Consider the following 54531-nt stretch of genomic DNA (forward strand, 5'->3'; position numbering starts at 1 on the left):
TTTTGCCCTGCTCCGATTGCTTGTTATGGCCATCCAGTCGGTTAGCACTAGTTGGCAAAAATCTTGGAGCTCAAATCATAAGGATGATGGGTCGAAGCCCACCTTGGGTTTAATTAAAGGCCCATACACTTTATCATAACAATTGGACTTATGCGAGATGAACGAGGGTCGATAGTTCAGAGCCTGGCACCCAGTATTGGACCATCGTCATATGACACACACTCCCATTTGAGTGAACCACTTGGGCTTTCACGTGCACTAGCTATGGCTTAATATGGCGTTAATTTTTGGATAATGTTGCCAAGACCCCGAGAGCCGGACATCTGTGCAATGGATCATCAACACGATGCTCTGAAAGTACATAATACTAATTGTTATTAGGAGATTTTGGATGATTTGATACCATAAAAAATACCCAAAAAACAAAGTATTTTTGAAGTCCATAAAACACCTACACTTGAACACCAAAATCTATTGAAATCATGTTTCAGTGATTTTTGTCGGGCTTTTAAGCATTGTCCTTGATATAATTTTCCGGCGGCCTTGAACCACAGGGCTGGCATCAAGTTTCAGTTTGGACTCAACCGGATAACTTGTCAAAGAGGCCCAAATCCAAATAAATCCACCCCTTTATCTTTCTGAGGAAACGACTTCTAGCCCAGCCCAGGCGCTGCGACCCAGGGACATCCTATTTCGATTCTCACATGAGCGGGCATGTGGTAGGTGAAACGTCTCCAAGTTCCTTGCAAAGGAGGGAAGTGAGCAGTGGTGGCTTACAAGGCTAATTGTACGTGCGAGAGAGTTGTGATCCAAGGCCCCGATAAGCTTTGTTTCTTTTGCGATCAGGACACAGCATACACTGGTAAGAGACAATGATTAGTGTTCGCAAAAGTTTCAGACAGCTCTGGTCAATTAGCAAACAGATACAAAAAAGACTTTGTCTGATATAAGAGGATTGGCAGGAATCAAGTGCAGTTCACCACCTTGCCCTCCACTGCAAATGGCCACCAAATATTTTCATGGTAGGAATTATAAGAGCATTCCACGTCCAATAACGATGCACTTCAGCCAGCAATTACTTAAGATTAAAGAATGCCAACTAGCCACTAACTCGAAAAACCTGCTCTCCACTAATCTCTTCATAATTTGTCAGTAGCTGGTTTCTTGAATATAATGGACGGCAACCAAATCTCTAGCCATATATACTTTTCAACCACTATAGCTAGGTTAAACCTTAGGCAATGATGCATATTGAAAATCTTACATAAGACTTGAGAGGGAGGAAATTATATCGAATCATCGCTTAATCTAAAATCTAAACTAACTCGCATTAATAATGTTTTAAACCCGTTATTTCTTCATATATTATTCCCATGCCTTTATATATATAAGCATATTAATTATACCTATGCTTGGAAGCATCTTCGAGACTTGACAATGCTAAGGCTTCCTTGCTATGAGTTGGTTTCTTGTGGATACGGCATTCTCTCGAAGACCATCTCTCTCTGTTCTTGGGATAATCTCTTGGTCAAATAAAACGATCTTAATTTTATTTGGATTGTTAGTATCTTCTTCTGTATATAAAATAAAAATTAACGAGAAGAAGCTAGAGAATCTTCGAGCTGTTTCAGCTTAAGTTAGTTTGAAAGCTGTTTGAACGTCATGTTTTCTCAGTTCTCAAATCTCTGTAAGAGACAAATGCTAGATGATGTTGTAGTTTGACCACCAAGCAAGCAACCGCTGTATTTCATATAAATTTCATAGTGCAGACACGAATTTTCAAAAGATTGTGAATATACTGTTTTTATATTATCGATCAAAATGGTTGTGGTTATAGCTCCTGATATATCTTAATTCGAGGAGACCGTGGCCGAGCTTTACGAGAAACTAAAGCATGAAGTGAAAATATTAGATTCGGTGCCAGATCTAATCAAAGAAAATAATATTGTCAACTTCAAGGACAACATATATACCTTGATTCTCGTACGTTACGTATCCATTTAATTACCATTTTTGTTCGGGGATGAAATCACAGAGCTTTGATCGATACATTTTTGTAGCGTAGAGAGGCAGATGCATGATCATAATGGAGTCGTCCAAGAAATATAAAATTATAAATAAGTTGAGTTGTGTAAGTTTCTAGTTTTGATAACTATAATTAATTATCTCTAAGTTGGATTTGTGGGTGGCGTACGCAATTCCTAGCTAGTCGAGGCCTCGAAAGCATATACCGTGGCGACGTTGCTGCCTATACTCTAGCTAGTCACGCGATAGGCATGGAAGTGCCTGGGGACCCATCATTATTTTGTTGAGTTTAAGCAGGTTTTGAGGTCAATAGTCAGTGTGATAATGGAACGCTATCAACCAACCAACCAGCCTTCTTAAATTAACCCTCCATCGATCCTACATATATTTGTTTGCGAGGGAGTGCACAATATCACCGTTCGCGATAATGCATGTCCTTTTTAAGAATTTTAATGCACTAAACAATGGCTTGCATGTCGACTAGTGGGGTTAATTAAATTAAATCCAGTCGGATTCCAACTAATCAGCTTTTCAAATGACAACTAGCTTGTTAGTTCTTCGAGCCAATTTAGTAATTCAACATTAATTAGAGAAGACATTCCTAGAGATCGATCTTATATTTCGCAAATGATCACTCGTGTTATTTTTGCAGGTTTAGTTAATTTGGTTGGTGTTCATTAGCCTCCTACATTATTATTAATTAATTTATGATCGAATCTATGAATATATGTTAGCTAATTAATGAATTTTTATATTTTATATATACCAGCTATAAATGAATTTTTTTTTTGAATTTTAGTATGTGAAAATCCATTAAATCCCAATTAATTCAGTCGAGCTGGTCGGTTCATCAAAGATAAAGTTTTCTTAGCAATAATTATATGTTGCATAAGATTTGAACTCAAGATTTTATTTTTTAAAAATAAATATGAATAAATTAACTTCATTTTTATAGAAAATAAGAGTATCTTATTGGTAAAAAAAAAGAAAAAGAAAAGATGCACGCCTTAATAATAGCTATGTGTTTCAAGAGGCAATCTTTTCGTAATAAATGGGGCTTGATCCACTACACAACCTTCTGCACTTTGCAATCCAACCACTAGATCGATCACTTGGCAGTGATTTTCACAATCCATCACCCAGTGCATGCCTGGCTGGAATTTGAAGCTGTGCATTCTAGATTTAAATGGTTTTAATTTACTTTCTTTAACGAGTGGGATTAATTATATTTATGGTTCTTGCAATGCCAAGAATCCCATGTCATATCATCAACTGCCGCACCAGGAAAGCTGATCTTTGAAAGACTATATATGTAATTTTTTATTTTGCCCTACCGCCCATGTCTCCGTGCGCTCCTCCTATTCATGACTTAAAATCAGTTCATATATCTATCGATCAGTCAACAATATCCTGCTCCCTGCGGAAGCCAATTCCGGCAAAAAAGTAATTCTGACCTCATAGCAAGCCAGGTAAGTATCCCACCAGACAAGCAAGTGTACAGTTCGAAACCAGTGGTGCAATGTCCAAACTCTAACAATCCCACACATTGTCAACTACTTGCAATATGAACATAACGTAGCGAGTAAGAACTAGCTGTGACGCATCAAAATCACGCCCGATTAAACTCATTAATTATCCACAAAAGTAAGAAAGAAAGAATTCCATGGCCGATAAGTAGTAATAGATCGAATATATACCACCACCGTTCTCATTACTCCTACGAGTTTAATTTGTGAAGAAAACATGAAAGATCCATCGTCATAAATAAAAGCAAAATAAACCAGTACACAATTATAATTATCAAGGCTGTTTTCTCCTATAAGAAATGCTCTAAAATATATACAATTCGGTGATGTATCTGCAATTACCTTATATGTGTCTACTTTAACATTCTGCTGTCAGAGATGGAACTGACCGCAGTTTGTTTTTTTCATGCTCTTTTTTTTTTTAAGAAAAAAAAAAGAAATTAAATACATGTGTATTGCCATATGCCGAGATGTAAATTAGAACAGTTCTCATAACGACTGTATGTTGTTTTTGGGTTCCCTTCCCTCGATCTCTTACAAAGAAGACCCGTGAGGCATGTCTTTTTCTGTCTCTTTATTTTCTGATTTTAGATTTCGTCTTGGCAAATTAAAGACGTATGCATAACATGCAAGAAGCGAAATACCAAAGATCATCTTTACCATGGAAGGAGAAGTACTTCTTGAAGCAGTGACCTAAAATTTATTATTTCTCATACAGACGGCCACCTCTAAAAGTCCCCCCGCCCTTGAAATTCCAAAAAAGACGACCTCTACTCTTCCGGCCGCAGCATACAGCAGCGCTGTAGCAACGTACCCTCTGATACAATACGACGATGGACCCCTCTAGCTAGCTACCATTGATTGTACTAGCAAACAAAACACAAGCAGACAAATTTATGGTGAGCAGAAGAGTGGGTTCTAGGTAGAAAACTATAACCCTAATGATGATATTGTGGGCTGTCAAGTTGTATTAAGAGAGGGAGAGAGAAAGAGAAGGAAAACCACCGTTTCTAAACCGCTTTGTGTCGGGGCGGTGGGGAGAAACAGCCCGCAGTTTTCTCTTACCACCATTTGCAAAACTGTGCTTGAGGTTCTCGTGGTTGTGAGTCATGTCATCTAAAAATTATTTGCCAAATCCCATAAAAAAAAAAAAAAAAACTTGCCGTTCCTCTATTTAGCGTCTGGTGCACCTTGATCGTCTACTATGATCTGTAGATTTGTCGTCTAATACGTGTAAAACTGGTCCACCGTTAATAATATCGGTGGGGGGATAGCCCATCATCGTCGGTATTTGATTCTTGGCAGAAAGAAAATGGAAAACAAATTATCTTGATTCTTTAAATGTTTTGTTGATTTGATTTGTTGCTTAATTATTGTTTTTTTATATTAATTTTGAGTTACAAAATGAGGGTTTCTTTAAATTTCTGGTCCTGTCTAGTTGAAATATAATGTACTCCTTAATAATTAAATTACTACATAATTAAAAAAATCTCATATCACTATTCAATAGCGCTTTAAAGTAAATAAATTTATCAACTGAAATCTCAATAAAAATAACTAATTGTATCAGTTAACACTTAAATCATAAAATGTTAATAAAAACATATAAACCGGGATTAAATCAAAATTCCTAGTAAAAGTTATTGGATGACATTGTATTAAAATAAAGAAAACAAGCTTTTCTTTTTGGATAATGTTATTCTTTCTCCATTGCTCTTTTTGTTTTTGGATAATGATCAATAATTTTATTGAAAAGCAGTGGTTAGCCATTTAGTAAAGGACTAAACAATTTTTTTTTTTTTTTTTTTTTTGTGATTGACTTGGATATCATAGTTTCTTTTTTAAAGTGTTGGATTAGTCTTGATCGGGATTTTAACTGCTCCTTTCAATGCTTTTCAAAAATTAAATTTTTATTTTTATTTTTTAAAAAATATATAGTGATACTTTAATCACTAGACAAACACTTTATTGATAAATACCTGAACAACTTATTCTCTCTACATTGTTTATTGTAAAGACTAATATTACATTGTATAATAATATCTTTTATATACTTTGAAGATCATAATAATAAAAAAAATACAAAAATATGTTAATGATATTTTATAATATATAATATATAGCTTTTTTTTATCTCAAAAAATATAGTTTTTTGTGATTTATTGTGTTATTGTTTTCTTAAAAGTTGTAATATCCACCCAGTGTAATTGTAAGTTTACAAGAAGAAAGTAATTCTTTTAAGCGATTTTATTTTAAAAATAAATAAATTCACAAATATTTAGACATAGCCTTGCGTTTTCTTGTGCAATCATCTTTCTTTTTCTTTGAAGAGAAAAATACATAAATAAATGATATTTTAAAGATTGAAATTAATTTGAAGATTTAATTGAAGTTAATAAAAAATACCACGCAAGGTATGTTTAGTTGATAATAATAAAACAAAAAATTACATACAGAATAATAATATTGTTCAAGATATTTTTTTTATGAGATCAGTTTGCGAGTAGTTTTCAAAACGCCCCTCGTAGTGATCTTGTACTTATGTATAAATAATTTAATGAATTCACTCAAGTATTGGTATGAAAGTTTAACGGGATAAAGGAACAAATAGAAACTATCTCCTTAGTTTAAAGTTATTGTTCCAATGATTTATTACCGGATTTAACCTAACGCAACTGTAGTAAGTAATTTTGAATGTGTTTGGAATTACGGTAGTTTTTTGTTGTTTAAAAAAATAATAAATTTTAAAAAATTATTTTTAATTGTAGTTAATTTGATTAGAATATATATTTTTATTAAAATTATGGTTGAAATTATTGTTTAACAAAAAAATATGTTAAAGGTGTTTAATTAAAATTGTGGTTTAAATTAATATTGTTAATAAAATGGTCAAAAGGACAATTATTAATTTTATTTTTTGCAAATACATTAATGTGTGTTGAATTATTAATACATTGTAAAACAATCATATGAATTACAATATTAGTTTTATTATCCCATTAAACTTGTTATAATCTCATCATGAATATAATAATCATACGCGAAGGTTTTTGGTTTTTTTGGGTTTGTGAGCGTAGAACCACATCATTTAAAATATCGTCAAGAACAAAGTTGAGATGAAGATCAAATTTTATAAATGCCATATTTTTATGCGACTACAGTTTGAACTTGTGTTTTGTAAGGAAATGTAGGCGTATTCTGCAAAATTCTCCACCTTTTCTTCCACACTCCAAATATAAATTCTATTACACAATGTATTGAAGAATGAACACGATTGAATATTTCTTGGAATGTTGAAATCTCTAATAAACTTTTCTATTTGAAGCACCTAATGCTAATATATATAAAAACATGTCAATTTTCTCAATAACACTCATTCATCTTAATGTTTTTAACCTTTATTGGGTTTTTAAATCAAAGCAAAGACTTTGAAATGTTGTTGCATCCATCCCAAATATATTGACATAATATTTTCAATTCCTATGTATAATTTCATTCAATCATCGCATTCATGTGTTGCAAGAAACCATACAAGGTTATTATAAATGTAATTATTATAGTATATAGCGAGAGCTCCAGTTGTGTATAATACTAATTTACGACGATTAAACTCTCAAAGCCAAAATGACTTACCATCACCTTCTTCATCAATATCATTTTTTTTCGTTGTCGTCATCATCATCATGTGTGTTGTCATCATCACAACCACCATTATTATTATTGTCGCTGCTGCCACCATATTTAACATAATCAATAACACAATTCATTACATTATCATAATTCTCATCAAATAGATCATCAAACCATCGTGCGTCTATATTTACAATGCAAAATAATTTATTTTATTAAATGAACTTTGATGTAAAAATAATTTATTTACACCTACCACAATACCACATTATATAAAGAACACTTGATACAAGTAAAATATATTGAAGGAATAAACACACACACTCATATATCTAATAACAAAAAAGAAAACTCAAAATTAGATTCCTAAACATATCAATTGTTTAATGATATCTAAAGTAGAAAAACACATTGCTAATACTTCAACGTATAAAAATTGATGCATTGTTAGTATCCATGTCCAAAACTTTGATAATGTAAATATATGATGTTTAAAGATCCAACATTCTAGAATTTTGTTGTTAATTCCACTCATGAGGGAATTTTGGTACTCGAAAAAGTTATATAATTCAACTAACATGGATGCTTTTATCCTATTAGAAATAGTAATGTTCCAGATCAAGTGATTTTTACCATCCCATTTGTCAATCTCATTTAATCCACAATAAAATACAGAGGAAGAGAAACATGATCGTTCTAGTAAGGCAAAACGATTAGGTATGCATAGATTCTTACATTAGCATTAAGCAACATTGAACTTTACCAATTAAATTGTTACATCATTCCAAATACAATGTTTATTTGCATAACATAACTTTAAGGCATAACTTTGACTAGCAATGAACAAAAAAAGTTATCTAGCAATGAACAAAAAAAGTTATGCAATGCAATAACTGTGATGCCAGCTATAACTCAAAAAACTAAAAATGCTACTTACTTGTTTCTGTATCTCACAACGGAATGCTATATAAAAAACACCATACTATGATCTCAATGAAAAGCTAAAAACAACCATGTATACATATTGCACCGTAAACAATAAGAAGAAAAACTAGTAAAACTTCCAATGAGAAGCTAAGGGATGTTGTTAAAAATAATTGTCAAAATGTTTATTAACAAGCAAACAAATGTTATGTGAAACACAAGTATAAATGCCACTAAAAATCAAGGGAATGTTTTCTAAAATTAAAAATAAACAAGTATTTAAGACTGAAACAATCAATATCTACATCTAGTATATTAATTGCCTCAATAAGGAAAACAATTGTAAAAGAATAAAGTCTAAGGTAAACAAACCTTAGCAATGTTTGCAATGCTTTTTTTTTTCTTTTTACATATTTTGGTATAATAAGATAAATATGAAAAGGAAACTGCCTTATTTTCTTTGAACAACATTCACTTAGATAACTTATCATTCAAACATGAAAGAAGACAATAACATGAGGTTGATCATAATGGTGATCAAAGATAGAATAATTAGCAAGTTCCAATACATTTCATCAAACATATAGTTTGAATTGAAGATTGTTTAAAACCTAAAAATATAATTGTAAGAGAATGAAGTCTAGGATAAAATAAAAAGCTTGAAAACATATGTGATTTATGCAATTAACAACATCACACAATTGATTCTATTCAAAATATAGGTTTTAATTAAGGGTTTTATAAGAAAAAAAATTTGATTACCCAACTAGCAATCGCTCGTCTATTATTTATATTCACTATCTAGGTTGTTCTTCTTTTTGTTGTACCACAGTAATCAACAAGGAATAACTTTCATCCATGTGATGACACAAAATCAAAAGTTTAAACATAACAAAGATAAAGGTGATGATTTAATATAACATCTGAAATGCAGAGAGTGATGAGTGTAATAAATTATCAAGGTTAGCTTACCAAGATCTATTAATGTAAATTGCAGTGGCTTGTGAAAACAGATTAGAAAAAGAGAAAAACCAAGCATATATGACGAAAGGATATTATGGTTTTTGAAAGAAGATGAAGGTAATTTGTACCCTTTAAAAGTTTGCTCACTCATTTTTTTGGGTAATGGTTTCTTTTTAGAGAGAACAAATAGAGATGTGACCTCTAGATTTCAATCTTATAAATTAACTAGAGAAGCAAAGCAACAAGGAAAATATCACCATATATCCTTTAAGGTTACAGAAGATGAGGATGTTTGGGAGGAAGATTGGAGTATTTTGGTCATTCATTGTAATAACGGTTTTTTTTTCTTTTTTAACAAAAATTATCAGTGAAGAGAGATGAATAACTGTGGTTGGAAATCAACAAAAGCAAAAATCTTCTACTTCACATGAAATCGTGGTTGGACCTCCAATTTCACAAGGTTCCACACTCTAAAATTATGATTGAAATGGTAACCAAACACTTGATTTGTGTGGTCTGTTCGAAACACAGAAGTTGCCACAAAAACAAACATAGTCCTTCAAATACAGTTTGGGCATGAATTTATTATAGCCTTGGTACTCCCTTGTCCGTGAAATTTAAAATTTATTAGATTATTAGCCCACAATATATTGTGGATAAGATAAATTTGTTTAATGTAAAAAAATATTTAAGTGTTACTAACTTGTTTTCTAATAAATAAAAAAATTAATCATAAACTTATAATATAATGCATATTGGATTATATCTTTTTTAAATATTGATGGTGACATATTGGATAATATCTTTTTAAAATATTAAGACGATGATATATTAGATTAACTCGAGTTAACTTGTCAAATATGCGACCCAAGATTATAAGGCATTAATAATCCTATAAAAAGTAAATCAAAATGAATTATAAAGTTTAATTCATAATCAACCCAATATTAAAGGATAAAATTAAAAAAAATATTAAATTAAAAAAAAAAAAACAATCTTAGTCAACCTTAATTAACCTATCAAACCCGTGACCTAGGTTATGAGATTAAGATAACCTCATAAAAAAATATAAAAAAAATACAAAGTCCAGTTTTCAACTAACCTAATATTAAAAGATGAAATACAAAAAATTGATAAAAAAAAAAAAAAACTAAGTCAGCTCAGACTAACTTGTTAAACCTACCATATGAGTCATGAGATTATAATAATTCAAAAACAAATGAGAAAAAATATGAAGCTCAATTTCTAAATAACCTAATATTGAATGATAAAATTAAAAAAATAAAAATAAGTAAGATTGAAGTGTTGGAGGCTAAGATTGAAAAAAAAAAATATTCAATTAAAAAATTATCCAAAAAAATAAAATGAGTTAACCTAGGTACGCTTGCCAAACTTGCAATTCAAGTCATAGAATTAGAATAACCTATAAAAAGCAAATTGAAAAAAAATATGAAGCCCAATTAAAAAAATATTCAAACAAAGTTAACCTGCTAAACCCGTTACTTAAGTCATGAGATCGAAATAAATCCATAGAAAATAAATAAAAAAAATTATAAAATTTAATTTTCAACCAACCCAATATTAAATTATAAAGAAATCAATTACAAAAAGTGGTAAAGAAATTAATATTATGATATAAAATTACCGCTGAAATTCACTATTTTAATTAATATTATGCTAAAATTTGGTATTTAATTCAAATGGAACTTAGATTCAAATTCCGAAAGGGGTAATGGGTGAGGATTTGGGATTGGGAGGGCACCCGCCACCACCCTCTATTATGCAGCCTCTGACCCATTGAGTTTCTTGTTGGGGAAAAAAGGGAAAAAAAAAATAAAGCTTCAAATCTTGACAAGCATTAAAAGTAAGTTTGAAAACACGGTGCAAATTATATTCCTAATAAATTTAAATTTTATTTTATTTTGCTAAATTTAATGTGGTTTCTACTTTTTGAATCGTTTTGATGTGCTGATGTCAAAAATAATTTTTAAAAAATAAAAAAAAATCATTGACATGCATTTCGGCACGAAAAATTATTTAAAAAGCAACCTTTACTACACTGTCAAACATACTCTAATTGGTATTTCTGAAAAGCAATCTGAAGAGCTTTAATCGTCATTTACTTAATTATGATATCTAATTTACGTAAGAGTGTGTGTGTATAAACACTACTGTATGTAACAATAAGGCAATGGTCATGCTTGTTTCGCCATGTTCCATGTACAGTTCCGATGAGGTACGTGACATCTGCGGTGCCGTATTGATTCCTGCAGGCCATGTAAGAGTAAAAGACAAAACAACCCCTGTTATTTCTCGTTTTCTTTCCTTACATTGAAACAAAGACAAGGGAACATTTGCTCCTCGATAAAACTGTCGAAATGTGCAGATTGTTGAGAGTTCCAAGGCCCGACGAATTAATTGAAGGCAGTATATATCGGACACGAATTCTTTGTGTCAATTGCTGTGCAATTTTCATTTTGCTATAATATACAGACCGATGACCTGTGAAATATGTTTTTTTTTCCTTGGGAGGATTCAAAGGAATCTGAGATTTAGATGGTGTGTAACACTCCCGTAAGTTATTTTTTTTAGTTTTAAATTATTATTTTTTGTGTGTTTTGATATTTTAATGAGATAATACTAAAAATAATTTTTTTATAAAAGTACTCCGAGAAAAATCTCTGTCGAAACTCTCAATCAGCCATCTAATCCCGAGCCTGAGGTTATTAACTCTCATTTTCCGGTTTTGCGCTTGCACGCCGTTTGTTTTGGTTTGATTGACAAACCGACCCGACATCTATGGCTGGTATTTCCGTACAGAGGACGCGTGGAGGGTATCCATTAGCCCCTTGTGAAAGGCACAACTCTCGTTCACATTCTCGAGGCCCAATAATGCAATGTTGTCCTCGAAGTTTGAACTCTTCTGATCGATTCTCTTCTTCCTGATTTGAGCCATTGACCATGTCGAAATTCCACACGAACAAGTGACTCCGTCTGAAAACTGCTCCAAAAGCAGAATCTATTCGGAAGAGAGGAAATTGCCTTTTCATGAGTATGGCTAAGTTTTCAATGTAACTTTTCTTTATAAATGAAGTTATCAATACTCATCTTCCACGTTTAATCATTTGATACATCGAATGACCACTAGGCTGCTAATAAATAAATATATTAAATTCTCCCAAGTCCTAATTATCCCAGCCTTGATCATAATTTTTTGTTTTCATCATGCGAAGGTGCTTTAGTCTTTACCTCTACCCCAGCTCCCCCATCCCTAGCACAACTTCTATTTTTTTGGATGATTTTTTAAAATATTTTTTATTAAAAAAAATATTTAAATAATTTTTTAGTATATCAGATAATTTTAATATGCTAATGTTAAAAATAAAAAAAAATTATTTTAATATACTTTCAAATCAAAAACTATTTTAAAAAAATAATTTACATCACAATCTCAAACACCTTTAATAAATTGAGTAAACCCATGTGTTTAATTTACCTGACATTGAGTTGACAAACATGAAGCCTTGCCTAGCAATAGAAAAGCAAGCTCAAATACACTTTTCAAACATGTTTATATCCAAGAAATTCAGTTTATGTTTTGGTTTTATCATGTATTATGAAATGTCATACTACATAGATGGTGTGGAGTTGATTTAAATATTCATATAAACAATAAACTAGGTTGATATATTTTGTTAATCATTTTATGACATTTTTCCCCAAACACGTGTCTTAATTAGCCAAAGGTCACGGGTTCAAGCTACATTAACAACAATATTATTTTTTTATACGATAAACGACCTTTCATTTGTATTTCTTTTCAAGAAAAAAAGAGACGATATCATTCACTCAATTTTTTAATATAATATACGACACGTCATTCATCTAAAAAAATAACGTGTTATCTTCTAGCATAGTTTCCGATTACCTTCAATGACCAAATAACTAGAGTGTGTGTTTTTGGATCTCAAAAGCTTATTTTTTATGCTTTCACAAACAAATACCTCTAAAACTTCCTAGAAACTCTAATAATAACATTTTCAATAATTAACACCCTCTAATCAATTTAAAAATTCAAAATTAAACCAAATCAAAATAAAATTCATAAGTCCCAATCTATTTTTACTTAGAATCACCTCAATTGAACTCACTATCCAAGACAAACTCATTGACACCAACATAAGTATTTTTTTTTATTGTGTGATTGGAATATGTGTGGTCTCTTATTTTCATCCCTGCACATATAGGACTTGAAACGTGATAAAAATAAAATTTTGGATCAAAATGAAAAAACCTCATACAACAGGAATCTGATATGTATAATTTAAAACTACAATGATATTCACACATATGAACATTTAAACTAAAAAATAGTCATGTTTTTTTATTGGTGTTAATTTTGGTTCTTTGTTCTTTCAAATTTTTTTTACCTATAAAATTGAATTTTATTTTGTAAAATATATATTTAGTTGACTTTGAAATATTATATGATATATCGAATAAGCAGGAGAAAACAAATCAAAATAGATCCCAATACATTAAACCATGCCAACATAACTTTAAAGGGTGAAATGAAAAAGAAATTAATTTGAATGACCAAAGTGCAAAACAATAAAAATTCCACAGGCTTAAAAAGGAAAAAAAAAATAGCTATAAATAGTGACGTGAAATTGTAAATATGAGATGATGAATAAGACGTGGAAATTATGAAAAAACACTCATCTATTTTATTTTATATGTGTGCCCGTGTGTGTTGTCTACAATGTAGGAAGACCTTGACCTCATCAACACACCCTAACAAGGAATGGTAACACCTTAACACATTCCAAGATAGTTTATCTCTTTTATGCCTTATAAGTTTCTCAAATACAACTAGTGTGGCCCATCTATTTGGGTGTAGTTAGCTTATACAGATGTAATACTTAAGGAATAATCTGCATATGAAGCTATAAAGGAAAAACCTATACCAAAACTTAAACACACGCAAAAAAACTTGTTATCTCTTACCCTTATTTGAAGGCACTCTTGGTTTGTCTATAAATCATCACTGTAATAAGAGGACTTAAGTTGCATACCCTTCTCTAATAGAGTACTGGCTTGTAGTCTCCTCTAGTATATTCTCTGACTACCTACTTATAACAAAGTTTTAGTTCCTAGTCTTTGAGGTCCCCTTATCTATTTCACAATCGCTTCATGCTCTCATTTAAAAAGCCTATTAACCTTTGTTTCAGCCATTCCAGGCCTAGATCTAGATGTTCTTAAGCTCCTTGCTTGGATTTAGATGTTCCTAGGCTTCTTTGCTTATGAAATCCATGAATCCACATGTTGGTCTACTAAGATCAACAATTTCTTATACACTATAAGATATCAAAGAAATGACAAAAAGTTTTTAACCTTATTATGAATGCTCAGACGTATTACTAGCATGATAAATGAATACTAATGCTTTAAATATAGTCTTCGCTAATCAAACACGTCCCAAGTTTCAACTTCGGTTAGAATTAGATAATTTTTTATGGTGTATTTTTAGTAGTGTGATTGCATAATCCATATCTTGAAACTTAAACAAAAAAAAAAAATTGATACCTATAAAAGTGTTGAAAGAAAATTGTTTTAGGACTTATATTGGCTTAACCCTCATTAACAAGGGGCTATGTGTCTTTTCACCCAAACATAATGAACCAAACACGTGGCATTTTCTTCTTATATAATTTTAAATTCTAAAATGAGTTAGGCTTTAGCCTTCTATTCACGTGCTTTTGTTATGTCTCTTTGATTTTTTCATGTGTTGAGTCGTATCTATATATTGGAAAATAAAGAAACAAGACCTATGAACTAGGAACCAAACATCAGTACTTAAGTCTTTAAGTCATTTCAATCATAAAATACTTGGAGAGGCAACTAGCATGCTTAAGCTTAACAACTTTAAACTCATGAGTGTGATGCTGGGCTCAAATAAGCCCTATATCTTTACACAGAAACTTGGGGTTGAGGATTCTACTAAATGGGTCCAAGAAGACCCTCGCTCGACCTCAAGTTAGATCCTGCATGAGACCCCCTTCTAAAAAGTGCGTTTAGCCCATCAATACGATCTTCTAAATGATCCATTTTAGACGAGTCCTTTAAAGTTGGGTTTAGTATCTTTATGCCCAAGAATTTATAGATCATCCTGCCTAAGAACTCTAAGCCACTGCAAAATTCTAAGTCCTTGCATGACTACCATTTTTTGTTAGATGCTTGAGGACCTCACCAAAGTAAGGCCTATTTAACAACTTTAAGGCACGTTTTGCCCAAACCTTATCCAATAATCACATATTTTTATACGCAATATTGTAAACTTTCAAGATTATGAAAATTATCTTACATGATTATTCTTAGAATAAAGCACCAAATCTTTTCATTATTTACCCTTATCCTCATGCAAGAAGGCGGAGGAAGATGTGTATATAAACCTCAAAAGAAGAGTATTAAAGAAGGGTGATTTTTTTTATGGCTACATTGATTCCATATTGTTCCCTCGTGTATTTATTTTATAAATAATTATTAATTTAAGTATTAGAGAGTTATGCTCCACAAATTATGGATCTAAATTTAATAAACCCAAAAAACAAAAACCCAGAAAACCTAGAAAGGTAAAAACAAATCCCTATAAGCTTGGGCTACCATGCTCAAGACCAACTTCTACCACGGTGCATGGTCTCAGGCATGGTAATTTGAGCCCATGCCGAGCATACACCCAACATGCTGAGCCTGTCATACCAAGCCTTGCTAGGCATGTTACCTAACTGGTGTTGGGTGTGCAGCCAACTCCTTTGTGAACTCGAGCTACCACGCTCAAGCCCAATATGATTGGGTTCAGACAACATGTTTAGACTCGTTTTTCACCTTAAGCACCTTGCATAAGCCCAACACTCCCTTTATAATTTTTTTTCATAACCCCACCGGGGGTCCCTTAATATTTTATAATGATTCAATACATATTATTTTAAGTAGAATACAACTCAAAATATCACAAAGATGAATGTAGACTCTCCTCTCCACAAAATAACAAAACTCATGAGTTATAAATATACTATGAATCCTTCAAACTTAGGGTTCACAATCTCTTCATTAATCTTAACACTTTCAATATATATATTTTCAAAGTCTATCTTTTTAAAATATCATTACATTTTTTTTCTTTACAAAGATTTTGGTTTATGCATCGAAGAGCTCCTATATCCATTAAAATAAGCATTTTACAGGTACCAGCCACCTTGGCTTACCATACATTACTTGCTATCAACTTCCAACGATATAGACTTTTCATATCAAGTCATCAAACACCTTAGCTAGGAAAATGGATCAAATTGTTTGTGCTAAAAGATTAAATAATTATCAAATACATCAATCTTATTCTTAAGCATCTTGAATTATCATTAAAAAAAAAAAAAAAAGTTTTTGCAAGTATTTGGTTCCCAAATATTTCCAATTATCATACCTAGCTATGCTTATCCATCAGCACCAGTAAAAGACTTGTATTTTTTAATGCGTACTCACTCAAGACCCGAGCGGGCTAGTCTCAGACTTTGTTATTTAGATTTCAAACCTATCAACCTGCCAGAAAAGATTAATCTTTTGAAGCCCGAAACAGAGGCTTCATCACTGTACATTGTAGGTAATGATCAATGCGTGCTTACAAGAGTAAGAGTCATAAAAAGACTCATTTTCTTCCAAATAAACCTATAATCTGTTTCATTTCAAACAAAGAAAATGGAAGTATCCCTGATCATTATAATTACCGAGAAGTCAACCTGTACCTTCACTTTGGATAATTCTAGCTCTAGCCTCATACATGAGTGGCCATTTGCCTTCAGAAGCGAATCATAGAGCTAATTAATTGATCATTTTCTAACTTACTAACCATCGGGAAAAACGAGAATACAAACAACAGGAACAATAGTAAATAACAATGATGAGAAGCATTTTTGTCATCTTGGAAAATCAAGTAGCTAGGATAGGGGCACGAGACCTCTATTGATTATGGACAAGAGTGAAGAACCCAGCTGCATGCACAAATGGCCCTAACGGGGAATGCCAGTGCTCGTTGAGCAGATCGATAATGCCAAAACAACCTTTGAAAATGTTATTACTAATAATAATGTCTGCATATTCTTGTATTCGCTAAGGTCATATACATCAGCCAAAAAGGGGCCTTTTAAGTAATGCTAAGTTGCAATATTTTATTCAGGGTATGAATTCTGATCAAGTAACACGAATATGTTTTCAATACTCCTCATGGCCTGCCTCGTAGTAAATTTAGCTCATAGGTGTTATAAGAATGATTTCGGTATACAAGCCATCGTCTTCCTAATAAAAAACTACTTCAGATTTCATAAATTGAATAATTTATTAGACGCAAAACATCCAAGGAACAGTGGAAAAGGAAAGAAGCAGAAGAAAAGGGGGCCTGCCAGCCTACCCCCATTGAAATTGTGAGCTAACCCAAAATTCTAGAGCCTGAGGCACAGGGGATGGGACCCAGCTTAGCAATTTTTTCAGTGGGAGGGAGGGTGGGAGAGGGAGAGGGAGAGGGAGGGAGCGACAAGGGTTTCTGTTGTATTCATGTCCAATTAATAGTATTACATAAGCTCAAACATTCAAAGAACCTGTCAGCTGGTTTGTGACGTTAACTCCATCCTTTTCGGTTCAGACGGACATGGCGGGTCAAAGCTTTCAGGACAACAAAAATTTAATATTTAGTTTGTTTGATTTGAGATTTCGGTGAAAAAGACATAAAATCACCCCTATAGAGTGAGAGAGAAGGAAAAAGCAGATTCCATTTTAATCTAGGCTCTTAGTGCTAATAAATACAAGATAGTACATGCCATAATCCATATTTTAATCTTGTATAAAACATTTACTTGTATATATACACACACACACTCCAACTTGATCCAGCTTCACATTATCAAGGTATTTATCATTTCCCAAGATAGAGAGAGAGAGAGAGAGAGAGAGAGAGAGAGGGAGAATTATTGTTGTTAGAGCAATGGAAATTAATGGACATGATTTCTTAGAGGAGTTAATAGCTCTAAGTAGGGAATCTTGGCAACCCACTCCAAATTATCCAGCAGAAATGAATGAGCTTTTCTCTGGTAGTTTTAACCATGGTTGCTTTGAAGAAATCCCAGCTACACTCCCACAAACTTCTTTCTGTCCTGAAGGATTAATTTCATCTCCTCTTAAACAAGACTTCAACAACTACTACTTTAATGAAGTCTTCTGCCCATTTGGTGATGAGTTCTCAGCACCACAGTTCACAGATGAGTTCTCTTCGGCCCCGCAATTCACCGATTCTTCCTATAACACGCTTGACACACCACCATTTCCTGTTCAAGACGATACTCCAATGTCCATGATGGAAGATGAGGAGCTGGGTCTGCTTGCTAATGATCAACAGAATTTGCAGATGCAGGGTACTTGCAAAGTTGAGCCCATTCAGTCCCCGGAGGTGTCGGCTTTCAATGCTGGTATCTGTCCAGAAAGAAAGATTAGAGGCAAGAAGATGGAGGGGCAACCATCAAAGAACCTAATGGCCGAGAGAAGGCGAAGAAAGAGGTTAAATGACCGGCTTTCAATGCTAAGATCAATTGTTCCTAAAATCAGCAAGGTAAAGATTGATTCAATTAGTGACTGTGTGAAAAATTCATCTTCATTTAAAGGCTAATTTGGTTGTTTCAATGCAATTTGTCAATAGATGGACAGAACATCAATACTTGGAGACACAATAGATTATATGAAGGAACTATTGGAGAGAATCAACAACTTGCAACAAGAGATTGAAGTGGGTTCGGAGGAGTTGAAGATGATTAGCATTTTCAAGGACACAAAACCTAATGAAATTGTTGTGAGAAATTCACCAAAGGTATGCACTCTGAGGCCTGCACTAATCCATGTATAAGACTCCCAATAAAAGGCTGAGCATCGCTGAACAGACATTTCTTTCAATATTTGCCTTGCAGTTTGAAGTGGAAAGAAGAAACGAGGATACAAGGATTGATATTTGCTGTGCAACAAAGCCAGGGTTATTGCTATCATCAGTAACAACATTAGAAACATTAGGCCTTGAGATTCAGCAGTGTGTGATTAGTTGTTTCAATGACTTTACAATGCAAGCTTCTTGCTCAGAGGTACAAATTCAATTCGTTGCTATATGGGTTAATTCTTCTTGTGTAAGATTAAGAAGTTGCTAATTTGTATTCTTTCTTGTGATGATAACAGGAATTGGAGCAGAGAGCACTAATAAGTTCTGAAGACATAAAACAGGCATTGTTTAGAAATGCAGGATATGGAGGGAGATGCCTGTAGACAGTAAAGGAGTAGAAAAGGGAGGAAATTGCAGTGAAGTCTTTTTTAAGAGACATTTTCAAATCTCTTTTATTTCAAAGAGGTTTTCAAGTGAGGGAGTTGTTAACTTCACTTTTTTAAAATAAGTTGCGTCTGCTCATCAGAGCTATGCATTATCTACTTCAATGTGAGATCTTTATTAATCCAATTGCTTTGATATCATGAGATTGTTATTTCTTTTCTCTCCTTTTGTGTGTGTGCCGGGGGGGGGGGTGTTGGGGGGATTCAGAGCTTATCAGTAATTGGAAGCTTACGTAAGGAGGGATTTCTTCTTGCCGATTTCTATTTTGTGGATGTGGAATTTCCCGGCAATTATAGTGGAATAACATATTACTGTGAGTGTTTGCTAATAATGTATGGAATATGCAGTTGCCGTCCCCCGAATCTTCTGTTAACAAATTTAGGATGAAGCAATCACTTGGAAATGGGATTTTCCAACACAAGTATAAGATGATTGCAGTCTTTTTGCCTTGTGTTTTCCAAACATGTCAGTACCCCTGCTTGATTACTTATCTAGAGCTAGAATAACTAAAAGCTTTCCATCTTTAGATAAAACAGAGGACTCGTTTGCAAGCTAGGATAGTTTCCAGGATTTTCAGAATTTATCATTCAAAACAGAATTCAGATGTTACAATTAGAGAACAGCATGTCCACTGAAGTAATCTGTTCCCAGCCTTATCAGCATGTTATACTTGGTAGTTTGTAGATTACAAAGATAGAACAAGAAAAGAATAAAATCCAAAGGGATCTTGATGAGTATCGCTGAGCAGATTTCTCAGGTACCTGTAACCAATTCGGGAAGTATAGGCCTAGACAACCGACTCGTAAGATTCTACATTTTCATCACCAATAGCTGATAAGACATTGCAATCAAACTCATTTATAAAGACAATTTGATTAAATTCAAATGTGTTGTGGAAGCTGAACTTTATCTCCAAAGAGCACTAAAAAAGAGGACCATCTACAAATGGAACTAAATTATGCAATTAGTAGGCCATCATAAAGCTTATTGATGTGTCATTGCCACATAAAATAGATTCTGACAATATAATAAACTTGCCTTTTCTCCTATTTCGTAAAATCAGTTTGTCTTGTCCTCCCATACTTTTAGCTGGTGTATGCTCTCATGAGGGATATATATCTGATTGACCCCAAACATGGCCCTGGACTCGCTGTGCCGCCTTTAACTGTTGAAGATTCTTTGAAATGACCCGGGAAATGACCCGACTTTTTCAGTGAAGCCCCAATTATGAATCTCTGTGCTGCATAAAGTCCCTCGCAGCAAGAAGAAACTGAGACATTTCCCAACAGAAGAAGGAAGATGCTGGGATATTTCCATGCAAAGAGCAATAAATACATGTACCTCTTGCAGATCTGTATTCTTGGTTTATTAGATCATGCTGAGGATTGAAAAAGATGATTCAACCTGACATGCATATCATAAATCTCATGAACTAGACACTGTAGGCTTGTCCTGGACACCATGTCGAACCATGTGCGTTCCATAGAGAACCAGGTGAGTTTCATTGGTGACTAGTCGCGATATTGAAGTAACAATATAAAGCCCTATCTTTTGTTAATGGAGATCTTTCCTTGCTAGAGGACACATATGAGAGGGGTCCCTTTAGTCCTAAGAAACCAATGGTCAAGATCTCCGGCCATACTTTCCTCCCGATTGGATGCTGCAGTGGTGCCTTTTCCAAAGCCAGGCTGAAACTTTACATGTTGCAAGAGATAACGACGTAATTTCGGACCTTTAAGAATCTTTAGGGGGCAAAAAATTAAAAAAAACCTTGTTTTATAGTGTGACGTACAGTTTTTACACGACTCTCAGACACCACATTTAGCGGTGATAGAGTTTATCGATTCCTAAAGTTCTTTACATCAGAGAAAAAAACTATAGTTTTCAAGCATTAAGATTAATTCCCTTTATTGTAGAGAAAATTACAAACAAAACTTTGATGTATTCTTAAAGGCCTTCGTACCATCAGTTCTGTTCTAGTTTGTTTAAATACAAAAAAAAAGAAATTAATAAAATCTTGATTAAATTTAAATTTAAAAACTACATAGAAAAAAGAATTAAAAAGCACAAGGGAAATAAATAAAATTATGAAAGAATAGTTTATGAAACTAATTTGGAATTCGGACCTGAAAACAAAAATAGTTGTAAGCTAATTGCCCCTATATAGTTAGGCATTTAGAATAATCTGTTTAAATTTAAGTTTGATACAACAATTAAATCAAAAATTATATTTATTTGTATTAAATTACATGTTGGACTTGTTCGAAGCTCCTCAAAACCTAGAAATTCTTGATAATTAAGGAAGTAATGTAATAAAAATAGTTTTGCCAAGAATAATGAAGGCGATGTCCCCATGTTAGTCCCCCTCGTTCTTGATTTAATTGGAAAAAAAAAATTAACTCCTTCATCCCAAAAAATAGATACTTTTAATATGGTGTTCTTACCAATTTATGCGTGAGATAGCTCACTCCTAATATCTTAAATTCTATTTTAGCAAATATATTTTTATATAATTGTTTTTAATTTACGCAAAACTTTTTAAAAACCAAAATATCAATGTAATATTAAAACATCTTTTAAAATGTTGACAACTTTAATTGATGTATATCGGCATTCCTAACAACAATATCTTGATCAATAGTTACATTGGTAATTTTATGAGATTGACCCAACCTCTTGAGAATATATTTGATTTGGATGACACATCCACACATAAACCCTCTTAACATCAATTTCAACAAATTGTTAAAACTTTTTATCCATTGGTTTAATCTCAATCTACTCACTAACTTTAATATGTTACTTAAATCTCATCCTTACTTTATGTTTTGGTTTTTCAATATGTTTAGCAACTTCAAGTTGTTTATTTAGAGTTTTGTTAGCTTTACCAACATCTTATTTTATAAGAGATTGCTACGAAATTTAAACTGTTTTTTTCCTTGTTACTAACACTAAATTTACTCACTTCGCTCTACAACATCCTAAAAGAATTGAATCTTTCACTATTGGTAGCCTTTTTTTTCATTAGTATCTCATCCTTTAATGTTATATTGCTTGCCTCAATCAGTATAAATAGCAAATGTACTCCTATCCTTCCTTGGATTGCTAACTTTACCCCACTTGAAAATCTCACCACCTACTAATTCTTCATCTCCTAAAGTCAATTATGTTACACTAGCCTTTGAAACTTGGTGTTATATTTGTTGACGGATTTACTTCTTTACGATCAACCTTGATATCGTTGAAATAAATATTATTTGTAATCATAAGGAATAAATCTTTTTTGTGAATCATCTACCTCATATATATCTATGACATAATAGGTTGTCTTCCCTCTCTTTAGCTTAAACAAGACAAGTTTTGTCATCTTCTTTTCTATAATACTGACATATTTCCTAACCCTGTCACATTTGATGATCCAATCAAAGAACTTTTTTATGTCCATATATCAATTGATGGTAAGGGTTTTTACTTTTATCTATAACTTGTTCATTTGTTATCTCTTGTAATGTGGTGGTTTGCCATCATCTACCAAACCCCCATGATCCTGATTAACCTCATCTTTACCAACACCCTCCACATAGAAAGTGGTTGTCTGGGTGGATCTTCATAGATAGGTTCGGGGTTAGGTAACTCTCTAAGCATGTTCTTCTACTCTTCGTGATCCCTTTTATGTGCCTCCTACTAGCGAAACTAGATGTTCCAAGCTATTTGACATTGCTACCATTTTTTGCTCTTAATTATCTAGCTTTTGTGATTATATTAGTTTCACTACCTCTTGAGCTCTTCACAACTTCAATCTTCCTTAATCTCACCAAATTTCAGTCTAATATAATTGTTAGATAAAAAATTATGCTTGTTTTTATTGGATTGCATGTTGAACTCTTTTCAAAATAATCAACATCTAAAAAATCTTAATAGTTAAGAAAATAAAATAATAAAAGTAATTGTGCCAAAAATAATGAAGATAATGTGACTAAAAAAATAAAGGCATGATTTCAAAAACCATCAATCTTGACAATAAATAAAATGAAACGAAGTTGATTATTTTCTTAGGAATAAAATTGTAAAATATTATAAATTACCTTTCCAATAAGTGAAATTAAGTGTTCCATTTTTTCTTGTAAGAGATCATAGAGATTTGGCAAAATCTAAGGATTTATATGAAGGGAGGCTATCTTGCATGCCAATTCTTCAAATGATAATTTAGTTTTTGTTGGTGATATGCTCTTTGTCTTACCTTTATTTTTAAAAAACTACCACCGTACGGAAATTTAATAAGAAAACTAGGTCAAGTGAAATGAAGCTCTCTTTGTCTTACCTTTATTTTTTTGAAACTACTACCGTATGGAAATTTAATAAGAAAACTAGGTCAAGTGAAATGAAGCATGGGCCTAACTTTTAAGCAGATGCTAATCTCACTACAAATCAAAAAAGTCCATCGAGGGCAAAAAAACAAATTATACGTCTAATGACATTTTAGTTGTTTTACTATACTCAAATAATAAAAATATATATGCTCCTGATCAATCCTTTAATGACTCATGGGTCTTGTGAAAAAACCTAAATACCTCCAACATTCGGGTATTTGATATTTTAGAAAAAGAAAAAAGATGTTATTGCATTGTTACAATGAACAATGCAAATGATTCTATGCCTACAATGTTTTTCATTGCCTAATCAGATTTTGTTGATAAGAATTGTCACACTCGAATATCGCGGCAATCAATTAAAATTCATTGAATGAAAAAAAAAAAAAAAAACAAATATCTGACATCTTGTTCTTTGAAGGTAAATGTTTGGTTTAAGGAGTCTTCACCTAGTATTAATTCACTAAGAACCATAACTGGTCATTTAAGATTTTATGGTACGGGACTAGTTACGAGAAAGCAAAAATGCTATTACCTTATAAGCGTCCTACCTGAGACAGACTGTATTGTTGGTTGTCTAAAATTGCTAAGAATTTATTCTTTTTTTTTATTATTCTTGTTATCATGTTCCTGACTTTGACGTCAGTGAACAATTCTACGAATATTTTTAACTTGGTATTAATAAATATTACACAAACCCAAAAAATATGAGTTATTCCTGAATATGACGTTCGTTAGTTGGTTCGTAAAATCTTGAATTGTTAATGAAGAAAAAACAATTTTTCTAGGCCAATTTCTTTTGTTTAACCTTTTTTTGTTATTTGCTCTTTTTAGATTAAAAATAAAAAAACATTGTCTAGTGGATTTCCTTTTAATAATAATGGTCCATAAGTTAAACACATAGCAGAAAAGTACACAATGCAAAGAAAAATAATAAAATGAAATGTGAGGGGCCATAAATAAATCAACGAAAATCTCCAAATATTTCTGTAAATTTTTTATATATATAAAAAAAAAGATTCATTTGACCAGATATTAAAATAAAAAAAGAAATATAATACATGGAAAAGATACAAGAATATCTTTTACTAAACACACCCTTAGCAAATAGCTATTTGAACCGATTAGGCTTGAGGTCCAAACTCAGCCCCCTCTTGTTTTGCTAGGCTGGGCCAGATTCAGCCAGCCTGCAAAACAAGGAGAGAGAGAGAGTGATAGACTAGAAGAGCATTTGGCTTCAGAATACTTTTTTTTTTCTTTTTAAAGAAAGAAAAAAAAAAAAGCCAATTACCGACAAAGAAAACAACTGGATTGATCCTGTAAAGGTAGCATAACTGAAAGGGTTGTTGGATAGTAATGGTGCATTACAACATAAAGGCCCAAGCCCGGTTACTGGTTAAGGCCAGTAACCTGTTGATTCTGTCTCTGCAAGCGTGCGTGAGCTTCACGCACGCTTGCCACACCGAAGAGTGAATTAAATTTGCAAGGAGAGGAGTGCTTACCTAGGTTTTTTTGCAGACGTCTTGGACGAAGAATCGGCAGGCGCTTGTCGCGGGTGAAGCCTCTGTCTTTGGCTTCCTTTTGTTCTCTCCGTTCCTGCTCCTCTAGTCACTTCTCTCAGTCTCTTTTCTATTTCGATTTCTTCTTCCTCTGTTTTTTTTTTGTTCTCTCTTCCTCCTCTTGATTCGTTGCGTCCTCTGCCTTTTATAGGCTTTTCTTGCGCAAAACTGATCCTTATCTTCCCCTGGACACTGATCTTCATGTGGAAATAGAACTTGAGAGTCCGTGTTTTGGTTGGATTGGGACACCAACAGTACTGCCAATGCTGGTTATGGCGGCGAAGGAAACGGCAACGAACTGAGAAACTGGTGATGGAAGTCGTGGGAATTGCAATGTGTCTTTGAGTTGCCTGTCTGGGCGGCAGTCGATATTTCCTTAGCAGGGGGGCTCCTCTGTTTCCAGAGGAAGAAGACGAAGAAAGGAAATGAAAACGACGCCGTTTCTTGGCTGGAGCGGCCGTTTTTCAATTTGATCCACGAAGTTTCAACATTTTTTAAGCGGACCCCTGAATAATTAGACCCCTGCCTTTCGGAGAAGTTTACAAAACAGTCCTTGACTTCCAATTTAAACCTTAATTGAATCTTCAACTTTTAATTCTTTAGAAATTACCCCTGCAAAAATCAGACTCCCTGTAGTACTCCCACCTTTTCATTTTGGTCCTTGAACTTTAATTGCTTACAATAACATAAATCAATCCCAGACTTTGATATTTCTCCAGTTAAACCTCTAATTTTATTCATTAAACTAATTTAAAGTTTAATTAAATCTCTAAACTTATTAATTCTTCAATTAAGCTTTTGATATCATTAATTAAACCTATTCAAAGTTTAATATTATCATCAAAATAATTAATTCTTAGGTGTTAAAGATTTATAGTCCAATAATATATTTTTTAATGATGATAAACAATTCACGCAGTAAAAACTAAAAAGATAAAGATGACAATTAATATCATCCCTCCTGTTACAGACAATATATATCGTAAAATATAAGAAGCCCCCGTACCGATGTGCTTGTTTAGCATATACCCAAATTATAACATGGCAAGATAAGTTTATTATCGTAAAATATTAAACATATGCCATTAGTAATATCACAAATAACATTTAAAACATGACATGCCATAATAATCCAAGGGTTAATTCATGCACATTACAAATCATATTTTCAAAAATAATATGCAAGTATCATGCCGCACCCGATATCATGATGACTTTTAAAAATTCAAACGCAAAAAGATAGGCTTTTGATATTTTGTTGTTAAATGAGAAATGTCTCATTTAAGAGTCATCATCACCTGATATTATGGTTGCTAGAAACCCCAACTGGCCAACATAAATTTTATGGTACGGAACTGGTTACATGAAATGGAAAACATTACCTCTTAATAATATCCTACTTGAGGCATGCTGTATTGGTGGTCTTGTCTAAAATCGCTAAGAGTTTGTTTTTCTTCCATTCCCATGGTCTTCCTGTAATATTGCAGACTTTGGTATTAGTGAATATTAATTTATGAATTTTTCAAAATCTAGTGCTGGTAAATATTGTATAGCTCGAAAAATATGGTATTCTTGACTCTAACGCCAATGAATAAACCCGTAAAATTTGGACTAGAAGAAACTATATTTTTTATTTTATATATATATTTTTTAGATAAAAAAAGGAAATAAGTGTTGCTTATCATATCCACATTCCACAACAAAAGTCACAAATAGAATATACCGCAAAAACTAAAAAAAAAAAAAAAGATTGCGAGAAAGCCATAAATAAATCAACAAAAAAATTTAATTTTTTCTGGAATTTTATAATATCAAAAGGTGCTTGTTTGGCTCTATACCAAAATAAAGGGATATAAAATAAAATAAGGAGGGAAAGGCATAAGGGCCTGAGGCCCAGCCTGGTCTTAGTATTTGCCGGGTCCGGTCCGGTCCGTACAGGCTGGGTTCGACCCAGCTGTCCAATCCAGTCACTAGTTCAAGCAAGTGACCCTGCTGGCCATAGTCAGCATGCGTGCGTGAAATGCTCCCGCACGCTTGTTACAGTAGATGGTTAATTAAAAATCAAGGTAACAGTGCCAAGTGAATTGAATTGAGAGCGGGGGAAGAAAGAACGCTTACCTGGGGGACGTTCTGGACAAAGATGCTGCGGACTTCTTGCTGGGATTCTCGAATTCCCTCCTCTCTTCTTCTGCTCCGTCATCTTTCTTTTATGTTCCTTGTTTTCCTCTTCGTCCCCTTCTCCCTCTACTGTTTTTTTCGTGTTCTCTCCCCTCTCTGTATCTTCTCTGTGTTTTCTCCTCTCGTCCGCCCCTCAGTTTTTTTTGCCTTTCTGTTCTCTCTGTCCTCTGGTTCTGGTCTCCTGTTCTCGTGTTTGTTCCTTCTCTTTCGTCTCTCTCTTCTGGTTCTTTTTTTTTTCTCCTCTCCATGTTCGTGGCCCTCTCTCTGGCTTTTATAAAAGCCAGAGAATGCCATGCGATCGCCTCCAGATAATGAGGCGACCTTGTAGGAATTTTATTGCAGGAGTAACGGTCGGCGACGCATCGTGGGGGCGAGGCGTCCGTTTTTCTTCCTGGTCTGATGAGATGAAGAAGATGAATAGTGTTCTTTGAAACAGCGCCGTTTCGCCCCTTAATGGATATGGCGAATTTCAGTTGCCCCCCTGGAGCTCTGACGTTTTTCAATCGGACCCTTATTCATGGAAAACCTGCGCTTGTTTTTAATTTTGCCCTGGATCAATTGCAACTGGGCCCCTGAAATTTAGCACCATTTACAAAACAGTCATTGGTTTATCAAGTATTCAATTAAGTTCGTAGTTGACTCATCAACTTTTGATTCTTTCAAAATTACCCCTAGAAAAATCAATTAAACTCAGTATAGTATCTCCGACTATTCACTTTGATCCTTGAACTTTAATTTATTTCAAAAATGACTCAACTTAGCCCCAAACTTTGATATTTCTTCAGTTAAGCCCATGATTTCATTAATTAAAGTAAATTAAAGTTCAATTAAGTCCCTAAGCTTATCAATTCTTCAATTAAGCTCTTGATTTTATTAATTAAACTAATACAAAGTTTCATTAAGTCCTCAAACTTATTAATGATTTCAATTTTTGACCAATTGACACCCACATTTATAATTTAATGCTTATTAGTTCTCAAATTTTCAATTTGTGTTGTCTGAAATCATTTCTCAAATTATTATTTATTTATTTTGTTATGTATTTTTTTTAAAAAAATAAAAAGTTAGGTCATGACACGTCACAGCCATATTTTTCTATTACTTTAGCATATTAAAAAGGGAGGCTATAAATCCACAGTATAACTTAAATCAAGCACTAAATCCATGAGTTCAAATGTCAATAAAGCGCATGAAATAGATGTGTGAAACGCAGCCTAGGAACCGGTTAGGTCACTCCAAGTGGATGGCTCGGCTGGATCCTCCTCATCACTCTCCAGACCAACACCTAGTGGAAAGTCTCTCACGACATGCCTTTGATGGGCACAGAACATTTATGCTTGCAGATCCCAGTTCTGCTCTTATTGCCTGTAATAGCGTAGGAATATTTCATTAATGGTCCAAAACAGTACAAGCAAGGGAAAAATGGGATGTCTATACGATGCAACAGTTGTTCTTGAATCATACCCAAACAGTTGGGTTTCTAGTCAAACCCAATCATTTGCTAGTGATAAAAAAATTTATGGTACTGATGTTATATTAGATATTTTTAAATTAATTTAAAAAAGATGTACATAAAAAAAACAGAAAATAAAATCCATGACCCATAACTTTTATATCCTATTGAATTTTTTTTTTTTTTAAATAGATTCAATAACACTAATTATTACCAGAAAGCCTTAAAGTTTCTCGCTCGTGGCTCAAAAATTAAAAAAACTCTTTCTTTTGTATGTACTCGTTGTTAAATTGGAAAGCATTGGAGAGTTTATACAAGTACATTTAAAAAATGCAAAATCGAACAATCGTGCTATAAACTGTGGGTTTGTCTTTATTTTGTCACAGAGCAATATCTGTGTCAAAAAGCATTCGGAGTACATAGCGGTGTACCTGTGGAAGATCCAAGCCACCTGATATCCACTGGATCTTTCCACCGGCAATATTTTAAATCTATGATAGGTTTATTAATCATAGCACTTCCCACCTTGAGTTGAAAGTGGAATCAGCAGCCGCTGGTTGATGGATATACGATGTTGGAATTGACTGAGACCTAATATTTGCAGAAGAATAGTGATATTCAAAGGACCAGTTATTAAATAAGATTAGCAATTATGATCATCGTGAATCTTTTGAGATAAAAAGCACAAAGCAAAACTGCACCACCTCCTATCCGAAATCAACCAGTGGCAGACCATTAATGCTCGTAAAGATGATCCACGAGAACTCAACATCGCTGCCTCCCTGTGCCTCGCAATTCCTCGGGGAAGATCATGCTTCTGTACGAGGTCATTTTACCACTCTTGTAATAATAATACATGACTCAAGAGATGGCTGTAAGATCCAGTCCCATGGAAGATCTTTATAAAATACGGCAATAAATGGATTTAAATAAATGGGTCAATTTATTTTTATTAAATAAATAGAAATGGTAAACTTAGTTATTAAACTTATGATATTATAAAACCGATTTAATTTAAAATTTTAAAAAATAAGGGCAGAGAAGAGACGGTAACCCAACCACAGGTTCACAGAAGTCACAGCAAATCAGGAGTACTTGTAGAATTTTGAAACACCTAACCATGTAGCTGGTAGATGGTGGTAGGGCATGTAAAAGTACAGTGCGGTTAGGTCACAAACTGTTTTACACGTAAGCAAGAGGATGGCAGGGGAAAATTGATTGATTGGGTGTGTTCCACCCAGATCCATTTGTGGTCATGAACCCGTACACTTCTACCGCCCCTTCTGGTGATGTGAAACGAGAGGCACTGTTTCTTATTTTTATAATGTTTTCCATTCACGCAGCCTACAAAAACTTCACTCAAATTTCAAATCTGAAAGCGAAGGACACCAAGCACATGGCATCTGGGTCTTAATTCCTTATGATACGTAACTTTGCCTGGCCCTTTTCAATCAATTAAGCAACCCAGCTCTCTCAGATTATTGATCCATTGTCTGAAAATCGTCGATCGAAGGTTTTTTTCAAGGTTGTCGTTTTCGTTTAAACAGCGCTTAAATATAATAAAGGTTGTTTTTTAAAAAATGTTAAAAATATTTAAAATATTAAGCTAAATATTTTATAAATGAGATATATACATAGTTCTCTTGATTTCTCGTATAAAGCTACAGATAGTGACGAAATTTCAATCCTCATCCCTCTCTTCCGCTGCTGCTGCTGCTGCTGCTCTGCTTCTGCTAATTATATAGATTAACACTCTGCACTAAGCAAGCGGCCCCGCGCCTCTCTTTCTTTCTTGAAATTTCTGTGTAAAGAAGCAATAAATATAGACAACAACTTGGAATAGGCAAGCAATGTAGGACCCTCCACTTCCGTACTGAAGTTGTACCAAAAATGTACCCAAACCCACTAGATGAACAACTCAGATCTCAATAAATTGGCACCGCCACCCTCAGTGCCCCTATTCTGATGCCCTTCTAGTTCTCTTGCATGAGAAGATAAAAAAGAGAGATTTAGCAAAAATCATCAATGGAGGAGGGAGATTCAAATCGGCCATCCCTAGGGTTCCCGGTAGGTTTAGTTCTTCTATTGTTTATGTTGTTTATCATGAGTGGCTTGTTCAGTTGCTGCCTCCACTGGGAAAAGGTACTTTCCCTACTTGGAGTTTCAAGCGAGGACAATCATTCCCACATCGAAGAAGATGTAGAACATTTGCCCCAGAAATCCTCACCCCCTCATGTGGTATATCTTTCTTTCTCTCTCGCATCTCGATGTTTTTTTCTTCAATTGATTTTTGATATTTAACTTCTTTGTGGAAGGAAAGAGATAGAAAAGAAAAGGAAGAGACAGGATTAAAAACTAAACAAGGGGAATTCTTGTACATGATCTTATCTTCCCATATATGTAAAGCATCTCAGGGGATCTAATAACATCATCTCTTTTTTGGGTTTTGATTAATTGATGAGAATATTATTTTTTGACAAGGAGACAAGGAAATCTTGGGTTTCTTTTGATGATAATATGGTCATATCTTTGCTTAATTTTGAAGTACTGAAGTGCTCATGTATGTATTTGAACATTCAAACAGGAGTTGAAGAAAAATCAAGGCCAGAGCCTTCCAGTTTTGATGCCAGGGGATCGAGTTCCAAAGTTTATAGCGATGGCATGTCCATGTGAGCCTCCGCGAACTGAGAAGATAACAGTTCAAATTCAGAAGCCACCTTCTTTTCCAGTACCTTTATACTGATTAATGACTTCACAGTACTGCGCGATCATTTTGTGTGTGTGTGTGTGTTGTATATACTATATATATAATAGACAGACTAGGATGTATCAATTAATTAGTTCAAATTTCTTATTTTTTGGCTATTCCTTTTACTTGAAATTATGCACTCACAAGTGCAGATATATTTTCGAGATGGTTTTTACATTGGCAAATCAATGCTACAAAGGTTACAGAGATTTTGAACTTGAACAAAAGAACTCCAAAAAATATGAGACGTGCAGGTTGCCCAGTGATGAATTAGCATAAATTAGGTGTTGGTTTGTGATTATAGTAAGATCATTTTCAATTATGATTAGCAAATTGTTAGTTGAATCAACGATAAAGAACGAACAAAATTTCTGGACTTTTTTGAAGCTTCAAGTTCTCTTTTCATTGATGCTTTTGGGAGATGGTAAAGCTCTGAGTTTTTGAAGGAAGAGTAAAGTTGAATCAAAACAAGAGTGGGAATAGTATCTTGGCACCTTTATTCTACAAACAAGAAGCAGCACCGTTCATGTTTTGAGCAAAATCCATGCTTTCCTCCACATTCTTTGTGCTCATAGATTCTCCAGTTTGCAATGAATGCGCTCTGGTTTCTCTTAAACTTGTGTACGGGCCTGGCTTTAACGAGCAATGGGAATCGAGAGGAGATAGAAGGCCCACGCATATCTAATCCCTTCCATCGTGCGCTCTAGGTAGTGGAATGTCTAGAGGACAGCACGTATTTAATTAATTAACAGAGAACCATTTGTCAACCTTTAAATATAAAAAGAAAAGGCGTTAGTACCTTTATTCACTTTTCCTATTTTGTTTCCACTCGAAAGAATAAATATGGAGGTATAGTTAATGTGTTTTTTAATATCAAATAAAAAAATATAACTATAATTTAAAAAGTTAATGCTTACATCTAATAAAATAAAATGAAGATTATATGTGTTAATAAAAATATACATCTCGAAGTTAATTATTAATATAATAGAAAAATAAACAATATTAAAATTATTATAGTGAAACACCACTTTCTTTTAGTTTTTGTATGATAATTTTACAAAGAAAATGTAAAGAATAAAAAAGGAAAAATAATAATTCATGAAAGGAAGTAAAAAATTTGATGGATACTAGACGAAACACTTTTAAAATACAGGAATGATGACATAATAAATATCAATTTAAAAAATTAAAATAATGAAATATTAGCTCGATTCGAATAAGTCATGATTAATTTATAATTAAATTATGAAACTGTGATAATTTTATAGAACTCAAATTAAAATAAAATAAGAAGCTAATTATAATCAACAAAATATTAAAGCTAAAAATAAAAAGAAAAACATTCAATTAAAATAAATTACTACCTTTCTAATAAGTCATTTTAAAATTTTTTAAAGTATTTTTTATTTTAAAATATATTATAATAATAGTTTTTATTTATTAAATATTATTTTTGACATCAACATATTAAAATGATTTAAAAATATTAAAAATATATTAATTAAAAAAAAATTAAAAAAAACACTTTCCAACCACACTACCAAACACACATTTTTCTCGTACTTTGCTCTCTTTAATTGGGTAAACGAAGAATACTTCATTCACAAAAAAAAAAAAAACTCAACTCGGAGCACATTCCAGGTTACTCGGAAAATAGGCAATGCATCTCCAGAACTATGAACACATGAGCCGCAGTTCCCTTCTCAAAGTGCATGGCTGCGGGTTAAATAATCACATTGAATCCAGTACCAGGAGGCAGTTCTTTAGCCAGTCTTTTGGGATCTGCTCTGCAACACAAAAAAGATAAAAAGAGAAGGAGAGAGGATATTAATGAAAAATAATTGTTTTTTTTTAAAAAGGCTAGGTGTTGTCATGTCGAGCCGGCTAGGCCCACAAGCCTGATATAAGAGGAAAATCCAGGTGATTGGGCCTGTAAAGTTTGGATTGGACGCCTGATTTTCTTATATTTTCTTCAAAAAGAAAGAGTGAAAGATATGTCCTTTTTTCATAAATAAAAAAGGATGACATGTTGTCCACTCCACTTGAGTAGACAGCATGTTATTTCTTGGGATATCTTTCTATTTATTAGAATATTTTTAGAATTAAAGTGAGTGATGCAGCAGGTATGTTTTTAAATTTATGAAGAAAAAAAAAACCAGAACCTCTCTTTTGTTATTCGTTTATTTTAATTAAGTTTTAATTGAAATATGTTTTTTTTTTATCAGAAGTGCGTTTTTATAAATAAATAAAAATTATCATTAGTTGTAAAAAGATTTTAAACCGATAAAAAATATTTTAATTATTTTTATATAATTGTATAAAAAAAATAAAAATGAAAAATCGAATATAAAAAGTTATTAGTGTTATTAGCAGTGTGTGTTCTCATTGAATATTCATGTAATTTTTTTTAAAAAAAAACTTGTGGATTATTAGTTTCATATATATATCATAATAATAAAAGGAAAATATTACTGTAAAGAAATAAACTTTTCTTTAAAAACATGGCATGATAAAATAATTTTTACAGATTGTTGTAATTATTGCCCATGTGTGCTGTTAAGATGGCCCAGGTGCAAGTCAGTTTTAGAGCCCAAGCCTAAAAAATCTTATTTTAAAGATCGACAACGATGCATGGTCTGTTTAGGCCAGTGACCTGTCTACGAATGCAATACTTTTTGATCATTGGAGATGGATGAACATTGATTCAGCGGTTTTACTCTTTCACTGAAAAAGCTCAACACTGTTAATAAAAGGTATTTTAGACTAATCTTAAGGTTTATTAGTTATTATCAAATTAATTGGAAGGCAAATAATTTTTTTTTCTTTTCAATTATATAATAAAATGACTAAAACATCATTGAAATAAAAAAGTTAAACTAAAGTCAAAGGATATTTTTGTATTTTTATAATGATTTTCACGTAATTATCATATTAGATGAGGGACACCTTGTCATTTCAGCAAACATATAAAATAATAAACATATACAAAGCATAGTGAAATGGTTAAAATGCCCTTATGTTGTGTTATTGAAAGTGTCTTTATGCCTTTTACTTGTTGGTGCAGGATATGTCTATGATGGTTGTCCAGTTTATTGCTAAAAGTCAACTTCAATCATTATTTATTTGATTTCTAAACATTTTATAGAAGTTTGATTCTCATTATTTTTTATTTTTTGGTTCTTTTACTAAATTAATGTTTTCATTTGCACTATTTAATTAAACATAATTTTTTTTTTAATTTTGATCCTCGTTATTTTAATTGCTATTTTTTAAATACTTTTCTATAATTTAAATTATTTTTTCAATGTAGTCCTTCAATATTTAATTAATTAAAAATTAAACTTTAAGGTATTTTAGACTATTTTTAACGTTTATTAGTTATTATCAAATTAATTGGAAGTTTAATAAAAAAAAATTTTCTTTTCAACTGTATAATAAAATAACTAAAACATCATTGAAATAAAAAAGTTAAACTAAAGTCAAAAGACATTTTTATATTTTCATAATGATTTTCACGTAATTATCATTTTAGATGAGGGACACCTTATCATTTCAGCAAGTGTATAAAATAATAAACATATACAGAGCACAGTGAAATGTTAAAATGCCCTTATGCAGTGTCATTGAAAGTGTTTTTATGCCCTTTACTTGTTGGTGCAGGGTATGTCTATGATGGTTATCCAGTTTATTGTTAAAAGGCTTTATTTTATCTTTTTTTTTCCCCTTATTTTCTCCGTTCTCTACTAAGAATTATAGTTTAGTCTTATTTGTTGTTTATATTTCAACTTCGATCATTATTTATTTGATTTCTAAACATTTTATAGAAGTTTGATTCTCATTATTTTTTTTTTTTTGGTTCTTTTACTAAATTAATTTTTTCAATTGCACTATTTAATTAAACATATATTTTTTTTTTCAATTTTGATCCTCGTTATTTTAATTGCTATTTTTTAAATACTTTTCTATAATTTAAATTATTTTTTCAATGTGGTCCTTCAATATTTAATTAATTAAAAATTAAACTTCAAGGTGTTTCCGTGTTTAAGAGGTTATAAATTAAGATACATTATTTGTGTTTTTTTTTTTAAATATTTTTTATCTGGTTATCCTAATCACATTTCTTTTTAAATTAAATCCATTTATTGCCGTATTTTTTTTATCTAATTAAAATAAAACCAGTTTATTATATCTAATAAAATCTATAACCTAAATTACGCATTTTTCTTCTTCTTCTTCTTCTTCTTCTTTTAACTTGTTTATAGTAGCTAAACATTATTTTTTTTCATAAAATAACAATTCAACCCCTCAACGAAAATACACTCACCGAGGCCAGTTACGTTCTAATTATAAACTGAACACGCCCAAACTCATATCGGAGCGGGGTTGAGCTAGAGCTCGCAGTCCATTTCCTGCCCAAAAGACGCAAATTCAGTTCGAACTATAAACCAAACAGAGTCTAGCATTTGCACTTGGCTTGCCTTGTAATCGTGTAACTTCGGGTTCTGGGCTGGAAATGGACTCCAAATAAGTCTTGAAAATACGTATCAGTTCAAGACATATCCACATCATGTTTTCTTTTCCTATTTTTATCTTGGAGCGGCCTTGTTTCCCCAAGACCGAACCCTTCATCGTTCGGTGGACAGACCGTTCTTACCAAGCGTGTCGTGCAGGATGCGACAGTGTCATGTTAGGGTTTGACTGGGAATTCTGGCATCTATCTCAGCCGTACAGAAACAAGCATCCAAAGCAGGTTCGACCACGAAGTCTTGCTGCATATATACGGGAAGTTGGAGCAAAAGAGAGAGAGCTCGTGATGGATGATGAACTGCTTTTCAAAATATTGAATTTCAGTGTTCAAATTGCAACCACCATGCGTTGAAACTCGCAAAAAGAAAACGTCTCCTGCTAGAAAGTCCGTCAAAGGTGTGGTAGAACTACACAACAATACTAATAATTTACAACGTAGTTTTCAGCATCTCATAATTCACTCGTGTGCATGCTCGGATGATAGAGACCTCTACATAACTCCTCGCTCGCTCGCTTTATCGGTTCTAGCCAGGCATGTCACATTCGTCTCTACATTATTTTGGTCTATCCATCACATGCTTCGTTGTTAGAGTGTCAGGTTTCCATTGAAAAAACCAAGCTAAACTAAAGAAGAATTTATCAAGAAGGAAGCATTTAATGTGATAGGAATCTAGCCCTCCTCGGCAATCATGGCGAGACCGCACGTGAAGTTCTAGTATTTGACCATTGACTATGTACATGGTCTTGAAAATTGAGGCCCGCAGGACTTGAAAAAAGGCCCAGCATCGTGGTGGTCTCTCTCAAGTTTTAAAGGTCACCATGGCCCACTCTTGACCTGAAAATTGGAACCTGCTGAAATGCAAGTTCTCTTGACCAGTACTTGATGCTACCGATGGAGTTTTCACCTTAAAAGCCAAGAGGACTTACGTAATGGAACCCGAAGCGGTGACAGCATCCCGCACTATCTGTTTTCATGGAGGACATTTTACCATGATTTATAGAGTAACGCTACCAATGGCAACGGTGGTAATTTCTAGTAATTTTCGGGTCATTGATTCGATCTCTATTCGCGTACTTGCTCTTCATGAAATGAAATCCCAGCAGAAAATCATCATCAATGTTTATCATGTGTATGCTTGAATATTTAGCACTAAAACAACATTATTGAAGGCCTTTTGATCAGGTAAAGTCGAGCAATAAAATATAAAGGTGAAGGCTTGTATTGTTAAAAAATAATATAAATTATATTCTGAAATTTCATTTAATAACTTAAGTTATTGGGTTGAGATAGTTCTTTGACATGGTATCAGAATCTTGATAGCCAAGCGGTTACGAGTTCAAATCCCACTATCCCCATTTCTTTGAAAAAAATTAAGCACAAGGTAATGTAGAACTATGCAAGTTTCAAGCCCAAATAACTTTCACTTGAGGGAGTGTTAGAAAATAATATAAATCATATCTTAAAATTTTACCTCACAACTTAAATTATTGAATTGAGATGATTCTTTAACATCCATCACTGTTCACTACTCATGAAACATTGCTTCTTCTTCTCTTCTCTCTCTTTTTTTTGACGCCATTGTTTGTTGAGCTCAAGCTCTTTATAGTTTACAGCACATTCTTGAGCCCTTTTTAATTATGATCTCAGATCAAATCTGGACGAATGAGTGAATGGTTCATTATAACGGAAATGGAGGCCCAGAAGGTTTCAATGGGTGGCCCATATACATGCTTGCATATGATAATGGCGTTTGAGTGACGTGGGCAGAGGAGAGTGAAATACGGAAGATGATGATGCCAAATCAAACATGAACAAAGTGCTGCTCTCTGAATAATGCATGTATACATGGTTTAAGGGCAAAGCGTGCAAAGGTGGCTGCAGTTAATGATGGGTTTCTTAAAATCTCCCTCCTTCAAAAGATACATATATATATATATATATATATATATATATATATATATACAGCACTGCGGGTGAACTTCTCCTATCATAATGAAAATCAACGCGCGTGTTCTACTGTTTTCCATTCGCATTCAGACATAATTATTACCTCTTCCAGATCTTGATTCAGCTCGATTCAGACGAGACTAGTTTTTTTTTTTCACGTGATATAGCGATCAGTTTTTTAAATCGGTTCTGTTATAATAAAAATTAATATTTATAAGAAATATAATAATTTTAGTTCTAAACTAATTGTTTGTGTGTAGGTTACCACTTCCGCTGAAAACATTCCGTGGTCTTGAAAAAAAAATTAGCATTGGTTTTTAACATGAATTTAAGTTTTTTTTTTTAATTTCTGCTATAAATATAATATTTTTTATCAAATACTACGTATCTTTTATTTATTTTGTTCGTGTCTTATTAAAAAAATATAATTATTAAAGCAAGTTTTTAAAACATAAAATAAAGTATTTATATTTTGTGTGATTGAAAGCTTAAAATATTTTAATAATAAAAAATAAATTTCAATAAATGTTTTAAAAATAATTTATTATTAGTATTATTATTTTCATAATAAATACATAATAATTAAAAATATATATATATATATTAAAATTCGAAAAAAATTATAATGGTATTCAAAAAAATATATTAAAACTAAATAGTAAATGAATACGGAAAAATCTTTTGGAGTGTTAAAAAAAAAGAACAAAAAAAAAACCATGAAAGAAAAGGTTGGCAAAGGGCAGGCCCCGCGCGCTTGGCCCTGTTTTATTCTTCTCACCATTTATTTTCTTAAAAAAAATGACAGGTCACATTCTAGAAAATAATAGTGCTCCCTAACTCTCAAACTTGTGACATCATGTTTCTCTCACGTATTAACAAACTAAGTTGCGACTTGGTTTTGTCATAAAATGATTTTAAAAAGTATATTAAGATTTTTTTATTGTTAACGTGAATAGTAAAAATACCATAAAAAACTTTATTTTTTTTAGGGGAGACAAAAAAATTAAAAAATTAATTAAACCGAGAAAACTAGAAAAAAAATAATATAAAAAACCAAACTGTGAAAAAACATATTAGAATTTTGAGAAACCCGACCGGTTCGGTTTTGGTTTTATAAGCCTGAAATTGAAAAAATCAAACCGATCTAAAAAAAAAACCGAGTCAAACCGGAAATAAACTGAGTCAAACCAAAAAACTGAAAAATTGAGCCAAACTGGTTTGAACTAGTTTTGTTCTAAAATAACTCAACCAAAACCAGTAGGTTTGAATCAATTCCAGTTTGATTTTGATTTTTTAAAAAAAAATAGTTTAATTAATTTTTTTATAAAAACCCAACCGAACAAAAAATAATCACTCCTGATTCCGTTAGTGTTGTAGGCTAATAAAAAATATATTTTATCATATAAATTGTTATTTTATATTTTAAAGTATACTTTTTACTAATAGCATTTTTTAAAAATAAAAAATCAAAGACTATTTAAAATAAATATTCATAAAAATCTCAATTACCTGATGAATGAGAGGAAAAGAATCTCTTTAATCAAAATTTTATTTTCTTGTTTATCTATTTCCTTTTATTCTGAAAAAAATGTTATTTAATGATAATTATTGTTTTTTAATACAAAAACTCATCATGATTAAAACAAAAAAGATGATTCAGTAGAAAAAAAATCACCATCCTATAATTTGTACATGATAAAAGAAAAAATAATAATTAATATGTAAAAGATTACAATAAAAAATAATAAAATAGATAATTTATTTTTAATTAAGGTTTATGATCATTTTTTATAATTCAAGAATTAATTGTTGATAACATTATAAAAAATACAATCTTGTCTAAAAATATGATAAAATTGGATAATATTTTATTCACAGTAAAGTTTATTTAAAAAAACAATTAAATGATAATATAAAAATGGATAATTGTTTTCTCAGTTCTTTTATTTTTTTTATCAATTTTTTCTTTCCTTCGTCGACACACATGGGGATCAAAACGCAAACAAAATGAATTTTAGAACTTAAACATGAAATCCTCAGACAATATGAATAAATATAAAGAAATTGAAATTGTATGAATCAAACTGATATTTTCACATATTTTAAAAGTAAAAATGAAACGTTTTTTTTTTCTTAATCTCAATTCTAGTTCTTTTGATTTTTCCGCGGCAACAAATCAAAACTCTTTCTCATGAAATGGATGGTTAATTAGCACAGGAAACACTCTCAAGGACCTCAAAAACATGATAAAACACACATTAAAGATAATTATTACACATAAATTGATGCAAACATCAAGTGAAAGTATGAAATAGCAAAGAAATAAAGTTCCAGTAAAAAAAAAAAAAAGCATTGGAGGATGAACAATGCCATGTACAATATTTACAGACAGAACCAACAGTAACAGCGGGTTGTGTTTTATTTATTTTTTAATTCCCGTTTAGACCTTGAAGAAACTCTGTTTTAGCAACCTATCAAAGTCAATCACTTTGTTTTCAATAAAAACGAGTACCTATAAAAAGATAGCGATGGGCCCAGTATATAAAATCGTGATAAGAAGAGGTTCTGTAAAATGTCAACTGATAAAATTTCACATTACGAATCATGTTTGTTTTGTCAGCTGTTGATTGACCTCGATGGCTTGTGGCATAGTGGTTTGTCTATTTTGCACTGCTCTCCAGATCACCACGACGGCACCGTTTGGGAGCGGGTGGAAACTAGATCCTTTCCTTTTAAATTTTTTTTATAAAATTAATATATTTTTATATTTTTATATTATTTTGATGTGATAATATTAAAAATAATTTTTAAAAATAAAAATATATTATTTTAATATATTTCTAAATAAAAAGTATTTTAAAAAAACAATCGTAATCACACTCTCAAACACTCTTGATATTAAAAACAGTCTTTTAGATGAAGTGCATCCATGCAATAATTTTTTGTTTGAAAATATGTTAAAATAATATTTAAAAAAATATATTTTTGATATCAAAACATTAAAATAATATAAAAATAATAAAATATATTAATTTAAAATAAATAAATATATATATTTAAAAACACTTTTAAAATATAAAATCAAACCAAACATATATCTATCATATGTTCCCCTGCCTGCCAAGGATACTATCTGCTACTGTATAGAGGGCATGAGCCATGAAGTTTCACCGATTAGGATTATCAGTGGATTTAATCCTCTCCTTATCGTTTATCTTGTTAAGTCCACTTAGAAAAGACTTCGTGACAGTGTTGACATAATCAATCAATTTTAACTGTTTTAAAACATATTATTTTAAAAAATCAGCTTAAATGATGTTTGTTTTTGTGATAATAATGTTTTTTTTCAATATTTTTTTTATTTTTTTATTTTTATATCATTTTAATGTATTAATATCAAATAAATTTATAAAATAAAAAAATATTATTTTAATATATTAAAAAAAACATTCTAAAAAATAATAATTATTATAATACTGAAACACTACCGTATCTTATCTGTCTTAATAGAATGATTTTTCCTAAACAATAATAATTTAAACCAGGGATGATTTTAAACAATAATTTCCTAAAAAGGAAGAAGATAAAAGGGCTTGTGTTTTTTTTTTTCTTTTTGTCTTTCCAAGAAACTGTCATTAAAATACTTTAATTTTAGGGATTGAACTGCGGTACTTAATAAACAATGGTGAACACAGAACACGAGGGGCAGAAATTGGATCAGCAATTGGAACGTGAAAACCACGCGAAGCTAGGTCCGACTGGTGAAGAGAGAATGGTGGAGGAGGTTATATGTCGCCTTCAGTAGCCGGCAATCCAAAATTAAAAGCCGCTTTCTTGTCCCCCAACACATCATTTCGCTTCATCCTGTTTTTCCCTGTCCCCTCTCAGCCTCCCTCCTCCACTAAATGCGTCCTCTTTCTACGCAGCATACACTCTATTCCCTCCCCTTTTTATTCCCATCTTTACCCCTCCACGCTCCCTCATTTTCCCAGCTACCTCTTCTCCCAAGTGTGTGCATGCATTTGTAAATTAATTCAATATTTTCACAATCAAATCTAAATCTTGTAAATATATGTAAATTACTCAGATATTTTTAAATACAAGGTGGAGGCGAAATATAAACAGGCCCGTAATAACATATATATTAACAAATGAAGTCAAATGAGAGGTGTTTCTCCTTGTCTTTTGTAATTATTAAACAATATTTAAAAATATAATAATTATTATTTTTTAAAATATATTTTGCTCGGAAATATATCAAATAAAATTTATTATTATTTTTGATATTATTAAATCAAAATAATCTTAAAAAAATCCATTTTAAATTAAAACGTTAAAAAAATTAAAAAAAAAAAAACATAACATGATACTGTGTATTTTGTGCAGTGTAGAAAGTGAATGAAGGCTAGCTGGCTGTTAGTGTTTGGAAATTGGAAAGCATCATGATTATGTAGAGTATTTGCCCATTTGCACCTGGATAAAGTCAAACCAAGATATGATTGGGGGTAAGGTGGTCTTTATGCGGGTTTCCACATTTCACATTAGAATAGAGGAATCAATTGCCCAAAAAGTTTAAGACATTTGTGAGTCTTATCGGATTATCTTTAAGCTAAAAAGTTGGGAAAACGACACCGAGGGGCTGTGATTTGGACACATCCTGGTTAGTTGTGATCGATAAGATTACTGTCAAAAGACAAATTTGCCACCGGGAAGGACGATCTTGAGGGACATCTAGTTTCATACCTAATAATATAGTGAATGGCACAGCTTGGAATTAAAAGGCTTTATATATATATATATATATAGTTTCATGTTTGAAGTATATGATTGTTAATATTGATGATCATTAAACATTTATTTGATCGTTAATTTTAAAGTATATAAAAATTAATCAAGATATACACAAGCTAATTCAAAAACCCTATATAAATTTATTTATTTTTTAAAGTACCCGCTGCAGGTGACATGATTGGCAATACCCCCATTGTCTTTATGATTTTTCACCGTAAATCAAATTTGTGAACAACCCTTTCAATGTTTTGCAAATAATTACCGGGAGTTTGCAATTGTACCCAAAAATAAAAAAATAAAGAGTGAGCAATTATGAGAGGGTGCTGATATTGCCAGAAACACAAAAGATACCAGTTTTTCACGGCATTCTGAGATAACGTTTATTTTTATGAATGGAACTGCGTTTTATTATGTATACTGTGATGTATTATATTTTACTTGTAAGTAGATTAAAGTTTTTTATTATTATTTTTTATATTAGTACATTAAAATTATTAAAAGCACTAAAAACCATTAATTTCATGAACACACTTTTAAAATATACTCAAAAGAAATAAAAAAACACATTACAAAACAAGCATTAGGTGTATTTTAAAAGCACACTTGGTTTGAAAATACATATTGATATTTTTTAATTTTTTTTTATTATTTTGATATGTTTATATAAAAAACAAATTAAAAATAAATTATTTTAATTTATTTTTAAGAGAAAATCACTTCTAAACAGCACTTTTCATTATAATATTAAACACGCAGTAAGATAAAATCTTGTGGTTTTTTTTTTGTTTTTTTATTTGTTATCTTTGTTGTGAATGTTTTTTTTTTATTATAAAATAATTAAATTAAAAAATTAAAAATCAAAATTCTAAATTTTGGCCAAGCACATGGCTAGGATCATTGTAGACTAGTTAACTATTATTAACTTGAGTTTATCTAGAATAAATATTATTTTAGTATTAAAAAGAAATGTTAATAATGCTGTTTTGAATAAAAAGAAAAATAAACCAAATTTAACGAGATTACTGGGAGACTCACGCGGGTCGTGATGAATCAAGTTCCTTGTAATTAATTTAAAACTCAGCCTAAATCATGAGTTTCCAGGTGTAACAGTCCGAGGCAAGCCAGATTTAATTACACTGCCACAGCAGCACACGGGAAAGTAGCCCATCCAAGTAAATTCCATTCATGAAAAACAAATTAATTAGTATTTTTTTCCTTTCAAAATACTGTCAAGGGTTTTATTTTGGCCTTGTAATATCACCTATTCAAATTTAAAAAGCATATCAGAATCAAATCCATTTGTCCATTCTCACCAGCAGCATATAATCGATCCTGCGATTCTAGGTTTTACTGTAAATATAGAAGATTTCAGTGGCATTATATGCGTGTGCTTTATTATTTGTATACGATATGATACTGTAACAAGCAATAAATTATTTAAGGTGATGCGATGAATAGTTTCATATCAGAAAAATCAACATGTGGTAGGACCTAGGCAGTCTCCCTCGTCAAAAAAAAAAAAAAAAAACAGAGAGGGCGCGTAAAACCTATAAACAAAACAAATTTTATTTTGAAAAAAAGAAGATTGTGGTGCAGTTTACATTATACGTGCTCTACCAAGGTACGATATTTTTATCTTTTATTAAAAAAAAATACATGTAAATTTTTTCTATACGTTTTTGTAGTTAGAATTTTTATAAGTTTATGGAATTTAAATTTTTATACATACATGCAATCAAATAAATCAAAAATTATATATGCTAATAAATAAAATTATTAATAACAACTAAAAATAATACTAGAAAAATCAAAAAACAAGTGTAGATGAATATATTTAATCTCACAATATGCATCATTTAATTGGTTATATTAACTAAATTTTATTTATTAAAAATATTTTTTATTCAATAAAATGATAATTAAAACAAACAAACATGTTAAATTGATTATGCAAAATAAAATAAAAATATTATGCAAGGTTGTATAAAACTAAAGATATTATATGAAAAATAAGCATTTTTATTCTAAAAGATAAATTTTATTTGTGCAAAGGAAAAAAAAATAGATGAATAAAAAAAATCCCTTCAAAAATTAAATACATGCAAAATAATTTACAAAAATATCTATATCCAAAGAAGGTTAAATAAGCAAACAAATAAAAAAAATCACAGGTGAGCAATATTAATCGATACATAAATTTAAAAATTATTTAAAAAAACAAGAGCAAAATTAGAAGAAAAATAATAACTTTAGATTTATGATTTAATTTGTCAAGCCTATGACAAAGTCGTAGACTTGACCGAGTTAAATAATTTTTTTCTCTTAAATTTGTAATTTATGTAAAAAAAAAAAAGTGCAAAAAATAAGCTCAACATGCCTAAGTAATGGCAAGGAAATGCCCATTGGTGAGGGCGGGCTTTCAAGACCAAGCTTGTGCGACCAGGGTTGGTTTATTTTATTTTTTATTTTTTACTTTTTAAATGGGCGAATAACAATAAAAATATTACATAGATGACACGTTGCCTTCCATGACAATCGGCATGTTGTCTGTGATCCTAGATTTTACCCACTATAATGGTGGATGGAAAATCAAGTTAATGTTTTTTTTGTCCTAAAATCCTAATGTTAAAGTTATCTCAACCTAAAAATATCTCATTAGCACTTTTTGAACAACCCCGAACCAATTCATTACTCAAAATACCCAAAAATTATAAAAATACCTAAAAATGTAAAAATATCAAAAATAAAATCAAGTTAGATTTACCGTTAAAGTCACGCCTTTTTGTATTTTATATAGTATACAACAAGAGCACCAGGTCCTAACTTTTATCAATATCCACCACTCTTTATATAGAGAAAGTGTTTGTTTTTGTAGTCCAAATTGCTTCACACATGATTTTTTAACTTTAAGAAGCTTTAAATTGATGTTTTTTTTATGATTTTAATATGATTATATAAAAAAAAATATTTTAATATATTTCAAATTAAAAAACACTTTTAATTCACATCACAATAAAAACAAGAATTTGTTTTTGCATACTTACTCACAACTACTTTATTTAAATACAATGGAGGATATGTTCAATCGTTAATGTATTTGACTTCATCAAGACTTACATTTAGTATGTATTTTAGATTGTGATGCATGATGGTTTCTAAAATATTCCTCACTAAAAAATACAATAAGGTAATTTTTTTTATTTTTTATACCAACACATCAAAACCATCAAAAAACTATTAAAAAAACATTAATCTAATATTTTTCAAAGCCAAAAACACTTTTTAAAAGAATTTTAAAACATAAACACAAGCACTCTTAAACACACCCTTAATATAATCATTTTAAAAAATCAAACTTCACATAATTACACGTGAATAAATAACTTTAAACCACGCGAGAAAAGTATTGTAGATATGTGCCTTGGTCTATTGTAGATTTTAATAGTAAAAATATTATTTTATATTTCATTAAAAAATCAAACAAGCTGGCATTGAGGGGTAAGATAATCTTTTTCATGAGATTAATTTATCATCCTTCATCTATTTCATGGCAACACTGACTTTTTAATATTCTTAATGACAATAAATTTACTGCACTGACCTTTAAAAGTTAAAAATCATAATCTATGGTCTAAGAGTTTTACAAGAATTTCATTTCCAAAAGAACAGCACGGTGACTCCACTGATCTCACCATCCAAAAATTTAGCCTTGATTTCAGAGGCTTGATAGTAATTTAATGGTGATTTATTATTATCATTATTATTAATTAGTTCAAGATGCATTTTAGTTTGATAAAATATACATATACAAAAAAAATTATTGCCACGTGTCAGCCATGAATAAATCTACCGCATTATTTGATTTGTCTTGATGTCCTTTTCATTCCTGGATAACATGTATATGTTGTTTCAATCTAATTTGGTGTATATTTTCTTACATTCCCCCCTGTTCCCCCCTTTTAACTCAAATTGCACCATGTCCCTTGAGAAAATCACATAAACCCTTCGATTTCTTTCCCATTTAGATTTACTCCCTCTTCTATTGAGTTTAATTTTTAAATTTGAAAACATTATTTCAATTTGAAAATTCTGGTGTATATTTTCTTCCTTTACTTTTTTTCATCTTTCATACCTGGTTTTCCATTTTTTTATTACTATTTTTTATTTTAGATGATCTATAAAATTGAATTCTTTTTTGTAATTTTATCATTCTTCATTTTTTTTTCCAATCAGGTTTGATTCTCGTTCTTTTAGATTAATTTTTTTTTAATTTTACCTTTCAATATTAAATTGGTTGGGAATTGACATTTTTTATTAAACCTGGGTATGATATTTCAGAGTTTGTAATATTATTTCTTTTATAATTTGATCCTTCAACATTAAATTGATTGAAAAACGACCTTCTTGATTAAGCATGGGTACAATATTTTATAGGCTATGATCTTGGAATATTAACTTAAATTTAAAAGATTTACATGGGTTTTATTTTTTTTTGTTTTTCATGTTGTTAAATCAGGGTTGCATTTTTTTATACCATTAAAATAACTGAACTTATCTTTTGTTTCTTTTATGTTATTTTGGAATATTATCCTGGCATCTCTTTTACATTTTCTTAATGCACCCAAAAATATTTGCCCTAGCCCATATCATTGTGCTTACAATCGATGTAAGTTCACTAGAGTCATTTTTAACTGTTAGTTTTTTTTAATTTTATATTTTTTTTTAATTTTAAACTTTAATATTCGATTCGTTGTAATTTAATTTTATATTTTGTTTGTAAGAGTTCTATGGTTTTATCACCATTTTATATTATATATTGCAAATTTAATATGTTAATCATGATTGATCCATATTAATTCAAAATCTTGATATTTTAATATTTTTGTTTAATATATTTCATTCAACATGTCATTAATTAAATATTTTAAAAAAACATTCCTGCCATCGTGCATCAATTTTTTTACTTTCTAACATTTTTTTAATGTTAAATTAAAACTGCCCGCTGTGTATCAATTGTAAAAAAAAGTATTTTATCACATTCACACCCATTCACTTTATTTATTAAAATTCTGTTTGTTTTTGTATTTTAAAAAATATTTTTAAAAAAATTTAAATTTTTTTAATTTTAAATTAATATGTTTTTAATATTTTTAAATAATTCTAATGTGTTAATATCAAAAATAATTTTTAAAAAATAAAAAAATATTATTAATATTTATTTTAATAAGAAAAATTATTTTAAAAATAACCTCAATAACACTGCTAATGATATATCCTTTTTAAATTTCAATTGGTACGTCAAAATACAACAGTACGAGTCACTTGGCACCTGAAGGAAAAAAGATGACAACTGAATTGAATTGATGCATTGCAATTTTCACCTTTCTCCCATCAGCCAAATGGAAAATGGTTGCCAAAGCAGAAACACTCTCTCAATCCATCATTCCAGGGCTATCTGCAAGTATGACAGTTTGTTTTTTGAAATTGATTTTTTTTTATTATTTTACAATTATTAAAATAATATAAGTTTTTTAAAAATTTATTTTTAATTTTAGCATATTAAAATCATAAAAAAATAGAAAAAAATTATCTTGAAGCAATTTTTTTAAAAATCTTTAAAAAAACAACTTTAGAGCTTGTTTAAGAATGTTGTTTATTTTTTAATTTCAGAATATTTTTAAATTACTTTTTATTCATAAATATATTAAAATAATATATTTTTTTATTTTTAAAAAATTATTTTTAATTTAATATATCAAAATAATTTAAAAACACAAAAAAAATTTAATTATATATAAATATTAATTTTTTTTTAAAAATATTTTTAAAACACAAAACAAATACTACTGGAATCTTACTTCAAAGTGGGCACAAAAAGGGCTTCCATCTACTCACAGTGAAATACCAAATCCACCCTCGAGCCGATCAACGGCTTCCATTCAACCATCTCCATCACCAGCCACTAAAATTAAAATACACGATTCTCTCTCATTCATTATTATTCGGGGCATTATTACATTTATGAACAGATAAATAAATAAACAAACAAACATTGTTATCATCCAATTAAAAAAAAGAAAGAAAGAAAGGCGAAAAAAATATAAAAAGAGTAACAAAAGGAAGGGTGTTTTTTTTGTTTTCTAAAAAAAGGTTTTTGCTTTTAATAAAAATAAAAATAAAGAAACAAAAAGGTTCTTATTTTAATGCATAGAGTTTCACACCAGACAGCAAATAAGCTTTTGTTACTTTGTGCCAAAATGGAGGATCCTTAACTCTCTCTCTCTCTCTCTCACCCTCCTCTACTTCTCTTTCCAAACTCCCTCTCTCCTTCTCTCTGCTTCTAAAACAGAAACAAAACCCTCACAATTGAAATCTTCACTTCTCTTCTCCAGCTACAAATCCACAAATCTAAGTCACAGGTAAACAAGTTACCCAGTGCCCTTTGTTGATCTGTTTCTGATTTTTTTATTTTAATTTGCACGCCTTTTTTCTTTTTCTCTTATTTTTGCGCTTTCATCTTTCTGCCGTCTGGCTTTTGCTGGACACTGTTTGTTTGTTACTGAAACAAATGCTGCAATCTTTTTGCTGTTTTTAGTTTCCGTACTGGGGAAACCCATGTCAAGAGTAGGTTTTTCAGCTCAATAGTTGCATGGAGACTGTCTCGCTCGGCAGCTTAAAATTTTTGTTTCTATTTTTTTTTCATACTTTCTCGGCATCCAAACAAGATTTATCTTTCCTTTTTGTTCTTTCTTCAAAAAAAAAAAAAAACAGCGAGTTATTTGAGGCGTGGTTTATTAAGCATGCATCTACTTTTACTTGACTGCGGTTATTTCAAGTTCAAAATGTGTTTTGTTCCTCATCTTTTTCCTTCAGTAAATTATTCAGTCGGAAAATGGATTACTCATTAACGTTCAGATTAGATCTCTGCAGTTGTAAATGGTTATGCAGCCTCTTTTTATTTTTTTTCCCGTTTATAACATGCTGTAAGTTTATTTTTATTTTATTTTAGCTCGTTTTGACTCAGGAAGGTGTTTTTACTTCTGCTGTAATTAATAATTCAAGTTTAGTTTTTAATATATTTTTTTACATTTATTAAGATTTTTAGTGTTATTGGATACTTTTTTTCGCAATTTCTATTTTTAAAAAAATTTGTGTTTAGATCTTGATGTATTTTAGAAAGTAACTAAAATTGCGGTGACCATAAGCATCACGCCTGGTTTTATTTTATCTTTGCAAATTTTGTGATTTTATTTGTGCTTATTGCTTTTAGTATGGCCCTTTGACCAAGAATAATTTATCATCCAACGGATGCTTGATTGAATTAGGGAAATTTCAGTATTAATCAACCACCATGTATTTGTTATATTGTTTGCTTCCTGAGGGCAGGCAGCCAGCGGTCGATGAATTTTTTGCTATTTGCTTGTTCTCTATTTAAAGAGATTTGAGGTTTTGTTTTCGCCGATATGATTTTGTTCGATGAATATCCAAACATTGGTGTTTGTTAATGAAGTTTTTGTGCTGTGAAACCGAGCAGGTAACAAAAAGAATTCCTAGTGTTTTTATTCTTAATTCTGATGTCTCCACCATTACTTGGTGTTGTGGAGGAGGAGGGTCAAAGTAATGTCACTCTACTGGCTTCTCCGGCCTCTGCAGAAAGTGCATGCCTGAATGGTTTGGAATTGAAAGAGCGTAACTACATGGGTTTGTCCGATTGTTCTTCCGTGGACAGCTCGGCAGTCTCTGCAGCATCTGATGAAAGAAAGGCTAGTTTAAATCTGAAGGCTACTGAATTGCGGCTTGGGCTTCCTGGGTCTCAGTCTCCGGAAAGGAATCACGAGCTTTCCCTGTTGAGCTCGGCATTACTTGATGAGAAGCCCTTCTTCCCTTTGCATCCCTCAAATGATGGTCACTACTCAGCACAGAAAAATGTTGTTTCGGGTAACAAGAGAGTGTTCTCTGATGCCATGGATGAGTTTTCAGAGGTGAAAAAAACTGCCTTTTTATTTACTGAAGGGAATAGAATGATATTTACTCATGATTCTAACTTGAAAAGTATTCATCTGTGGTGCAGAGCAAGTTTCTGTCAAATTCGGAGGTAAATGCAATGCTCTCACCCAGGCCCTCACCGAACATGGGATTGAAACCTGGCATGTTGGAGAACCTTGGAGTTCAACAAGCTAAAGTGAAAGAGATAGTAGCCCCAAAGGCAGGACAAGAGAGACCTCATGCGGCAAACGAGACCAGACCACTTCGTAACAGCTCCGCAAACAACAGCAGTGCACCTGCTCCAAAGTATGAAGTGTTTTTGTGTCAAGTCTTAAGATTAACTGCAAGACATTGAGAATGATCTCTGGTATCCCTTCTTTTGGCAGGGCACAAGTTGTGGGCTGGCCACCCATCAAATCATTTAGGAAGAATTCCCTTGCCACCACCTCAAAGAACACAGAAGAAGTTGATGGTAAAGCAGGGCCAGGTGCTTTATTTATCAAAGTCAGCATGGATGGTGCTCCTTATCTTAGAAAAGTGGATTTGAGAAACTACTCTGCATATCAGGAATTGTCTTCTGCCCTCGAGAAGATGTTTAGCTGTTTCACCATCGGTGAGCAAAATAAAATTTTGATTTGATATGTAGAATGTGGTTGGTGGACATTGTTATTATATTAAGTGTTGAGCTAGTATTTTACAGTGGACACGTGTTATGTTTGCTTATGGATCGAGTTACTGCTACTTTGTTATGATGTCAGGCCAATATGGATCCCATGGAGCTCCAGGAAGGGAGATGCTGAGCGAGAGCAAGCTGAAGGATCTGCTGCATGGCTCAGAATATGTTCTCACTTATGAGGATAAAGACGGAGACTGGATGCTTGTTGGCGATGTTCCCTGGGAGTAAGTGCTGACCGGTTTTGCTTGTTTGCATCAATCGAAATTGGTTCTTGTTGTTGACTTCAATAATATCTGACATCTTTAGCCATTGCTAACCATATGATTTTTATATGAACAAAAATGAACTGATATTTCATATTTAATAGCTCTAGGAAGTAGCTGGGATTGAGTGCAAGGAAACAGAAACTCTATTCTGTATAGCCACCCAAACTACCCCGCCCCTGCCCCCACCATGATGACACTTGCATGAGGGTTAATGCAATTTTTTTGCCTTGTTGTGATATTGAACTTGGTCAAAACTGTTTATACCTTTGCCATGTCCCTGTTGTACTTCAATTTTGAAATTAAATCAGGGAACAACTGGGAACTTGAGTGAGTAAAGACTGCGAATTGACATGAACCGATCTTCCTTGATCTACATTCATGGTCATAAACTGTGGTTTCATTTGAACTTATTGTTATATTTGCAAAAAATTGACTGGATCATATATTAAAGGATGAAATTAGAATGTAACTTCTTTCAGTGTTCATCTGCCAAGCAATATTAACAAGCACAACTCATGATCATGCATTAGCAACAAATATTCTTAATGTAAGTTGCGTGATAAACCTGCATTCTAATTCTGTCTATCTACCTGTTCAGGATGTTTATTGAAACATGCAAGAGGCTGAGGATCATGAAGAGCTCTGATGCCATTGGCCTAGGTGCGTTTTTTATGTATCTCAAGCCAATTTTACTACTGTTCTGACTAATAGAGTGTATAAGAACCATTGAAATGTTTGTCTTGAGAATTATATTAGCCAGTCATGATTTGTGACAGTAGGACTTGTCCTAGACAAATCAAGTGTGCTTCAAAAAATACTTATCGGATGAAATTTGTTTTTTCAAATCTCACCTGGTAGAAAGTCGCCCCAACATGAAACAATAGAGGACAAAACACAGATATTGGTGGAAAAGTTGTAATACTGGGCTCGTCCTATGATCCTATAGATCCTTATTTTTTGTTGTGGAAGTAATTCAACAATACAGTCTGGTCTTTTTGTTTTGTATCTAGAATCTTAGCATATCTAGGACACGAGATGAAAAGGTTTATGTTGTCTGATCTTCCTTTGTTATTTTGGATGAACATGTATCTGTATGTACTTGTTTTGGTGGGGTGAGTGCAAGGGGTCAGACATGACTTATTATTAACATCGATTTTGACCTCGTAATTTCTGCATTAAATGTTATGCTGGAAGTACGTTGAAATTAATGCTAGAAAATTAAGACTTGGAGCCTCGTTAAAAAGTGGAACTGTTGACCACTAGGAATTTTATTACATTGGTAGCACAAATACTAGCTGTTGGCCTCAGTTCACAATGTTATCCATATTTCTGAAATCAATATTAGTAACTTTTAAAATTGTGATTGCTTATGCACCTTTTATCAACCTTCGAAGATCATTTTTTGCTTTATACTATGCTGGTTTATATGTAAAATGTCAGAAACAGATTTTGTGCTTTACAGGTACGAATTTTACTTATTAAATATTCTGAAATTGTGCTATACCAACCCCCCCAATTCATGTTTTGTAAGTTATTTATCTAACAATAAGAATTCTTGATGCCCTAAAATGTTTTTGTGAACCAAAGTTTTTGAAGTGGATCCTAGCTAGTGCCAGCTGAGCCTAATTTTGTGCTTGCTAGTAATTTGCTGTGATTCTTGTTAAGCACTTGAGTGTTAATCCCCACCAATTATGTCGAATAAAATTTATTTTCTCAAGCTAATTGCATACAAGTGTTTATTTTTATTGCAGCCCCAAGGGCCATGGAGAAATGCAAAAACAGGAATTAGCCAGCTGTTCGCATGATTGTTGCTATCCATCCAGCAGCCTTTGAGTGTTGAATTTGGGAAATTAGTAAGGGGAGCACGAGTCAGGTTTCAGGTGGGGTGGTGCAAGGGATGATAAGGTGCTGGAAAGGGTAGAAAGATCATGAGCACCTGCGGTTTTTATCTTAGTATGTTTATGTTTCTGTTTCAAGAAAATTATAATATCTGTTTAGTCTGTTAAAATTATAAATCTCCAAAGACCTGCATTTGGGAGTGCAACCGCAATTCTATGCGTCGAGAGTCTGGATCGTTTCCTGTTTCGTACAGGACTTCAGTTTGTAAAGTGCATTGGTTGCTGATCTTTTTTTTTTTTAATTTTATTTGAACTGGACTTGTCAATCTCTACTATCTGTTTGTGTTGAATGGAGTATGGTAAAAGACCTTATCCAAGTAATCTGTCCACTGAGTTTGCTTTTATATTCGTTAATGGCTGCCTGAGTGATATTCTCTGTCATTCTTATCAACGCACTGGAAAGCAAGAACTTAGTTTGCTAGAGGAATGATTATCTTTTCACAAGGTTCTCTAATAGTAGGCGATGATGGGGGAGGAAATCACACCCTTATAATGATGTCAAATATAATTGAAGTGGTGGGTTTCATTAGTAGTGTGTATAAACAAATGAGATATTGTCTGTCCTGTAGATACGTTTGTCGGAGAGTACTCGTTCTAGGCATGTGATTGTCAGTTGACAGGGCTGCATTATTGATGTTTTTGATCAGA

The 54531-nt window shown here is 31.8% G+C and overlaps 3 protein-coding genes and 1 long non-coding RNA gene across 5 annotated transcripts; 3 read left to right on the plus strand and 1 right to left on the minus strand.

Moving 5' to 3' along the window:
* The first annotated feature begins 17993 nt into the window (after positions 1–17993).
* LOC118031304 (transcription factor bHLH93) lies at positions 17994–19619 on the plus strand. The gene is made up of 4 exons (XM_035035669.2): positions 17994–18720; positions 18808–18975; positions 19073–19240; positions 19332–19619. Exons 1-4 carry the CDS (start codon positions 18100–18102, stop codon positions 19416–19418), a joined length of 1044 nt encoding a protein of 347 aa, XP_034891560.1. The 5' UTR covers positions 17994–18099; the 3' UTR covers positions 19419–19619.
* A 6880-nt stretch (positions 19620–26499) lies between these two features.
* On the minus strand, positions 26500–28149 carry LOC118031305 (uncharacterized). Its single transcript, XR_004684508.1, has 2 exons — positions 27527–28149; positions 26500–26881 (listed from the first exon to the last, which is right to left on the minus strand). It is a non-coding gene; the product is annotated as an uncharacterized lncRNA (long non-coding RNA).
* A 2552-nt stretch (positions 28150–30701) lies between these two features.
* On the plus strand, positions 30702–31904 carry LOC118031306 (uncharacterized protein At5g65660). The gene is made up of 2 exons (XM_035035670.2): positions 30702–31277; positions 31624–31904. Exons 1-2 carry the CDS (start codon positions 31065–31067, stop codon positions 31780–31782), a joined length of 372 nt encoding a protein of 123 aa, XP_034891561.1. The 5' UTR covers positions 30702–31064; the 3' UTR covers positions 31783–31904.
* Positions 31905–49289: 17385 nt separating this feature from the next.
* Positions 49290–54200, plus strand: LOC118031530 (auxin-responsive protein IAA8). Of its 2 annotated transcripts, XM_035035963.2 has the most exons (7): positions 49291–49476; positions 50592–51039; positions 51129–51349; positions 51430–51656; positions 51802–51943; positions 52584–52645; positions 53737–54200. In XM_035035963.2, exons 2-7 carry the CDS (start codon positions 50632–50634, stop codon positions 53772–53774), a joined length of 1098 nt encoding a protein of 365 aa, XP_034891854.1. In that variant the 5' UTR covers positions 49291–49476; positions 50592–50631; the 3' UTR covers positions 53775–54200. The 2 variants fall into 2 exon arrangements, with proteins under 2 accessions (XP_034891853.1, XP_034891854.1); XM_035035962.2 differs by lacking the exon at positions 53737–54200 and having other exon boundaries at positions 49290–49476; positions 52584–53704.
* The last annotated feature ends 331 nt before the right edge of the window (positions 54201–54531 follow it).

The sequence above is a fragment of the Populus alba genome, chromosome 11 (assembly GCF_005239225.2).
Source record: "Populus alba chromosome 11, ASM523922v2, whole genome shotgun sequence".
In the NCBI taxonomy this organism is placed as follows: Eukaryota; Viridiplantae; Streptophyta; class Magnoliopsida; order Malpighiales; family Salicaceae; genus Populus; species Populus alba.

Excerpts from the sequence above, each read along its gene's own strand:
- LOC118031306 (XM_035035670.2), top strand. The coding sequence starts at position 31,065 with ATGGAGGAGGGAGATTCAAATCGGCCATCCCTAGGGTTCCCGGTAGGT. Across the intron at positions 31,278-31,623 it reads AATCCTCACCCCCTCATGTG|GAGTTGAAGAAAAATCAAGG; the intron begins GTATATCTTTCT and ends ACATTCAAACAG.
- LOC118031530 (XM_035035962.2), top strand. The coding sequence starts at position 50,632 with ATGTCTCCACCATTACTTGGTGTTGTGGAGGAGGAGGGTCAAAGTAAT. Across the intron at positions 51,040-51,128 it reads CCATGGATGAGTTTTCAGAG|AGCAAGTTTCTGTCAAATTC; the intron begins GTGAAAAAAACT and ends TCTGTGGTGCAG. Across the intron at positions 51,350-51,429 it reads AGCAGTGCACCTGCTCCAAA|GGCACAAGTTGTGGGCTGGC; the intron begins GTATGAAGTGTT and ends TTCTTTTGGCAG.
- LOC118031304 (XM_035035669.2), top strand. The coding sequence starts at position 18,100 with ATGGAAATTAATGGACATGATTTCTTAGAGGAGTTAATAGCTCTAAGT. Across the intron at positions 18,721-18,807 it reads TTGTTCCTAAAATCAGCAAG|ATGGACAGAACATCAATACT; the intron begins GTAAAGATTGAT and ends ATTTGTCAATAG. Across the intron at positions 18,976-19,072 it reads TTGTGAGAAATTCACCAAAG|TTTGAAGTGGAAAGAAGAAA; the intron begins GTATGCACTCTG and ends TTTGCCTTGCAG.